We start from the raw sequence: 53,940 nt of genomic DNA, 5'->3' as shown, positions 1-53,940 counted from the left end.
TCTCCTTCATATAAAAATGTGATATCTTATTATCATGTATCTGGGTGAGCATTGCTGCTGGGCTTGACTTATTTCCTGTAGATAAACAAAAGTTACTTCTTCTTCTTCTTCAAAAAAGAACAAAACTTGAAGAACTTTTAGTGTGAAACTGTTTTGGGCTTTTTTTGTGAGCCTGAATTTCTTAACCCAGCTGTATTTTTATTTGCATATAGTAGCACTAAGAGACATAGTTTTGATGCCCCATAAAACTAGTTGTTAGAAGATACAATCCCTACCCAGAAACATTTATAACCAAATGGCACAAGGGCATGCAGTGAATTATGCTCTTGGTTCAAATTGTCCTTTTTTGATGTAATCTGAGTATACATTATAAATATAGTATTGATTTGTTGTTCTTCTGGCCTCACTATCCCTATTGGCCTTTCAGCCAAAATGTGCAATATGGTGCTTTTACATGAAATTGTGACTTTACATCTTAGTAATGAGATTTTAGGTAAACAGAATTTTTTAGACAAAGCTTCAGGAAAATAGCAGTCCTCTTGAAATGGTGCATTCTGTGGAATTCAGAGGAATTGAAAAATATATAAAATATAACTGCAAAAACATGTGTGCATCTCATGGCATCTAATTTTCTTGGGTCTAGCAGGTCTTTGTTTAGTATTTATACAGAGACTCAGTAAACTTAGATGGCTTATCCAAGGTCAGTCAGTTCATCAGCCGCAAAATCTGAAGAGAAAACCAAAGAGTTATGACTACAGTACCCTGACAGGGAAATGGCACGTAATGCTTTCCTATAGCTAATAGTGCCTTTACTAAATAATATATTGAAAAATATTATGCATAATTTATATGAGAATGGGGTCAATGTTTTACATTAAAAGAAAACCCCACTGCATTTGAACAGGGAGAATAAATAAGGCAGAAGGGAAGGTTGAGATTCTCAGGCTGTTCTGTCTTACCTGATCATGCATTGACAGAAAAGCTCAGCTTGGTTTGCTGTCCCTGGAAAATGCTTTCCCACTGTGATCGGCAGTAGTGATGACAAAATATCTATGATATGCAGATTTCCTCTCTTTTTATGCTTTAGTCTCCTTTGACAGTGGAAAGCACATTAAATCCCACCTGAATTAAGAACAGATTTCAGGGTGTAGCTCCATGTGTCCTCTCGTGTATATTAGTTTTCTTCTTGAGGAGGCAATGCAGTAGCTTTCACCTCAATATGGCAACACAGTTAAATCCACTTGGTTAAGGTTCTGATTTTAAGCATTTTGACTGGAGCAGACAAACAGGAGGGCACTGTTGTCCTTCAGGTGAAGTGCCAAGATTTCTTCATCACAGGATGAGGCACGTACACTGTGCTTCCTGGGGCATTTTGAGATAAACAAGTCAACATTGTCAGAAGCCCAGAAGTTTGTAGTTATTACACTTAAAAATACCACAGGACTTCTGTATTTTTAGCTCTTGATTAAGTAATTTGTTTCCTAATGTAAAAGTTCACATGATGATCTTTTGTCTTCTCTGAAAGAAACTATTATGAGAATGATTTCCCTTTTGTTTTTACGGCGCCTTTTTCAGGAATTAGATTTTAGTAAACATGTGTAATAAAACAATATTGAAAGTATACACATACTGCATACTTATTTTTCTTGCTGTGAATGTTTTAGTTACATCCATAGCATTTTTGTAGGCAAAGCAAAATTGTATCTATTTCTCAGCATCACTGTAATATTTTCATAAGATAAAACATCCACAAAACATTCAAACCTTCTAAATTGCACTTATCAAGAAAATTTGAATTTAGTTTCTGCTCATACATGTTCTACTTACAAGAACATAAAAGCTGATTTGAAAGAAATAGATCAGATCCCAAGAATGAAATAATATTCTGTTGGTCTCATAATAGATCTCTACAGAGGAATTGAATCAACTTATTTTAGAGAAATGCTTCCTTCAAAAGGATTTGGAACAGATCTTTGATTGAATAAGATGTTCATGTTGATGAACAAGGCAAAGCAGCAGAAGAAACTGCATTAAAAATTCAAACTGACAAAGTCAGTTTTGATCAACTCCTGTTCTCCTTAGGTAATGGATACAGTCTGAGTGTTCAGGACTAGACTCGGTGTAGGATGGATGACAGTGGGGTGCTCCCCTGTCCTGCTGGGTTAGATCAAAAGTCTGTCTAGCTCAGAATCCTGATGGATCCTCAATGGATGCCTGGGAAAAATGATGTTGGAAACAAGGGAGTTTTTTCCATGGCACATTCTTCTAGTTTTTAGAAATAAATGTACCAGCATGCTTATCTAGAAGGATGTAATTCAGCCAATGCATCTAATAGCTCTTGATGGACCCATGAATTTGGCCAATCCCTTTTGTGAACCCAGTAATGCAGCAAGAGCTGTTAGGGATTTATTGAGGCAGAGTCTTGTGACAAAACAGAAAATGTTTTGTTTTGCTTGGGTTTAGGTCACTGGATTATAATCTTGTCACACAATTTGTAATTCTTTTTCCAGTTCTTTGCACTATTTGATTTTTTAACTGTCTTATATTTGTCCTCAGCTGTCCTTGAGGTGTTCTGACATCCTAAGTCCAGCTTTGCAAGAAGCCTCTTGTGACTGAGGGAATGATTTTATTGCTCAATTATCCTCATTGCCTTCCTCTCCTGGTCCAATTCTTGTGAGGCTGAAATGAAAACATTCATATGAACACATAAAATATAGTTAGACTGTTAAAGTTACAATTTCCACTCTGTTTTCAGTCCCTTTTTTGTGTATTTACAAATATTTTGTGGGTTTGACCCTTGCCGAGCTGTTACATGGCTGTTTTCTTAAGTGTTTTACCTGCTGACAAGGCTCTAAGAAATCTTGGTGCTTAAAAATGTATTATTTTGAATAAAAGCTATGTTGGTCACTATAAGATCTACTGATTCTAACAGGAAAAATGTTACTCTGCAGATGTAATAGAAGAAAAAAATTACAAATATTTTTGTGATGTACTTTTTATCAACCATTACTTTTAATAGCTGTCAAAAATTAATTGGAACTGAGAGCTTTTTCTGCTTCCTACTGAACATTACTTGCAAATATTAGCTAGTAATAAAATTACACATGAGTAAAACAACTCATTTGGGGAACTTGCCATCACTTGCTTCAGTTTCTTTACTCTGCTGATTTATAATAGGAAAGAAAACAGGAAGCTTAATTGGCAATGGGATTTCCCAGACTGAAAATTACTAAATTGCTATCACTCAATTATTTTCAGTAGGTGAGTTGTGATCATTAATTGTTTTAAAAAAGACAATTTTAAAAACCATTTGAAAGCCTAGTCAAGCAAACCAAAAAGTAAATGGAAAGTAAACCTTTTGGAAGTGTTCTGAATTACAGAATTACCATGCCATTGAGAGAAATCATATGCAGGACTGGACTGCACGTGTAGCCTTCATGCATGTTGACAACCAGAGAAGCATTTGAGCAACAGGGCTGGCAGAAATGCATGTGTGAGCATGAATACCTGTCCTGCTGGAGATGTGATCCAAAAACACAGAAGAGGCCTTAACAGAGAGCCAAAAGTGAATTTGGTTTACACTGAATATCCCCATTAAAGCAACTCTGCTAAAGGTCAAGTCAAGCAGCTCTCTCAGCACAAGTTTGATCAGATGGAACTGCTGAGAATCTGACCCCGCATGTTCAGAACACAGAACAGATTTTTACATTTGTGCTTTTGCACATTCCTGGGTGAATAATCACAATGATTCACAGAGGCACATTGCGACATAAAGTGGTATTCAAAGGGAATTGGGAGCATTGCCCAATATGGCAATAGGGAACTGATCCCTTGCTGGGAATGCAGAATGCTCCAGAGAAGGCAGGCATTCTCCTGGGAAGGGCCTAAAGCAAAGGAATGAATGTCCCACGTTGATTCTTACCCCATTAGCAAAGGAGACCTCCTGTGTATATGTGGGTTCTATAAAGAGAGCACACAAATGCATTAAACTGGAAGCTGCTCTGCAGGGAAATACAGGAGGTAAAGTTTTGTTTTTCACATCTTCTAATTTTAACACCACTGGTCTTCTCAATGCACATGCTCTTAAATTGAACCAAAAATGAAAATTCCTCAGGTGAGGAATTGCATGGACAGAGCTACTTGTTTGGGGCTTTGCTGGTGTATTATTTTTAGATCAAAAGGTTTCAAAGTATTGTTCATAAAGGTCAAGTCTGTTGGCTTGTTAGGATGGCACACCAAACTGAACAGGCATGCAGTACTCCACACAGAGATTTTAATGCCCCTATTCTCACAGTAAGGACTATGATAATTAATATAATCTGTTTGTCTAGAAGATTTTGTCCAATTTACACATTCATTAGCATAATTCACCAGAGTGCTTGCTTTCAATACTGTTTTTTAAAGGAGCAGAGTGAGAGAAACACTTGAATACAATGTATTAGTTTTGATATACTTTTGATACTGGACATATGAAGACCACATAATTAAAAACTGGCTGTGGCCTTCTTCAAAGACATCCACACGATCCTTACAGGGCCAGACACAGCACTGCAGAGCTGCAAATCACCTTTTATACTTTTTGGTGATTCATTAAGGTATTATTTCAGGAAAATTTCCTACAGTCTTGGAGCAGGACAAGCAAGGAGCCCCAACTTTACAGAAATGAGTTAACAGTTTCTTTATATATTACCAAACAGATAGAATAAACCTCGTATGGAGGCACCCAGCATTCAGAAATAGTGCTTTGAAATTGTTTCCATTTTGTATGCAAGCAGCACTGTCACTAGAAATAGATTGAGTTATACACTTATCGAAGAACACAGTATTTTTAAAGTGTTCCACTGCTGACTAACTTAACTAGTATTGTATATTGTTTCTAAATAAATCATACATCTTAATAAGAAACTTGGACTGCAGATAGCTGTGATAATTGAAAAAGATGCTGCACGAGCTGTTCATTGCCTTCCCCCGTCTCTGGTGGAGGGAATGTTCCCTATTCTGTGAGAGAACATTCCCTATCCTGCTAGAAAGAAGGCAGCCAAATAATTTAACCCATCAGAAGGAGCATTTTTAGTTATGTCCCATTTTGTCTAGAGACAATTGGAGAGTGCTCATCCATACTTCTCTGACAGAACTGTGGATGCTGTAATATCCAGCTGAGTGATACTGTATATTCAAGCAGCACCCTGCTGCATCCAGAGCAGGACACCTGTCCACGTGAATTCCAAATTCTTCTCCTAGCCCTCCTCTCCTCCTTGCTTTATCTTAAAGTAAATACAGTAAGAGTAATGTGGCACAATGACCATAGATGTGATATAATAACCTAATAACATCTATTGTCTTCTGCAAGCTAATCTGAGGAGTCAACAGTTTGGGTCAACTGAAGAGAACATATTTTTATCAAAAGTCACTCACCAAGGAGAAATCCAAACACATACAATATGAGTGTTTCTAAACAATCCTCTTATGAAAAGCCATTTAAAATGAGTGCTCAAATATTAGCAGCCAAAGCCTCTCAAAAGTTGATAAGCAACAGTGAAAGCCAGAAAAATGTCTCAGAACAGAAACTCATTTGTTTACCTGTCACACGTTCAATTACTTGCAGTTTCAAATGATTGGGTAGCAAAAAAACCCCATGGTGCCACTGCACTCTCTATGACTCCTCATGCTACTTCTTCTGTGAAATGACTCACAAGGTTCACCTTGATCCTCTTTTCCAATCCAGCTTTCCTTGTTCTGGTACTTGCCAACGTTTTAAGGCTTGGTTTTACCCTTGTGGGCTTCTGTGCTCTGCCCACAGGAAAGCTCACAAAACAGTTAAACAGCTGCTAAATTGCAAACTGGTGTCACACTGGTTTTATTTAGCACACGGCTGATATCTTTGAAAAAAAAAATAAAGGACCACTAAATTAAAAACTGTGATTTTACATAAATTTGTGAGTTATCATGGCTTTTACTCAAATTAATGTTCATGACATGAGTGGAAGCTGATGCAGGTCAGGCACTTATAGCTGTGATTGATTTAGGTTCTCAGTTCAATTGAAGTGCCCAAGTCACATGAAAAAGGGAGCAATACATGTTTCTTCCAGCCAAGGAAGTAAATAGGTGCAACTGAGAACACACAATAATGTTTCTATTGCACAAGAAAGCCCAGATTTTCTAATCATGGGCAAAATATGCAGTGCTATTCCTTGGCTCCCAGGTGTGACTGTGTTGAGCCTGTGCAGATACAACTCAAGGGCAGAGGTTTGTGCCCTGCTTTGCAGTTATAGAAATTCTGCTGCCATCCTTTTGCTAGTTCATTTGGCATTATAAAGGATTAAGATGTTATTAGAAGGAACAGAATAACAGCATACAGATAACCAATTCTGAATGGAAAAGCAAGCTGAAAATAGGAATGTGGTGTCCCTTGACTTTTGCAGATTCTGCCTCAAGAACATCAAGTTCTTGAGGAATCATATTTTCAGTCAAATTCTTTTTCTAGGTTTGTCTTTTGATACATAATTTGCTGTTATTCCTACCAAATAAATTGGGCAATGGTGGTATTATCACCATAATAGTGCAAGGATATAAACAAGCCCTAGTTTTTAAGTTTCTCTCTTCCTTACACACCTTGTTTCAGTGCACCAAGAATTATAGCTGGGTTTTTTCCCATTCTTCATTTAGAAAAAAAATATGGTTGGACTAATTATATTTTGAAAGTTAATGGTTTTAGCTGATCTACGTTGAACTCTTGGAGAGCAGCCACATCAAATGAGTTGCTGGTACTTTGCCATGACTTCACCATGTGCAGCTCCATGAAATTACATGCCTCCCATATGGCTGTTGCTATAGCTATGCCAAAATCAACCAATTACACTGTAATCTTGCTTGTGGCCCTTCTTGAAGGAAATCTATACACATCCTTTATCTGGATAGATAAAATGTTTTGGGGTTTTTTTTAGCTCTCTGTAGTATTCTCTTAACTATTGGAAAACTTACTTGTATTAAAATACTCAGAACATGATGGTTAAGTGATTAAGCAGTGTACTTTTTAATAAATACTTACAATAAAGGAATATTATCTAATAGATAACCTAGACAGGATTTTTCTTGGCTGTTTCTCTAGCTTTTATTGTTATGTTTAGCTAGGCTTAAGGGCTCTTCAGTGTGATGCACTGGATATTAAGGTGCCTTTTAAATTCAGTTTATGCCAATCTGAATGGCAACTTGCTGATCCAGGCATCAGATTCTCAGCCCTCCTGGGCATTTCCAAAATCCTCTCACCCCTGGAACTTCCTTTTGGGTTTTTTGGGGGGTTTTGGGGGTTTTTTTCTCTTGCACTTTATTGTGCTTTCCAGGCCTGGATCTAGACAGTTGTTCTTTCTGCATGTTCAAGGGCAGGCCATTAACTGCATGAAAACGATCCAGAGTGAGCAGGATGCTGAAAAGCTTCCCACACAGCTTATCAAGGGATTTGTAATGCTTTTGTCTAGGTGCACACTTCTTCAGCCTGAGGTACTTGTGTGCAATTTTAATACTTAGCATTGCTGGAGCTGGTAAACCATACTTGCATCTTGGGAAACTGGACTTATTTGTACAGCACTTGCAGAAAGCTGTCTGCAAATTCCTTCCATCTGAATCGAACTGCATCTCTGTTTACCTGTTGATTAATAGAAATACTTTCTTTCTGACTTTAATCCTCTCATTCCTTATTCATTTGTATTCATCTGCATTCCCTTGCTCTGTGCTTACATTGTAAACTGCCTGGAGGCAGATGGCAACAGAAGGAGGATGCTCTGCAATGGTAATTACTTCTGTTATCATGGATATTTAGGAAAAGATCACCTGCAATCCAGCTGTGCTTACAAAAGCTGGACTTGGGGCATCATAGAAGGATGCTGTTGCTGGATTATGTGTGCTGTATAAGATTTCACAGAATCATAAAGGTTGGAAGAGATCTCTAAGACCAGCCCAGCCCCACCATGTTCACAGCTAAACCACGTCCCCAAGTCTCACATCCACATGCTTTTAGAACACTTCCAGAGACCACACCAGGTAAAGGCAATCCAGGCTTTTGTTCACTCCCATTCCATTGGTAAGATTGAGAATATACTAAGACATGGCCTCTACACATTAAAAATTTCGTTTCTGGTACACCCTGAAACAATGAAAAGCTTTTCATAACTCAGGAACTGACTTCTGGCCAAATAAGGATGAAAAGATTCAGAAAATTACACCATGAAAACAGACTGTAGGCTTTTCTACTGCTCCTGTATCGAAGAAATAAGTAAAGGTTGGAAAACCTTTCTATGAAAGAAATGTACCAATCAGCACAGCAATCCTGCTGGATCTAGCTGAATTTCAGCTTTATAAGCTCAATTTTGTAATTTAAGCACAAGAGTTCTACGCTAAAAATATCCACCAAGATTAGCTAGATGCCAATGCATAAAACTACAAAAGGTCTGTACAGAAACCAGTATTGAAATTTAAATTGATCTATTTGAATTTGGATGAGTTAATATATCAAACTTGTGTTTATGGTCCAACAATGTGAGATAATAGTGCATAAAGAGAAATCTTGCCCCTTTATTTTATTGGATTGGTGCCCGAGTCTACAGCCACCTGAAAACTGAATCTGGCAAGGCTAATAAAATGAAACATGAGAGATCTCATGGCCAGGGAGTCTTTCAACCCTTTCCCTTGCAAAACTGTGACTGACTTGGCACTTTTATACTGAGAGAAATCCTATGCTTTTTGGTCCTCAAATGTAAATTCCACTGTAATTCAGTAAACTAAAATGCACCAGCACTGCTCTTTTTCAATGTCATTCTTCATGCAGACTCAGGAAGAACACACACTGATAGCAAGAGATTGCAATGGAGTTGCTTAACAGAGTTGTTTCACTTTCCATATGACCTGCAGTACTTTTTTTGTTCTGCTCAGTGCTCCACCATTTCCCAGAAAACACTTGTACTCACAGGGAGGAAAAGATAAATTCAGCAATGGGATATTTTCTGTAGAGTGCATTATAGTAAGTGCTTTTGGGTGTGATTTAAAGTTTTATAGTGAAATGATGCTTCTACTAACAGAAAATCTCCAGCACACTATTACAACCACTCTACTCTCTGTCCTTTGGCTTTGCTATTAAGGTTTAGCAAGATTAATCAGGAGCATTATTTGGAAATATTAGGTAATAAAGGCTGGCCAGCTATGGAACACTAATGATTGTTCTGTTTAAATCTCACTGCAGCTGGGTAAATTAACTCTGGTCCTGATCCCTTCCGTGCTGGCTCTGTGATCTGTATGGCCTGGACAGAACCTGCCAGTTCCATCCTTTCCACATGCCTCAGGTTTTTGGACCTTGTTTTGTGCTCCTCTGGGAGGATACTTTAACTCCAGCAGCTGGAGCCCAAAGCTGCTCTCTCATTCCATGATTCCATCTGCCAGATGCAGCAGTTGAATCTGCTGCATGTATAACCCTGACTACCAGGTAATAAAACTGAGAGTGAAAAGTCCACATGGAAGTTTATATCCTAACTGTATTTATTTTAGATAAATATTTACCTGTGCATACACAGCAGCACATACAAAAAAAAGGGCTATTTGCACTTTCTCTGAAAAGCTTTCAGAGATATTCATCTTTAATATTCTAGCTAAGCACAGCTCACAAGCTACACAATATCCTGCAGAAATCCCTTTCATTATCTGAAAAATGTCTCATAATGTTCTAGTCGTAATTTGCTTTGACATTAAAATAAAAATGTTAATATTCTCAATATCTCCTTTCCTTGCTTATGTTCCTCAGGAAGATCTGGCAGCCCACGGAAGCCAGATGGTGACTTGAACTTCCCAAATGAACTGCCTGGCTGCTGCTGCTGGAAGGGATGGTTTTGTTCTCTCCCAAGTCATCCTGAAGGGCATGTACCGAGTCCTTCCTTTGCTTTGGCACTGACTCTAGTCTATCCTTCCAGTGAAAAACGGCAAAGAGGCAATTTTAATTGGAGATAGCTGAAACCAGGTGAGGAGAACATGCTTGAAGAAGGAAGCAAGACCACGGTGAGAATGCTTGGAGGGTTCCCTGAGGGACACAGGGCCACTCTACAACCTGAAAGGATGTCAGATCAGGACTAGGAACAGTGTGGAGACTACCAGAGGGAAAAGCAAGTCTAATATGAAGCCAGCAAACAAGGGTAGGACAGCACAGATCTACAACATAGCTCAGACAAAATCTGAAGGGCCAGAGCTGAGCTTAACTGGGTCTCCAGTTCTCTGGGACAAGGACTGTGGGGTGGAGACCCCTGGTGATGCTTATTAGAGCCATTAAGATCCACTAGGGCCCACTGAGTCCTGACAATTATTCATTTTGATGGATTAGCAAATTTGTTCACAGCTCGACATCTGGTTATGCCACGAAGCTCAGACTTTCTCATTGCCAAGGTAGGAGCAGGTTTCATTGGAAAGGACTGAAAGCAAAGGCAAAGGACTGAAAACACCTGAAATATCCAATATGAGAGCTGTTAAAACACTAAGATATTTTGAAAACAAACAAAAAGCAGTGTGTGGCTGCAGTGCACCACAGGGCAAGGACTGGGCCAGACCTGGTGTGCTGAGGACTCTGTCTTTCAAGGCCTGAAGGGTTGTGGAAGGTGGAAAGAGAAAAAAAGAGAAGAATACAGACTGCATTTTGTCCACCTGAATACCAAACAGTGCATTGTCTCTTGCCCTCTTTGGCACAAAGATGATGGGGGGTCTGTTGCATCTGTCTTACAAGGAGCTGGGCCTGTTCAGTGTAGAGAAGACTGAGAGGGCCTCTCATTAATGCACATAAATATCTCAAAGATGAGTGCCAACAGGATGGTGCCCGACTCTTTTCAGTGGTGCCCAGCGACAGGATGAGGAGCACTGGGCATAGACCAAAGGACGAGAAGTCCAGCGTGAGGAAGAATTTCTTTACATCAAAGAGCAGTGCAGAGCTGCCCGGGTAGGGCGGGGAGTCTCCTACACTGGAGACATTCGAAGCCGATCTGGAGACATTCCTGTGTCACTGCTCCAGGTGAGCCTGCCTGGGTGTGAGGGATGGCCCGAATGACCTGCACAAGTCCCTTCCAACTTTGTGATCCTGCGACTGGCATGGGCTGCCCACGGAGGTGGCGGAGCCACAGTCCCTGGAGGTGTTTAAGGAAAGCCTAAACGTGGCACACGGCCTGTTTGACATGGTGCTGCTCGGTCACTGGTGGGACCCGGCAACCTGGTGGATGTTTCCCAGCCCGATTAACCCTGCGCTACACCCGCAACACTCGGCGATGGAGCAGCTCCCGCGGCCCTGAGGGCGCTGCCGGCGCTCCGCCCGGCGGGCGAGGCCGCGCCACGGCCGCACGTCACGGGGCGGGGCGGGTCAGCCATCTTGGGCTGGCCGGGCAGCGAGCGAGCGGGCGGGGGCGGAGGCAGCGCCCGCCCTGCGGAAGTCCCTCGGTGCCGCCGAGCGCAGCCCGTCCAGCCCCGCCGGAGCCCAGGGCTGCCCGCCGTTCCCCAGCACCGCCGCTACCGACCAGCATGGCAGGGCGGCTCCCGGCCTGCGTGGTGGACTGCGGCACGGGGTGAGACGCGGCCGCTGACAGCTCGGGGCCGCCCGGGGCGGGGCCGGGCGGGTTCCGCCGCCGATGCTGCTGCAGATGGCGGCGGGGGTCGCGCTGCCGGGCCGGGCGGCCGCGCCCGAGCTACCGCGGGGCCGGTGCCGGGAGGGATGGGCCGGGCCGGGCTGGGCTGGGCTGCGCTGGGCCGGGCCGGGGGGAGCATCCAGGCGCCTTCCCTTCCCCGCCCTTCGCTCTCCGGGCGGCGGGAGCCGTGTCCCGGCGCGGCCCCGCTCGCTGCTCTCGGGCCGGTCGGGGCCGCCCCCATCGGTCCCGGGCCGGAGTGCGGGACCTTGTGCGGCTGCCGGGGCCGGCGGGGACACGGCTCCCGTGGCCGCCCACAGCCCCGGGGACGCCCCGGCTCGGGGGAGTCGCTGCCCTGCCCGGCGCCGTCTGGGGGGATCGTGTGTATTTATTTATTATTTTTTTTTAACGTGCGGATAATGTCATTTATTCTGTGTTACTTCTCTCTGTGGAAGAAAAAAAAAAAACCCCTCCCCTTCCATCGAGCAGGCGCAGAGGAACTTCCTTAGTTTTGTCAAAGCCTCTTCCTGCTTTCGGGCTTTTATACCTTATAAGGCAGTTTTCAGTGTCAAACCTGAACCAAATCCGCTTTGGAAAGGCTCATTTTCGTTCGGCAGCTGCCGGGCGGTGGAGGGGACGCGGTGCCGGTGATCCGGAGCCGCAGGAGCGGTGGCCGGGGGAGGCCCCGGCGGTGCGGGCCGGCTGTAGGGGCTCCGGGGCCGGGCAGGGCTCGGGGCCGGGGGGAGCCGGGCCGGGCTCGGGAAGCGCCAACCGCGCCGTGACCCGCGGGCCGCCCGAAGAGGAAACGTCTCCGCCAGGCAGCGGGTTTTTCATTGCAAGGGAAAGCGCTGCTGGGTTTTTAAGGCTCTTGAGCTGCCGCTGGTGGCATGCTGCTTCTTTGACTCGTTTTTTTACTTTCTTTTCCTATCCCTCTAAAATAAAGAAACTTTTCAGTGAGTGCTCTGTAGATGCAGGTGTTTATCGTGCTTTCTTGAAAGGGCGTATTCTTGTCCACCCTAAGCATTTGTTTCTGAAAGCACATTCTCATCATCCCCTCAAGAGAACCTCTTTAGTGTAGGGCATTAATAAATCGGTATTTAGGAAGAGCAGATATATGTGTGTGTGTGTGTCTGATGTCTGCATGTCTAACAGTTGTGTGAAGGAGTCATTCCTGTAGTGAAAGCAGAATTAAAACCTTGAATTCTGTGGGATGGAGGAAAGTGAGCACACTGGGAATGAGGTGTGTAGCTGAGTATAACAGAAGTATATGTGAGTTTACCATGTGCTGTTTGTCTTTCAAAGGAAAAGATCTGTAACTGCTCTGCCACATGCCACCAGAGGCTTTTTCCCATCCCACACGTTTGTGTATCACTGGTAGTCCCATTACAGGCAATAATTATGTCTTTGTAGGTTTGTAGAGTACAGGTTGTGACCACAGGATTAGAAATTCACTTAAAGCTTTCAGCAGTGCCCCGCAGGAGCAGCATGCAAGCACAGAGCTGTGTGAGAAATAACTTTGTCTTGTTGATGTGAGAGGTGTACCAAGGGAACACGAGTGTTAGATGTTCCTGGGGAAGATGTGTGTGCAAGTACACCATTAATCAACTTGGCTTCAGAGGGTGTACTCAGTAATGTTCTTGAAAATAATGTTAGCCAAGTCTTGCTCCTGTTTAATTTATTTATTTCCCTACAAATCTTTCAAAAATGCTTGAAGATGCTGTTTTGTTGTGTGCTGTATTTTTTTTTTTTATGTAGCCCAGCCTATTTTACTCTCCAGGCTTTTCATTTCAGGTTCATTTCCTCGTCCAACATTGTTCTTTCATAAATTTCTGCCTCAAGAAAGTGAGGGCAAAGATTTGTAGCACTGTAAAAATTACAGAGTGTTGAGGTGGTTTGAATTCAATAATTTCAGTAGACAAAAATATAAAGTGGTGAATTTACTAAGGAAAAACAGTGTAGTTGAGATGAATAAGAAACAGGTGGGTAGTAGTGCAGTGAGTTATGATAACATGATCATGCTCTTGGTTTTTATTTTTTATTTGGTGCAGCCCTCCCAGTCTACCTCACTTTTTGTGTGAGAACACAAACTGTGTCAGCTCAGTGCAGATCAGCTGAGGTCTCAGTGTTCCATCCTGTCTGCCAAAATGACAGAAAGCAGACAAATTAAATATAGCCCCAAAAAAGAGGAAAAGAGGTTTTGGAGATACAGCCAAAACAGAAAGGGTGAAAGGAGCTGCCTTGCTTAGAACAGGCTTTAAATGTGCACTGGTTTTCCAATAAGTAGGCTTTTTTTAGAGGGAAGGGTTGATAGTTTGTAATCTCAGGAGAATTGACCTCAATCAGCAAAAGGGCAGGTGTAGAAGTGGTATTGAAGAGTGTCTTCCTATGTCTTGTGCTTGTAGCCACAGTTCAGTTTTATCTGAGTGTTAAATTTTGGTTTTTGTTTTTTTGTTTTTTTTTTAAATGTGTGTGTGTGCATTTTTGCTGGCTAAGACAGAGTGATGCGAAAGGCTCTGCTGCCTTTCTCAGCATCAGCCTGCACAGATTATACAAATGATAAGGATTTCTTTCAAAGCATAAAGAGACCAAAACAGAAGAGATTGGGGAGATGATATGATGACTATAGCTTGAGGTTATAACAGCTCGGTCACTTTTTAGGGGTCATCTAAGTACGTGTCATACAGCTGGAGCTGGGGAGTTGGTTTAATCAGTGACATGGCAGTCAGATGCAGCTGCAATTCTTCCAGTGTTACATTTGTTACCCTGAAATTTGCATTCTTTGCTTAAGCAAACTTGATACCTAGAAAATAAGGTAATTGATACCTAGTAAGAGCAAGTAAATAGTTACTTTTGGTTTTAGAAGCTACTTGTCTGAAGCACTGTCTTTTTAATTGTACAGTAGCATTACAGGTATGGTATGAAAAATCTGAAGAGCCCAGTTGGTTTAACATAACTGTTAAACCCAGTATATTTCTATAACTGATAGCCTTGTCTAGTTTAGTTTTAAATATACTGTTGTTTTGTTGGATAATGTGTAGAACAACACTGTAGACCTTATTATCAGGAAGTCCATGTTAGTAGTGAATTTGACTTCACTTGGCTGCTGAGAGCCCCCCTCTTTCTCTACTTTCCACAAAAGATGGGCACCAGGTCCATGAGCAAGGAGCTTTGAAGCAACACTTGTGTGCTGTTCTGTTTATATCCTTCAAACACTGGCAAATTTTTGGTTTTCCTGAAGTCAGTAGATGTGCTGTGAGTGAGACGTACTTCATCCTTTGGCGTAGCTAAGGTTTACATGCATTTTAAAACAAAAATTCAAAATAGAAAAACGAGATGGACTTCTTCCAATAAAGTGTGTGAGCAACGTACCAAAGAAAGGAAAAGGCTCTTAGTCATTTTTTAATCACAGTGGGCTGCAGTCTTTTGCTCTGTGCCTTTAGGGTGTTTGAATTGTTCTTGCCGCCTCTTCCACAGGCGAGCACAGCGCTGCCTGCAAGCCATGATTAAAAGCTCTTCCTACGCCACTTTGGAATTTAGCTTGATTAGGTTGACAAGTGTATTTTAACTGTGTCTTTTTGTGTGAGTGCACTTTTTTCCTTCAGTGTAACTTGTATAACACTGAATTAGCTCATTTGGGATGGCAGATAATTGCAAGTGTTCAAATTAATGGCTCTTCAGCTGAGCTCTGCAGTAAGTGGCTGTGCAACTACTGTGCTTCCAAAATGAGAACTTAATTATAGCAGTGAAATAGATTTACAGAATATTATTTGTATTTTCTATACCTGAACATTGTTTTCTGCAGGTTTGTGTGCCATTTTTCAGTGGCTGCCGGGTGGATGCATTCAATACTTTAGTGTCAAGTGGTGACCAGCTCCTCTAATGTACCCAAGAGTTGTTTGTTGGGAGGGTCATGTCTGTTGGTAACCTTTTTCTTGTAAATTGGTTATATGATTGTGTGGAAAAAACCCAACCTGTTGTCATGGGTCTTGTTTTCTTGCCTTCTCTCCTATGCCAAGCTAGGCCTCTTTTTTATTTCCCATGCACAAGTTGCAAAAAGTGATGTGGTTTTTTAAACTTCTTTCTTGCATACTAGAGGTGAATTAAAGGGTTTGGGATTGACTGGAGAAAGATTTCCTATTCTTCATGAGAACTCAGGATTTCTTCGACACCTCCTGGCAGTCTGGGTTCCCACTGAGCTGACAGCCAGGAGGATTGAGGCTGCTCAGGATTTCCAGGGTTTCTTGATGTGGAGTTTCAAGCTGTTCTCTTGAATGAGTCACATACATCTCTGGGAGTTTCTTGGCTATTCTGTCTCTCTAACCAGTGCTGTGAATGAAGAGTGAATTTGGGCACACAGAACCTCAGAGAAGCAGAGTCTAGCTGGAGTGAGCTTTGCTTTGGGGAAATTCTCTACAAAACCTACTGCTCTAGTTAATCTCCATGCAACAACTCTGTAACTCTTAAGGAGAGCAAAGTATTTATGGGTTGAGTGCCTTCTGATGTGATAAGGTATGACAGGATTATGTCGTTCTGTTTGTCTTCTGGGTTTTGACCTGAGGGTGTAAATGAGTACAAGATCCATGAAAAGCAGTAATCTTCAGTAGACAGCAAAGTCTGTGAGGTGAGAAATCCAGTGCTATAAAATCAAGGTGGGGGAAGTAACAGTCTGTTTTGTGAGCTCTTGAACTTTTTAGTGTCTTATACTGTGCCTTGAAATTATTTTTCTCTCCTAATGTTCCAGACATGAGTTATTTCTGCAGGTTTTTCAAAGCCTGACTTATGTTTAGTATAAAGATTTCAGCACCATGATATTTTTGCAGTTTGTACTTTAACTGGATATCTTGTCACATCCTTCTGTGGGCTCGAGTCTTCATGAAGATTTTTCTTTTGGACTGAATTTTCTCTGTATTATGTCATCCCAGAAGTAATTTTTCAATGTGGAATGCATGGACAAAATATTTCCTTGATGGCATTTGGAAAAAATACTCTTCCAGGGTTTTAAGAGTATCTTTTGCTTGCCAGTGGCTGAAGTGTGGTTAGGGAGGGAGGAGGAAGTGTGTCATCCTTCATGTAGAAAAAGGAATTGTACTAGGTCAAGAATTGATTTAATACATTAAAAAAAATTTGCAAGGAGACTTTGAAGGCTGATGGTGACTTCTGGTGTCTCTTGGATGGTTCTAATACATCACAGTCCACGTTGCAACACTAAATGCTCAGAGTATGCAATGTAATGAGGAATAATAGGAGTTCAGTTAGGAGTACATGTATTTCTATTGACACAAATTTTTTTTTTTGTTGTTTGTTTGGTTTTTTTTTTTGTTTTGTTTTTGTAATTCTGTCATAGGCATCAGTTTATATCTTGTTTTAGTGCATCCCAGAAGCCATTCAAGATGCATGGCACCTTCCAGTCCTTCTGTTTCTGCTCCTCTTTTCCCCTGTCTCACTTGTGCTTCATACAGAGGAAAGAGGCTGTGGCATTTCAGGGTAGAGAACAAACCCAGTTGCATCCTGGGCTGGATCTGTGAAGTTAATGATTAATGAACCTCCTTCTGTGCACTGCAGGGCTCCTGCTTGGGGCAGGGTTTGAGGTGTGCCCGGGATGGGCACCTTCCATTCTTGTTCCTTGCTGTGTTTGGTACCTGGCCTGGACTTTCTTCCCAGCAGGTGTGTCGATTGCATGACTCCTATGGACATTTACTTGTCTAAATTTGTTGAGAATACGTTTTTTAGAAGTTGAGAAATATTGCACCAGTTCTGAGTAGTAATCTGTGCTCTGTATTGTTTTATAGGCACATATAAGAAACTTTGCAGTAGGTTTGTTAGTTCATGCAATTGGAAGGTTTCAACATAATGTTTCAACATTTAGTTTCATCATTGCAGGCCTTCTTGGGGAGGTGCTGAAATGTTCTGACAATTTCAAACAAATTAAAAAAACCCAAAACTTAAATAAATGCTTGTCCAAAATTAGAAGACTTTAGGGAGACAAGGTCAATTTCAAAGGTAAAATAACTAAAAACATACTTGGGTTTGTCCCCAAAGAAATTCCAAGTTCTTTTCTGATGTATGTAAGAAAAGGAATCTCTATTGCTTTAATCTTTAATTTTTGGTTACTGAACTAAAATATATTTAGGTGTACCAGTCTAACAGAAATCATCCTTGGGTAGATGCTTAAAAATACCAGTTGGATTGCAAACTTGTTAGTGCCCATAGCAGGATTACTTTAAGCATCAATCTTTTCTAAGTGCTACTAGTGATGTATTGCTGAGGTTTTGTTTATTCAATTATAGCCAAAATTGAAAAAATAATAATTTTATCCACTGACTTAATGTAGGGTATAATATGATTCATATTTTTTTTTCTTTTTGTCCTGATCATGGGTTTGCATTTTTAAGACTAGATGGAAAAAACTCTAGATAAATGTAGGGTTTTCATTTTGTCTGGGATTTCCTTTTTCTCTTTATTATTCTCTTGTGGTCAGTGCAAATGTTTGCAGCTGTGCACAGGATGTGTGTTGGCTTGCTCAGGCTGTAGAGAACAAGATGCAGACAGAGGTTATCTGTTGATACTTTATTTTAATAAATAAATGCTATCAGTGGATGAATACAATTTGTAATTCTTAACACCAGATCTCTTATCTAGGTTTTCAGTATTAGTATTTTTTTGTCTTAGATACAGAAAGAACATTGTTTATCATCTGCAAGATCTTTCACAATACAACTGCTTGGATATTTACTGTCAGACTTCAGCATGTCTGTGATCCTTTTAAAGGAGACCTGCTTTTTATATTAAACAAGATTTACTGGTATGTTTTTATCCACAGCTGAGTGGGGCATTTTTTTCTACGAGGCAACTGTTTCTAATCGGAACAATCTTTTATTAGAGCGTGGTGTAACATGGTAAATATGTGATCTGGTGCTCCAGTGCAAGTCTGCTCTTGATGGAGGACATTTGGTTACCTGCTGAAAGGCTGGAGTGGTAATGGGTGCACGGGGCAGATTGGGGTGCTGGGACAGTCCCTTGGTGCTTGCTGGGGGCTCCTGCCCTCCCTCCCTGCTCTCCCAGTCCATTCCTGCTCAGATTGATGGGGATGGGGCCACAGCTCTTGGGGCAAAGCTGGAGCTCTCAAGTGCTGAAACTGTACATATAGCAAGCACAAAACTCAACCTTTTTTTTTTTTTTTTTTTTTTTTTTTTTTTTTTTTTTATGTAGCATAACTTTACACTTTTAGCCCCTTTTTACATTTATTGCATGAAGAAATTTCCAAGTCACGTCAGGCTTTTTCTACATCATAAAACTTAGATTTCATCTAATTTCTTCAAGTGTAGTATTTTGTTTGCTTGCAGGTTATATATATGTGTCCATTCAATTGATCCTTCTGTGCTTTATCTGCTGAAAAATATGTATAATTAATTTATTTTCTTGGTTTTTTTCTTGCTGATAAATGTCTGTGCGGTCGTAGAATATTCCGAGTTGGAAAGGACCCACAGGGATAATTGAGTCCAGCTCCTGATGTTCAGCTTATTTTGGGTAAATGATGTAGAAAGTTGCCAAATAAATCTCCCCCTCATACTAAATAACTTATACTGTCAAGTAATTATTCATGTAAGACTGCCAAACTTTTGGGCACTATTTCCTCATTATTTGGAAATACTGCATGGAGTAGGCAGGCTGTGAAAAATGCTCAGAAAGCCTGGAAAAATGAAATATAAATTTATTAAAAAGCCTATCAGTATAGGTGAGCACTGTGTGGGTGTGGTGTAACACAGAGGCTCTGTTAAGACACTTGTTAAAATGAATTAGTCTAGAAGTCTCAAAGGAAGCAGTGAGTAGAAAGGGAGCGTTTTGCCTTTGCCAACACAAACTACTCTACTCTCATTATACAAAGATAATATCCAAAGCCCTTTGCTCTTCTTACTTTGAGGAAAATGCAGTCAAAGGAAAACTTTAACTTCTGGGTTAAAGTATGTGCCAGCATAAATATCAATAATGGGTTTACAAATACAAATAAAACTGACAAAGACTACAAATTTAGGTGATAGTATCCTCAAAGGTTTGGGTTTTATTAGTTGAAAACACTTAAATATGGGCTGGTTTCAAATCCACTTTTTGTGGCTCAATTATAAGCCAGTCTTTTGGATATAAGTGGATATAATCTTATCTTCCTCTTTACTTTTAGGAGAACTTTTCCAGGGTTAGCTTAACAATATTGTTTAGTTGGTTGATTTTCAAAGATTTGGTTGTTAGTAAACATAAAACAAAATTGAAAGTTGTTGCTCTTCTACTCCATCCAGTTGTTGGTAAAGTTAGAAGTAGCACAAAGCAGTAGTTTTTTTATTCTCCAGACTGGTGTTAAAAATGTCACCTGGAGACCTGTATTGTGTATTGAATAGAAATTCACAGTACATGTGAATTTATTCTGAGTGCTGTGTAGCGCAGGCAGCTTTTGCCCCCGTGTTCCTCTTGGTCATTCTGGCCTGGCTCTGTACAGCTGTGTCTTTGTGGTTTTCACTCCCCATTTTAGCTAGATTTTACTAGCACACAGTACAGTTGTCTGTGCTCCGAGTTGTGGAGGTAGCTGCTGGTAAAAAGCTGGATAAACCTACACAAAAATATAGATGCCTTTAAAGATAAATCAGCCTTTTTTAAAGGTGGTTTTTACCTATTTAGGAAATAAACATTCGCTAGAAGCACTTTCATGCTGCTTTTGAGCTCATTTATTAAATTGCACACCAATTTGCTTACGGTTTGTTTTACTGTGACAGTTTCAGTATGTGGCACAGAACTATTTGTTGCCAAGGTGAAGTTTCTTGCTTGAGTGGGCTGATATTTTTGGGGGAAAATACTGTAAAATAGTAGTTTCAAACACACAGTAATACAGTTAATTCCAAAGTCAAGCGTGTAGACTGTGAGATTTTTACCACTTCCATTACCTAGAGGTCCCATATGTCGTTGAAATACTATACATCCCTTCATGTGTCTTATCTGCAGTTTAAGAAGGTTCTTTTTACCTGAGAGTGCTTCTGATCATGTGGGTTTTTTCCATTTATGGAGCAAATTCTTTGGTTTCCACTGTTGATTACTTGAAACACTTGTTGATCAAAAATGTTTTAAAATCTGACAGAAGCAGCAGCTATTTAAAAATGCAAACTAGTAATCTTGTAAAAGGTAAACTATATTAGCCAAAGATGTAAAATATGAAAAACATGGCTAATTTCAAAATACTGCTGTCATATGTTTTATCGAGGACACTTAAAAAGAGATAATAAACTAATTTGTTAATACAGGTCCCATTTTTCTAATATAATCAGTCCTTCAGGGACTTCTGCTGCTGCTTAACTAATTTGCATGTGATGCTAGAGCTGAGACCTTTTTTAAATGGGCAAGACAGCTTGCCACTTTCACTGTAATTTTCTCATCATTTCTCTTTACAGGGATTTGAAAAGTAAATACTTCCTAGGCTTTTCAGTCCCATCTGGATGGGAGAACAATCCTGATACATGAAGGATGATAGAAGAAAAGCAACAAAAGCAACACAAGGGCTTGTTCAGGCTTTTCAGTCATATGAAGACTAGGAATTCCTCCATGTTTGAGAAATGTTCCACTTTTTTTTTAAGGCAGCTGTTGTCAGAAGACATCAGACAGTAAAAACATGGAATTTGTCTGATAATTTCTGTCTAGAATTTATCCAGTTGAAACAGCAAAGGATATTAAACCCTTTTTGATAAAGTCTTTGATGGACAGACCATGTGTAAGGAGGTGGTATTGAAGAGTGGAATCCCTTTCCATTCTGTTTAAAAACTTGGAGTTTTTGCCATGAGATTTATTTCATGCCCTTTTGAATGTATTACCAGGTGCATGTTCTCCCTAGAATCTCCCCACTCTGAGCTTTCTGTAGTGCCTCCTATACCTTGCTTACTTAATTACAATTTTTTGAGTTAAGGTAATTTAGCCAGCAGTGAATGTGTGTTGAACGATGAGTGTTGTAATCATCTTGTTTTCTGTCTTTGGCCCTCATTTCCTGGAGTCTTTTCCACGTGGTTTCAGTAAAAAAATGCAAAGCACTCCTGGCTCAGAAGAGTTCATAAACACATGGGAAGAGGCTCTCAAGGGAAATGGGAGATTGGCTCCAGACCCATTTGCATGGAAGGGGATATGGAGCAGGGATCTGCTGCCTGAGCAAGTCTGACACCTTGCAAAAAGGCAGTATCAGCTTACATTTAAGAATAAATGCATTTAACTGTGTAAAGCCTAATCTAATCACTGGATGTTAGGCTTGCTTGGAGCATGACCACTTGGGCATGTTCTGCATAGGACTTGAGGTGTGTTTAGGTAGGGAAACCTTGCTGGGCTTGATGTACAGGCTGTGGTGCACACCAAAGCAGAATTTTAGAAGTTACACACGTGTTCCGTCCAGGCTACGGTGCCTGGGAAACCCATTGCATCTGCAGGGTGAGATACAGCCAAAGGATGTTTGTTGTTGTATTTGGAGTGAGAACTTGCACAGAAGGGTTGTGGCTCAGATGGTGAAGAGTAATTCAGAACCATCATGAAGAGAGCAGTTTGATGAACAAGAAAAAAAAAATAACCCTCTGAACAAAATTCCCTTGTTTTTTCTAATGATGTACCTCAAAGGTAAACCAGAAAGGGACTGTTTTGATTGCCTTCAATTTTGGGTTTTTTACGCCCACTTGCTTAATTTTTCCCACAGAAAAATGTTTCATTTTTTCTTTTGCTTGTTTTTCAAGTTGCTTTGTATCTCTCCTGTGGGACCAGCATTACAGGCACATCTTACTTCTGTTTGTGTGTGCATTTTCAGTGTGTGACATCTGTTAGCCCAGGTCATTAGGAGTATCTGAGGAATAGGCTGCAACCCAGATTTGCTCTAGGAGTTGGAGATCAGGTGATGCTTGTCCTCAAGTGCTCTTGTCTGCTTGTGCTGGGTTAACTCCTGTCTTTGTGTAGAGCTGTCAGAGGAGTGACACTCACAATTTGTGTTGGACACCCCCCCAGCTCTGTGGTACTTCAGGAGCACTGGACAGCTGCATTGCCCACAGAGGAGTTGTCCCCCTGTTCCTCACTTGTGTTAGAGTTGCAGTTGTGCTGCACTAGGGTGTATAACTTGGGAGAATGGCATTTGTTGTGGGTAGGAAAGCAGTGGAGCAAAGGCACATGGTCATAGTTTGTGGTTTGCAGATGGTGGTTCTGGTAATGACATCCTTGTTACAAGTTCTAACCCTCAGCACCGTTTCCTTTTGGCTTTAAAATTGCGTGACTAATGCACAAGTAACCTCCCAGTGACATTGCCTTTGTGTCATAGCCTCAGAAACATCTATTCTAGGTGAGAGGGCACATGTAAGAAATCCCATTAGTGCTGTTGAGAACTGTGTGGAAAGCCCTTTGGCTGTCCTTGCAGAGAGCTCTTGGGCAGAGGGTGCAGAGCTGCTGTACAGTTTCAGGATGTGAGTTTTTGAGGGTGATGATCACATGTTTGAAGGTATTTCTCCACTGATAGGTGAGATAGGGGTTAGTAGATTTAACTCAGGAGGAACCTTCGTTAGTTGCTGTCTCAAACCTGTTTGTGCTATGAATGTCCATTACAAAAATATTGTGGTTTGTTTATCACATATCTGTGATCTGTAGTGTAGACTGGAGAGTGGTGTTGCCTTTTAGAGAAGGTGTTAGGAGAATATCAGCTCTCTCTATATATGTATATGCTGAGAGAGAGTAGGAGGGCATATATATATGTATGTGGTTCTCCATATACAGACATGCACACTTGTACACAGACTTTGGGTACTGCTCTTGGATACTCTGTAGCTGGTTTTCTGAACTAAAGCTAAAGGCCTTGATTGTCCAATAAATTTTTTGCCTGATTGTTTCTTAGGGTTTTTTCCCCTTTTTTTAAATGAGCTAATAGGCCTGCAGCAACACTTCAGGGAGCTGAACATAGAGAAATAAAGGAAAACGCCTGAACAGCCAAGGCTTTCACCTTTGGGATTTTATAAATCAGTTATGTGTTACAGATTTTAATAGAAATTAGCTTATACCATTACACTCCTGTGTGCAGTGCCTTGTGCTTATTGCTCAATGCCCCAAATTCCATGTGGGAAGGCTGAGTCCATGTCTCATTAATGAGGAGTGCCTGCCTGTGTCCATGCAAGTCCCTTCTGCCACTCTTCCATTCTGGGTAGCAAGACAAGGGGTGATTTATGGAAAATCCAGTATTGGTACTGCCTTATCTCTACTATCTGGATTCTTTTTCCTGTGGCAGCAGTAATTCCTGCCTTAAAGAAGCTGGGGTGTGCCTTGTTCCCCTGTGAATCATTCATTAGTCAGACACACTTTGCCATGTATGAACTCCTTGTGGAAACTGTATACTTGTGGAATCTGGATTGCCTATAGTATCCTCCTTCTCACGTGGTTTAAATATTTACTTCAAGTGACAGTGATAGATCAGATCAGTCTGAATAAAGCCTCATCTCTGCAAAGTTAATTTTCAAAGAATCCCACGGTGACTAGATTGTGCATTTGGAGAACTGAAGATTTTTATCGACTTCCATTCAGTTTTACCTTAGCTTTTTGCCTCACCTATCACGTTTTTAGGCTCCATTTTTAACTTGAGTATCTCTCTATGTGTTTAGTTACGAAATCAGGTCTAGTGTTTGTAATGTGTTGTGCCATGGTCCCTGGCTGTGCTGTGGGCCTGAGGCTCCCAGGGGAGCAGGGCGTCCTTGCCTGGCCCATGTGCCAGCAATGCTGGAGTTCCAGGTGTACAGTGAAGTCTTGTACCTGAGAGATGTGTTGTGTAGGACACTGCACTGGAGACTTGCTGATACAACGCTCTAATATTCAGAGACCAAAACCCATGCAGGAGGTTTTTTTTCCCTTTCTTTTCTTGGAAGCCTAAAAATGCACTACTCTTTTTTTCCCTGAGTCAGTACGCTTCTTGCTGAGTAAGCCATAGTATTTTTATATATGCTGATTTTATGTCTGAATACGCTCTTTTTATGTAAAATGCATCTTTCATGAGATTATTTTTCTTTCAGTCTTGCTGGCTGTGTGTGTGCTGGGCAAAACCACCCACAAGGAATGAAGCTGCTAGTTACCTGCAACAGTTCAGCTTTTGCATTCTTTGAAATACTGAGTTTAATAATCAAATGGTTTTAACCTCTTTAACTGTTACAAACACTTTAATCTAGTTGTAGGTTTAAGCAGCATTCAGGCTCCAAAGTTCTTGTGTAGATTTAGCTTTAAAATCTACATGCCATAGTTCTGGTTTGCAGGGGAAGGTGGAGAGAGTGAGTCAGTATTTGCTGGTTTATTTAGTAATTGTGGCACTAAAAACCTCTTAACACACTATAAATACAGTGAACAGTTTTGGTCTGCATGATAGGTTAAAGAAGCACCAGTTTGTGGAATTCTTGATACTTCTTTTGGGAAGCAGATCTTTAAGAAGAAAAAACTTCAATGAGCAAAATCCAAGTTGTGTGTCCTGAGGTGAGGCAGATAAAGTGCCTAACGCTGATGTCTTCATGAGATGTGAAGTTCTTTCTGATATTTAGTTTCTTTTTTCATTATTTGTTACCTTCTGCCTGCGAAGTTTTCTTTGTCAAGAAACATTCCTGTTGATTGGTATGAAGTCAAGTTTCTGTGCATGGTTCCTTACAACTGTTAGAGTGTGTTACACACAAGATGGGGATTATTACAGCTTTGAAAATACATCTCCTGCAAAGCATTTGTGGTGTTAGATGAGGTCCTGTGCTAACCACTTTCTTATTCAGAGAGAAACCCACCTTCCCTCTGAAGATCTGGTCTCTTGGCCTGACCACTCATCTCTGTCTCCCATCTCAGCGCAATTAGCATCAGCGATAGAAACTGTGTGGGTGTGCTGGGCACATGCACAGGCTGCTGCCTGCTGTGGGAGAGGCACGGCAGCCAGGCCTGCTGCAGCAGCCTCCTCTCCCAGCCTCTGGCTGTGTGTTACTGCCAGGAATTCATGCTTTGTTGGAGTTACTGCTGCCTTACACCTCCTAAGATCTTCAGGTTTACGTCAGAGTGCTGAAAGCTGTAGAGGTGCTACTACAGCCTTCATGCCTTTGCTGATGGTGCTAATTTAGTGCAGCTGTACAGAGAAAATGAGAACTTTGTCACGTCTGTGTTTGTTAAAAACATGTGGGTAAGCTCTAACTCTTGAGCTGGAGCTGTGCATTTTTGTCTTCATGGTTTAGAATTTGCCTATGCTGCTTTGGTGACAACATTTCTAGCAGCTGGTTTTGGTATCCTGAGTTTTGTAGTTATTTTTCATAAATACTTTGTTAATTTCATCAGTTTTCTTGCATTGTGATAATGAAGATAATGTGTATATATATATCCATAGCACATTCTGGAGACTGGGTGAAGTTATGTAGCTATTTTCCTCTTGCTTTCATTACTCTCATTGGACATGTTTTGACACTGTTTTTCATTTGTGAAATGGAGTGGCTTTTGGTAGGACTTGTCATTATCAGCTGCTTGTGACATGAGGGTGACCAGCCCGGCCTCATGCCCAGCTGACAGTCCGTGGGCAGGGCAGCTTTTCCCCCCTGTAGTTAGGAATTACAAAAACATTTTTACCACTAGCAAATAGCTATATGAAAATATTTCTGTGGAGATGCTAGCTGCTGAGCAGGGAAGAGCTGCTCTGACAAAATTATACTCCTAAACATTGATAGATTGAATTACATACTTTGTGCTCCTTAGTAAAATATTATTAGAATAGAAGTTAGCGGTGATGCTTCATTTGTGACTGGGAGCATTGTTTTAAATGTGAAAATAGAGAAATTTTTAATTTCCCGTAGTTTTTCTGGTTTGTTTGTTTTTATAGAAAAGTAAGTGTAGTGTCTTTCTGATATGGGAAGAGGAGTCTGTTCATTAAAAAAAGGAGATAGCTTTGTTATTTGTGGTATTAAATATTACAACTGAATCTTTTTTTTCCCTCAACAGGTATACAAAGCTCGGATATGCGGGTAATACTGAACCCCAGTTCATTATCCCTTCATGTAAGTATTTGTTACTTGTGTATCAATGCTGAAGTTAATCTTGGCCTTTTTGTAATATTCCTTAAAAAAGCCCCAACATTAAAAGAGATTGACTTGACCTCTGAGTGATGACACAGAGTAATAACGTGGCTTTTTTGTTTTGCTACGGATACTCAGTTTAGAAATATACATTCATTAAAAAAGGATAGTAATAGTTGAAGCTAATTTTTTGGACACTGAAATAATGTAAAAATCCAGTAGCATGGGTACATTTACCTTGCAAGAGGTTTTTTCCTGTTCAGTAGTTTATCTGGTAAAACATTGAGTTGATTATAACTGGAAAAAAAATAAAATTGTATGATTTAATATCTCCAGGGTTTAAAATGTTCTACTTGCCTGGAAGTTGTCAGTGTTACAGCTATGTTAATTTACTGTGTTTTATAAATACAACAAAAATCCATGTCAGTTTTTTCCTCCCACACAGAATAGCTTATTTGCTCCCTGGCTCCTGCACTGTTTCTCCCACTTGGAGAGATACAGCTCTACTGCAGAGAGTGGAGTTCACTCAGCTTCCTTTAGAAGTGTTTCACCTTTTGACCTCCTACACCACTTGGCAGTTCCTCATTGTTCCTCTGTGCCAAAGTAATCACGGATTACATCCTGGTGAAAAGGAATAATTAGCACACCCAGTTTTCCTTGCAAATACAACAGGAAGAGAGCTGGAACTAATACTGCTTCAGCACAGTCACTGTAGAATAGAACTTGGAAGTTCAGGCTCTGTGTTAATTTTTCTAGGAAATGTACTTCAAAAAGTAATTTTCATGGCAAGATAAGGCTAATTCACTTAGATGAGAACAGGAGAATGCATTCAGAGAATCCATTCTGTATCTTCTATTTTGGCTTCTGATAGGTATTTCTGAGATTATTTGGTTTTCCAGATTAACTCCATTAAGTTAATTTCAGTGTCATATGAAACACTCCACAGTTTTGCTTTTTGCACAAAAGCTGGTTTAACATTAGATAGAAGTTTCTAAACATTGAAAAAACCCTTACAGTGCTCTTTAAACTTTGTAGCACTTGTTAAAATATAAATGGGCAAGTGGTTATTTAATTTCAGATACATAGAGTTTACATACTTTTTCTGCATCTTTAGATTTGGTTATTTAGTTTGAAGATCACTTTCTTCTTCCAAAAAAGAAGAAATACCATGATATTTTAAATGCTGGGAATGAAATGACCTGTCAGATCATTAAGCAGAGAAATTTATCCAACAGGGATGCTGTTAAAGTAGAAGGAGAGGAAATGAGATTTTTTTGACAGCCTTTTGATATAGTGTGGTGTATGGAAAAAAGGATGCTCACTCTAGATGCTCCTGCAGCTGAAATGACCCTTGACTGCAATTCTCTCAGTACAAAAGGCATTTTTCTCATTTGTGCTGCAATCCATGCTAGATAATTACAGAAATGACATGAGTTTGTGTTAATCCTCTGCCTCAAATGAAATAAAACAACACTTGGTTAATCCACATTAGAGAAACAAAAATAGAGTACAGCAGTACCTAGTTTCAAAGTAAAATGATACAAAAAAGCGCTTTGGTGTCTAGAATTTCCTCAGTATTATTCCCTGTGGAAAAATTATTTAGTTTCTCCTTGCACTTCCAGCAGTGGTATTTTATCAGTTTGATTCTCTAAAATTAATGTTTGCTGTAAAACAGGTCTGAGCAGCATTCCTTGAGCCTTGTTCACCTGTAGCTTATCTTATTCACTCCTGCTCTTAACAAATTTTTATCTCCTTATGATGTGTTTTTGATTTTATTCTGAATATGCTTCTGTAGAGATGATAAATACTTACATGAAAAGTGAAGTAAATGAGAATATATTGAGCCATTTTTTATGTGGCTTGGGTTCACCACTTTCTTCTCTGGCTGCTTTTTGGATCTTAGGTCATTAGTTTTGCTTGATTTTTATTCACTTAAGCAGAATTTTCCTGCTGTTTGATAAAATGGGAGTCACCTTCTGTTTCCCAGTAGTTCCCTTGATATTTCATTATTTCATCTTATCTGTGATAGCCATGGCCTTTTCTTTACTTCTAAAAGAAAAAAAAAACTGGCTTGAGTAGTGGTTCAGCACAAAAATTGATTCAATGCAAGGATGTTCTGCTTTTTTTTCTTCTCTAAAAGCTCTTAATTCTTGTGCCAAGGAAACCAAAGGCAACTGCTCTGAGTGTTGTTGGGGTGCTGCCCATCCTCAGGCACCACAACTGAGGTTTCAGCAAGATTTATTTTCTTGTTTATATTTTCAGGATGTGATTCTTGGTTGCTTGCCTCAGGTTTTTTGCCCCTTATTTCTGTCTTTCAAACGCAGGGCTGCCCTTGAGGGCAGCAAAAAATGTGAGACCTCTCATCTTGTTTTAGGCTTGTAACAGGGTGAAACCAGTTGGGCTTGAAAGTTGGTGCAGTCCTGTGGCAAGTGGTGGATTTTGCTTGAAAGTTGTTGAGGATAACACTCATCTGGACAGCAGAATTCACCCAGATGTGTCAGCTCTGTAACAATGACCTGAAAATATTTATCAAGGTTCCCCTCTTGACCTGAAGCAAGCACCTCCCTTGCAACATTTCCTTCCCTGTGATTTTTAGCTTCTGCTCCCCATCTACCCCCCTTCTGTTTGGCTTCCTCCAGCCTTCTGCTTCCTCTCTGCTCTCCTGTAAGCAGCTACAGAAGTTGCAGTATGATTCAGTTTTCTTCCTGGAGAGCTCAAAATAATGACTTCTGCTCCATCCTGTTCAGTCTTTCACAACATTCAGCTTCTTGGTTCCTCTGGCTCTGCTTGTGTTGCTCTGTGTGGGAAGGGAGGGGAGGAGAGAGGGGAGGATCCATGAACTCGGGGTGCTTTACCCCTTAACAAGCTGCTGATTTCCAAATCCTCTAGCTGTGCTGCCCTGGCTGCTGGGGAATGATTATTTTTAAAATAATAACAACACTAATAATCACACTTAAAATTGTTATTGTTATTATTGGAGTGTGCAGAAAATTAGCATGTTTGTTGAATAAAACGAGATCTGTAGGGATATCCTATTTTAATGTTCCTGTGTGTATTTTATCTTCCTGATTGCATGTTGAGTATCTAACAATTAAATTTGTATTTGTCTGTTACTGTGTTACTCTTTTGAGTCCTTACCATGCTTACCCATGACTGAAAGTCAAATTATCTGCGTTCTGTGTAGCTTTCCTGAGTTACACTTGAAACAAAGGATGGTTGTGATTAGAATGTGTCTGTTTTTCAGTCTAGGTTTTCTTTTTTTGGTGCAGGATATATGACCTACAATAATGTTTGTGTTCTCTGTTGAAGGTATTGCTATCAAAGAATCAGCAAAAGTGGTCGATCAAGCACAAAGGAGGGTTTTGAAAGGTGTGGATGATTTAGACTTCTTCATTGGGGACGAAGCAATAGAAAAACCAACTTATGCAACCAAGGTAGTAAGAAAAAAGTTTTAAAATAATTTTTCAATATTGTTTAGCAAACATCACATGTACAGTAAATATAATGTTAAGAATGCTTAACATTTACTTAAGTCTTATTTATTTATTAACTCTGTTTAAATAGAAAATAAGCTTTGGTGTTAGTTTTGTTGATCTTGGGGAGCCTGTGGGAATTTGTGGGGAGCCTGTGGGAATTTGCAAAACACTGTGAAAATGTATATTACATATATATATATATATTTATTCATAAGTGAAAGGAGGCTGAGGAGGGTGTTAAGTGGAAATGCCACATTCTCTTGTTCCTTGGTAACTTCTGTCAGCAGTATCAGAGCGGGACACTGGGCCGGGGGAGTTTTTGGTTTATCCCAGTGCCACCATTCTGCTGTACTGAGAAAAATGCAATGTGTTGCCTCTGCTACTCAAGATTGGACTCAGAATTTTGAATAGGTGTCACATGGGAATAGAGGAAGCCTAAATCGAAGTTTCTTGCCTGTGTAAATCATATACTTTTACTGCAGTTAAAAACAGGTTTTTTTGTTTGGTTTTGGGATTTTTTGGGTTTTTTTTCTTTTAGTTTCCAGTTACAATTTGATATTTTTCTCACACAGTGGCCTATCCGCCATGGTATAGTTGAAGACTGGGACTTGATGGAGAGGTTTATGGAGCAAGTAATCTTTAAGTATTTAAGGGCAGAACCCGAGGACCATTATTTTCTTTTGGTAGGTAAATTTATGTCCTGTTTAAGAAATTCCACATGATGAATAACAATGTGCTGATTTATGTAAATTCTCAAATATAAATATGCATATTTTGAAAGCAAAAGTAAATAAATTACTTGGAGCTTTCTTGACCTGCCTTAAGCCATCCAGGTTCTTTAATTTTCTAAAAATGTCAATGTGTCTGAACAGCAAACATTTTTCTGTTCTCTTCTAATTTTCCCTCCAAGCTGTCTGATTCATCACTTTCTCATTTTCCTTCTCCGCTGAATTCAATAATCTCAAGTTTATGTGTTTGAGACAAAAAAAATACTTGTGTTTTGACTTTACATAACTGCAATTATTTTGTTTTTACAGTACTGCCATCTGGACGAAGTATCTAGAGAGTAAATTTTTGCCTTTTATTTTCTGTGAAACTGGAAGGGTTGATTGTCATATTTGGGCTGATTAGATCTCAATTAAGGTCAATGTTATTCTGAAGCATCTGCTATTCCTTAGTATTTTATTTAGGGTCATTGAAAAAGGCAGTTTGGTTTAGTGTGTCATTTATAGATCAAGTTTGGAATTAGAGGTGTTGGCCATACGTGTTTAAATGCCTTCATCTTCTTAAAGCAATAATTAGGTCCAGTTGCTCAAGGCTGTGTCCAGCCAAGCTGTGAATATCTCCAAGGATCAAAATGCCATAACAACCCTGGGCCCCTTGTCAATATTTAACCACCTTTAGATTACTTTTTTTCCTCCTAATACCTATTTAGGATTACCCAAGTTGAGTTTTGTGTCCCTGGCCCCTTGTCCCAACCCTTTTGTGAAGAATCTGACTCCTCCTGTTACACAGTTGCTGTAATGGAACAGTGACACTTTCTTTTTTCGAGTGTTCTGTAGCACAATCCAAAGTGCTCCTTCAGAGTAGAGCCTTGAGTATGTTTGATATTTCAATGAAAGCTATAGCACAATATTATGGTATGTTTTATGTTGTTCAGCTTCTCTCACTTGAGTACATTCCTACAGCTGAGCATAGCAACTTGTGGCTGCCTTCTGAAGGAAAACGGCTCTTTTCACCAAGAAATCTAAAAAATGCCATTCTTTAAATGTGCTGAACTGCAGCCTTTGACATATTTTGATAGTCCTTGGTTTTTTCAAGTGAAATCAAAAGTTCTAATGAGCTAGCCAACCCACAAAGGGAGTCTTGGATATAAATTCTTAAGCAGTAACTGATGTAGTATTTATTGCACTTTTGTTTTTCTTTCTTTTACTGCAATTTGCATAAATTCTTAAAAGCACCCTCTGTCCATTACTATTTTTACATGCTATTGTTGAATGACTCATCTTGACAAAACTTAGGAGTTGGTGGTTCTTTTTTTAAAGTCAAATATTTGGTTTGAATGTAAGTTTCAAACTCATGTTTGTTTGGCTTTTTTTTTGTCTCACAGACTGAGCCTCCATTAAATACTCCAGAAAATAGAGAATATACTGCTGAAATCATGTTTGAATCTTTCAACGTTCCAGGGCTATATATTGCTGTTCAGGTAAGGGCTGAGCTGTTGAGAGTCACAGCTGCAATATTTCTCCTTGGGCTAAAACTAATTTCACTGTGAAAAAACTGTGTAAGTGGTGTTTGGAAAATGTTTATGTCCTTCTGGCTGGCAGTTCCAGCACTGCATGTTTGTCGTGCTTTGATTCTGTGGGTGGTTGCTGGATACTGTTCCTCTGTTGCCTCTACAGGCTTCTGAGCAGTAGAGTATGAGATCTGTTGCATCATAAGTAAATAAAAAACCACACCACATCATAATAGTTCTATTAATCCAAGAACTGAATCCCTTTCAGTATGAAGTAACGAAAAGTTATGTTTGAGCATGGCTGAAAAAACATCAGGCAAGTGTCAAAAATCACATTTGTGCAGCCTCTTTTTTCTGAACTGTTGTGTAGACATATATAATATTATTAAATCAGTTTCCATGCTGTAAATTACCATGGGGGTGTCATTCTGTCCTTGGGAGGAGGGGTGGTGGAAAGTGAGGTCTGCAGGCAGATGTTTTACTAACATTTGATTTTGGTGTGGTGTTTTTTTTTCCAAGGCTGTCCTTGCCTTAGCTGCATCTTGGACGTCGAGACAAGTAGGAGAGCGAACACTGACTGGCACAGTTATAGACAGTGGGGATGGTGTCACTCATGTCATTCCTGTGGTAAGTGTGCCTCAAAGCTACACAGCGGCTTCCAGGGAGAACAATTTGTCCTCTGAGTTCTCTGATGTGTACACCTACACACACTGGAGTATAGATAGGAGTCTTCAAAAACATCAGATAATTCCCACGGCTGTGGGTGTGAGTTTTGGTTCATTTTGTAGTGCAGAAACTCTAGAAGAACTTCTCTATAACCTCAAATTTGGCAGAGCTAATTGTCTTTCAGTGACTTACCTTAAAAGGTGAATTTCCAAGGCCATGCTAAGTGATGGGTGGAATTGCTTTAGCACATTTCCGGTTTGGTTTGCTGGTAGGAGTGAATGGGCTCTTTACAGTAGTCACTACAAAAAGTTTGACTTTCTATTTTCATTTAGCTCAGTCCATTTATATATAAAGTAGAAATAACATGAAGAATTAGAGGGCAATGTAGTATTGTTTATAATTTTTCTCCATTCTAGTTCTCTGTTCCCAATGTTTAGTAGTGCCTCAGCCATACAAACAAAAGTTCCTGCTTGACTGGAAGAAAATAACCCCTAGGGTTGGTTAGTGTTGAATATCTGCCCCAATACATCAAGTGGCTGAAGCAGAAACTTGGATGATTGTGTGATGTTTTATTAAGTAATGAGCACCTAGAGCTGCAGTAATTTACCTTACTGTCAAATTATTGCCCATTTTTCCTGGGGGAGTTAAATTCATGTCTACATACCAGATATATTTGTATTTTTAAAATGAAGCTAGATTACAATTTTTAAGACAAAGATCTGTACAAGACTTTATCATGCTACAGTAACATCAGTTTTTTAAAAACAGTAGCATTGATAGTGGTCAAACATACACTGTCATGTAGCGATTTCTTATTAATTTTGGTGGAATGTAGTGCTAAATCTTTGTCCAGACTGTTCATCCAAGTTAATGTATTTTTAATAACACTTAGGAAACAATTGACGCCTCCGACCTTCTATAGGTAAACTTTGAAAATTGGACTTAGTCGTTCAAATTACTGTTTAAAACAGTTGAACTTTTCCTGATTTATGGGTTTGGGTATTTATAATTGAAATAAGAGTAGGTGTTCTATGTAATTTGAAGCATTAACTTCCTTTGCAGAATGTCGTTTACTTCTGAAATTTTTAAACGTGTTGAACAAATTGTCAGCAATGTTCTACCACTTCTATTACAAAATAGATAAAAAGGAGTTAACAAATGCTTATCTCTGTAGTGAAGCTAACAGTAGTAGTAGTTTTTTTTATGACACTATTTTCTGTGTTAGTAAGACATTTTTGTATGAACATAAGGGGTGTGTATATAGGAAAACTTAAGCATTTTGTGAGTGTGATATCTGGATTCCTCTGTTTGGATTTAGCAGATCTGGTAGGGTTGAAACCTTGCACACTTGGTTTCTTTGTTCAGACCAGATGTTTTAATGCATTGATACTGGTCCCCAGGATGAGTGTGAATTGTAGGGGTAGGTTGATGGATGAGGATGAGCCAGTCTGATGTTCTGAGCAGTCTCAATTAATGTGCTGAAATGATGCATTTTCTCCCTGCTTTCAGAAAATTAATTTTGGTTCATGTGGATTGTAACGTCTTACATCAGTGGCTGTGACTGCAGGGCCACATCAGTTATTCTAAAATAATATTTCACGAAAAAAAGGTTCCTTGACCTTTTTGGTAAGAGTAACCTCATTTTGAAGAGAAAATAAAGGCCAAGGAATAGTGAGTATAGTGATTTGTCTGCCTTATGTACTAGTGACCTTTCTGTTCCTTCTAACCTTGTAAGAATTATGAACCAATGCCATGCAAAGTAAAGTAAGGCTATATATACTGTGAAGAATTGGATTTGTGGTAATTAAATGAGCCAGTCTGAAAGGGCTTTAGCTCAGAATCACAGGTAGTGGGTAGGAGTTTAGACTCCATGCCTTTCTCTCTCCCTCTGAGCTTTGGTGAAAGTAGTTCTTACCAGTATCTGTGTCCCCATTAATTTTGTTTACAGGCTGAAGGATATGTGATTGGCAGCTGTATCAAACACATTCCAATTGCTGGGAGAGATATCACATACTTCATTCAGCAGTTGCTGAGGGAGAGAGAAGTAGGAATTCCTCCTGAACAATCCTTGGAAACAGCTAAAGCAGTGAAGGTAATGTGAATGTTGCACATCTTAAGGTTATTTTACATCACAACTTGGTATCTGATTTTAAAGTACAAGCATATCTGAAAGTAATTGTTCTTCTGAGTAATGGGGCTCTGATTCTAAATAATATAAAAACATCTTAATAGTGTAATAACATGTAATAGCTTAAGCTCGAGGTTTCCAGTTGGGTTATGCTTGCTCAGTCTGGCCTGGAATTTCACTCTTCACCTGTTGTTTCCCCTTTCCCTTCCCCTCCATTATCATTATTGTTGTTGTTATTATTCTGCTGCTATTATAATTTTACTGTTCTGTAGGAAATACTGTTGGCTGGATGTGTCATACAGTGCTGTAATTGCTCCTACATTCTTTCTGAATATTAATGTGTTCTTTTTTGTAATACATATTACACAGAGAACAAAGCTTTTCTGGAAGACATTCAGTTCAAAGTACACTTAAATTTTTTTTCTCTGGCAGTTCTTCAATGTATTTCAGAGTTAATTTCTCACAATCATCAAAGTTTAGAGGAAAAGCAGAAGAGAAGTAATTTAGCTCAGCAAGAGCCTTCAGTGCTGCACAGAAATGATCTGTAGTAGCAGAGCCATTATCTACCTGTGTACAGTAAATGTCAGCTCAGCTGTTTTGAGGCTTATTCTTTATCTGCCAATTTAATGCTTATTCTTAAAAGTTAAAATTACTACCTTTTTAAAAAATTTCATGCCAGTTTTCTATACTTTAGATAGTTCTAACTGTATCTATTCAATTTTCAGGAGCGCTTTAGTTATGTTTGCCCTGACTTAGTAAAAGAATTTAACAAGTATGACACAGATGGTACAAAGTGGATTAAACAATATACTGGAATTAATGCTATCTCAAAGAAAGAATTTACCATTGATGTTGGTTACGAGAGATTCCTGGGGCCAGAGATTTTCTTCCATCCTGAGGTAAGTTGATTTGACTTGTCTATGTTTTCTGTTTTAGATGATAGCATAGAAATCCTATTTGCAAAATTGTAAAGAAGTGGTTATCCTGACTTACATTTCTTCTTATTTATAAATAGATACCAGCTATTGTTGCAAGTTAGCATGGTTCGATTGCTACTAGTCTTTATACAAATCGGGGTTGATACACAAAGCACTTATAAATGCCAGCAAAAATATTAAACAACTGTTTCTATTATTAGTTTTCATGACATCTCAGAGAATGGTTATCTCCTTTTTTTCCACTTTACCTCTTTTAATTTGTAATACATGGTCCTCCACAGTGACTTGACTTGATTTTATTTTATTTCTGGTTGCAGTTTGCTAATCCTGACTTTACACAACCAATCTCAGAAGTAGTAGATGAAGTTATTCAGAATTGTCCCATTGATGTTAGACGTCCTCTATATAAGGTCAGTAGCTATAATGTCTTTTTTTAATATATATAGGTTTTAGAAGAATTGTGATTTTTATCGAGGTACATATTTGAAACTCTTAAAAACCAAAACCAAATGAGCATAATTAACCATTTTTCTAGAAATTAATTCAATATTCAGAAGGCTTTGTTGTTCACTTAGAAAATTTCAGAATGCGCTTTTTCATTAGGGAAACAAAAAACTAAGCAAAAGTGATTAGATGTATTTAGATATAAATAGATTTTAAAGCACAGACAATTTTAATGTGACAAACTCTTGGTGAGTTCATTTGTCATGCTTATATGTTAGATAATTTACAGTAAAAGCAAACCTGCTAACTGTAGCTTTAAAAACTATATTTAGATATTTAGAATTTAGGAATTGGATGAAGTTGGAGACCTGCATTTTCAGACATGGCTAACAATTTTTTTAATTCAAAACAGAATATTGTCCTCTCTGGAGGCTCAACCATGTTCAGGGACTTCGGTCGCCGTTTACAGCGAGACTTGAAAAGGACTGTTGATGCCAGGCTGAAACTTAGTGAAGAACTTAGTGGTGGCAGACTGAAGGTTGGTTCCTGCAGCTCACACACTTAACAAGCATCTGTTACCTGGAAAATGTGCAAATAACATCTTGCAATGATTGTGGTCTTTGTTGAAATGTCTTTTATCTTATTTGAAGTTCTTACAGAGGCTTTTCAGAGATTGATCCATTACACTGATCACATACCAGCAGTTGGCCACTCCAGCTGTCTTTGTGCTTGGTGTTTATTGATCAGTTACAGTTCATTGTGCTCAATCTTTTTGAGCTTGAAGATAAGAGAGATGAATCAAGCTCATTGTTGAGCCACCAGGAGGGTGAGGAGCACGTGTCCTGTGAGGAATGAGGGAGCTTTGATTAAAGAAGGGAAGGCTTTGGGAGTCCTGATAATGCCTCAGTACATGTGGGGAGATGACTGATTTTGAAGTTCAGCTGGATAAAACCCTAAACACCTTCTTCTGGCTTCAGGAAAACCCTAAATATCTTACCCTGCCTTGAGCTGGAGGCCAAACCAGAGACATGATGTGGTCCCTTCCCACCGCAAATTATCTTATAAGTGACTTCATGTTTTCACTAAACTGCGTGATCCTTAATTTGTGCTCTTTCCACTTCAAAGCTCTCACCTAAGAGCATCTTTCTGTTGTCTCTGCATCAATGAAAGACCAGCAGAGAAAAAAAAAAAAAGGTGGTTTTTTTCCTTTTAAAGCAAAATTGAACTGATTTTCCTCGTTTATTTTTTAGTAGCAATGTAGCTGGGTGAGCTCAAACAATCCTTTAAACCCCAGCAGAGCTTTGTAAGATGTCACGTAATTTCAGTCATATGCAGTTCTCTGGTCCAAGAAACATCTGTTTTCTTTACTAGACTTGTACCACTTAGTAAGGAAGCAGAATCTGAGTAAGGAAATTGGATGTGATTCTCCTTTTTTCCTAAGTGCCAGGCATGGCAAAGACTCACTGGCTGGAGTTTTGCAAATGTGTTACAGAACATTTTCAGATACTGTTTCAAATTCCAGCATGTTGGGCTGGAACAAATAATTTCTGAATCTGTTACATACACTGGCAGTTTTGGTTGGCACTGGTGAGGAATGGGTTGTGTGCCTCTGGAGGGAAAGGGAATGACTGACTGGAATGAGTGCTGTAGCTCAGAAAAGCATGACTGACTGTATTGATCCTGGATAAACTTTCAATCTGCAGCTGATGCTTTGTTAGAATAATCATATGAAACTTGAAAATTAGCTTCCTAAAGTGTGGATTTTTGAAAAGTTTAGGTAGTATGGATCTATGCTTATAAATGCATAAATAAATAGTCCATCAAGAAATTAATCAAAACGTAATGTGAAAAAATGGATGTGAATGGAAGTATCTGTCTGATAAAGCAGGTAGCTTGATCTATAAGTAGGAGCTGTTTCTTACCCTTTATGTACAAGGGAAAGTCTGATGCCATAAATGCAAATTTACATGCACAGCATGTATGAAAATACTAATTTGTGAAAAGTTAGCTTGGTATATACAATCCTTTAAAGCTAGATCTGGTTTTTACCAGCAGAAGTGACTTGTAATGTGTTGCTTTTCTCTCCTCTTTTCTGCAGCCGAAGCCCATTGATGTCCAAGTCATTACACACCATATGCAGAGATATGCGGTCTGGTTTGGAGGATCAATGCTGGCTTCCACAGTGAGTTTAGCTATAAAGCTGAGCATGTCTGAGCCATTCTGACTGTGCTTTCAGAGCTCTCATCTCGCCTTCATTGTATATTAAATGTGGTAGGGAATTTCTGATAGACTCAGGTGGTAAATATACCTTCCCTGTTTCTGCATTAGACTTCAAAGACTTGGAAGAGCAAATGAAAGCTGAATTAAAGATTTGTGTGAGTTGTTAAATAGTGCATTTTAGTTCTGTGGCATAATACACTCTTTGCATTAGTGTTCAGCCACATGTGATTTAAGTTAATTTTAGGCTTGCTGTGCTAGCTTTGTTTTTTTTCCACTGGCTACATAAAACTTAATATTGTTAAAGTAAGGTGTCTGTACCATACACTAATGGTTTTTTTTTCCTTCCCTTTACAGCCTGAATTCTACCAAGTATGCCATACCAAAAAAGATTATGAAGAGATTGGCCCTAGCATCTGTCGTCACAACCCTGTGTTTGGAGTCATGTCTTAAAGCTGACCCTGCAGGGGTCAGGGATGGGGAAGTGGGGAGGAGGAAGAGTCTTTCTGATTACTTGTTTGTCTGATGGCTGGTATTAAGATAACAAACATGACTTGACAATAAGAAAAAGACCAAACACAATTAAGCAGGATAATTTTAATAAGTGTCTCAACATGCGGATGTAGTGGAAAGCCAAAATGATCACATTTTTTCTTTAGATTGATTATTTGAACCTGTGCGTAACAAAACAAAAAAAAAAGAAGTGGATTTTAGTTCTTTCTGTGCCCTGATATTTTGTATATTAATGAATATCCGAGATTTGATGGGATTTGATGGTGTGTAGATAGTCAGCTCTCTAATGCTTCCATTGTACCCCTTCATGGGTGCAATACAGGAGCTTGTTTATATTTCATACTTTTTTATACTTTGAGGAAAAAAATATGAATAAAAGAAACTGTAATATTTGAGGAAAAAAAAATACCAGTGACCAACTTGAAAGTAAATTAAAAAAAAAAGAAAAAAGTCATGACTCATGCAACTAGCTCTTGCAAATCATGACCAGTCTAAATCCTGGGTTCCATACAATGCGAGTGCTTTTGGAACTAAGAAGCTACTATCTTGGATTAACCAATGCCTGCTAGTGCTTTCTGATTACTTGGTGCATTTTCATACTATCTCTTGCTTTAAAAAAAAAAAAAAAAAAAGTAAAAGACAAGACTGTTGGACCAGTATTGCAGTTCTGTAGTGTCATTTCTAATTAAACCAAATAATCAGGTTATCAAAATTTGGTGTATTTAAAGCCTAACACCATTCAAATAAAGGCACAAAATTTCTTTTTATGTTGGTGTCAGACTTGTTAATCTCATGACATGGGAAGTTCTGAGCATGGGTCCCTACATATCCGCTGTGGCTTTTGAGGAGTGAGGTTGGTCTGTGAGGTAGAGATGTAATGTGCTTTGTGTAACTCAAGTGTGAGCATTTTAGAACTGCAGTTTGTGTGTTCAGCTAGCTAGCACTTACCTAGAGAAGCCTGACAGCTCCTCCACTGTTGGGTTTGTTCATCTACTTTGTTCTGTAACTTTTTTCCCCCCACTTTCTTGCAGGTGGTGCTATTCAGGAGTCAGCACTGCGTTTTCAATCTCTGTGGTTTTTCTGCAAGAAAATACCATGTAGATAAAAATAAAGTGAAAACAATCTCTTTCTCATTCTTTCTAGGAAGAACACTTTCTCTAGTGACTGGAATTGCTTACAATTTCTGTTGATATTTGATGAGAGAAAACTCTTCTTTAGGCACTTCTGAGCCCACAGATGGAGTTGAGGCTGTTTGCATAGAAGACCACAAGAGGGAGATATCCTGGTTTCTTCTGAGTTGCAAAGATGCCTCACATTTTTATCAGAAGAGTTTATCAATTGGCAGAGCTTCTAAACTTGATAAATGTGATTCCAAAACAAGGATAAATGTGGGAAAGTGTTTCTACAGTAAGCACTGTAAAAAAATTTACATGCTGGAATCAAACAGAACATGATGCAAATAACAATTTTTTGAACAATTTTATTACAAAACTATATTAGTAACATCTCCCTAACAGTGATACAGTATTTTAGTTTTTTATAACTTGCTTTTTAACTCAGTTTGAGTCATAACTGTAGACTGATTCATGTGCTAAGGTAGACCAACAGGCAGATATATATAAAATAAAGTTAATTTGAGTTGTGCCTTTTCCAGCAGTTCTGCCACTGTATCATACTCTAGTGACAGGGTATTTTGATACACTGCAGTGGTGTGAAGATAAGGTAAATATCTTTTCCCTCTCTAGAAAAAGTCTTAAAAATTCACTTGAAAAACTTAAAATCCTGACACAGACACATAACAGTGAAGAGTGCAAAGAGAAGGAGTGAATTCCTGTTCCTGTCGCACAGAACTGTAGGGAGATCTTGACTGTTACACAGATTGTGTTCATCTTCCTGAGGCCCCAGGGAAGCTGCTCTGAGCTTCTGTTTGTCATTTGTGTAGAAGAGAACAGAAATCAGCCGTACCCTTACACACCTATTGATTTTTTTGGAGCTGTGCTCTAAAACTATGTTAATTTTTCTTGTAGAATGAAGTAAATGAGAGGTTTTTTTTCTATTTTTTTTTTTAAATACTGTAGATGTACTTTTGGCGAAGTTACACAGCCACAGCTGATGTTGGGTGTGTTAAAAGAACTAAAAACCAGTATGAGTAGCTCCTATTATGGTAAATTCAGTCTTGTACAATGAGAATAACTGTCTAGCTCATCCCAGGGATTGTGTGAAGCACACACTGTACAATGTGAAACACAGGCAGTTCCAGGAAAACCCTCTGCAGTCTTCAAAAGTGGATCCCCTGTTGCAATTCTGTGTGAGATTGGGGTTAAAGCACCCAAAAGGTTCATTGCACAGGCAAGTGTTTAAAAAAAACCCACATAGGATGAAGTTACATTTTTTTTTTTTTCTCCCAAGGCTTGTTACTGGGGAGGTTACATGAAGACAATTTTAAACCCATGTAGGAGGATTTAATGGGACTGATGTCATGGTGTAGCTTTGTGTCCCATGTGTGAGACTGGCTGACAGAATCCCTTAGGAGACCATCCTGAAGGGCGGAGGGCTCTGGGAAGGCTGCACCTTCTTCAAGAAAGAAATCTCAAAGACACAGGAGCAGGCTCTCCCCACCTGCTTAAAGCTGAGTTGATAATTTCCAGCTTACTGATTTTATAATTCTGTAAAGGAGATACACACTTGTACTATCCTGCTGCCTGCAGGATGAGCTGGAGCAGTGCTGGTTGTGTACAGAAAATAGCAAAGAATTCTAAACAGCTGCAGTCTGGCCTGCCCAAACTTGGCTTACTTTACCCTTCTCCAGGAGTTTGATTTTATTCCAGTAGATTGGGTAGGACACCAGGCTTAATTGGCTTAAAAGCTGGTAGTTTCATGCAGCTGAACCTGGAATAAATCAAAGGTCACTGCCAAGTCAGTTTAGGCTCATCTCTTCATTTTGTGATAGTGTTTATACCAAATGTTAGGTATTGTTGGGATGGATGAGTTAGTACTTGAAAAGCTGCCTGGAGGCAACTGCTGGGCTGGCTGAGCTCCTGCCAGCTGTGGGCTGGTGCTGTGCAGCCTCCCCGCCTGAGAACTGCTGCTCTCTGTGTAGGCCAAAACTCCTGTAGCAGTAAAATTAAGAGAAATACATTGTTAGTGTCACTTAGGTTTTGTTGCTTTGGCTTTTTTTCCTTTATTTCCCTCACAAAAGCAAAAAGTGCTGGAATAACCACCTCCAAGTGCCAGTCCCCTGTTGCAGTACAAACCTGTGAGTTTCCTGTTTTAGACAGGCCAGAGATCCCAGCTCCCATGTGGATGCTGCAGATGTCTTTTTCAACGTTTTAATCAGAAACTGGGTTGTCAAAGAGAAGGCAGAGCTTGGCCCCTGTTGGCTGCAGCTGTCCCTCACCTCCATGAGGAGCAAAGCCCCTGTGCTTTTGGGCAGTTGCGCACACAGTGGCTGTGGGTTTTTTTCCCCAAAGTTGCAGTATAACTATAAATACATATTTTTAGTATAAATGCATTTACTGCTGGAGGGAGGCCCAGAGAGCACAACAGCAATTAGTTTATAGGAGCTGAAGATGTAGTGTAGAGCATGTGACACTGATATGGCTGAGAAAAGAGCTTGGGTTTTTTTCTTCTTTTTGTAAAATAAAAGGTCAAGAAAGGTGTTTTGCCTGAAAGACAGACTGGCACAGAAGAAGCCATTTCCATTTAATGAAAGCCCAAAAGCTGACCTACATGAACACCCAGGACTAATCTCTTTTAGCATCTTGGAGTTGTTCCAATTTATTTTTTAATAAATGAACATTAACTGGAGCAGGGGTTTAAATACATCTCTCCTTCCCAGCTCAATGCCCTGGCTGTATGGAAAAATTTCCCCCGGTCTTGTTTGGGTCTCCCCATCCCTGACTTGTTGCAGAGCCCAAGGTTGCTGCCCACGGCATGGCAAGGGGTGTGTCAGCAGTGACTGCTCTGAGATGAAACCCACAAAACCTCCGTTCACAAGGTGGTGTTTTGTTGTGGGTTGGTTTTATTGCTTTCTCCAATTTTCAAACTCTGATTTAGCCTGACTGCGCTGGTGTTGAAGAATACTAAAAGTTGTGCCCGAAACAAATAACAAATATGAAGCAACTGGTGAATCTCCCAAGCAACCCAGATAATCAGGAACATGCACGAATCTGTTGTAACGCAGAGTTGCAGCTGAAGCACTGGAGGAGAGGAGGAATTGGCCTTATAATGCAGCAGGTTTTGTGTTTCAGTTGTGTGAGGCTTTGCCCGGCAGGCTCGGTGCAGTCAGCCTTTCACACTTCACCACAGGATGGCACCTTCCTACAAGAAATCCTGCGTGGCTGCAGCCTGGAAAACCCTTTAGCACAACCTGCCTGGAAAAAAAGCAGCTGAGTGAAAGCATCTGATTGCAAACCTTCCTGGAAAGGCTGGTGCCTTGTAGTCACGTCAAGAGGAGGAAGATTAGAACCTTGTCTTCCTATCTGGAGCCGAGGAATCCGTATCTCCCTGCAGGTGCTCCAGGCAGAAGTGCTGTGGGCTCACCTGTGGATGCCAGACAGGACTGAGTCCCTCGGCACAGGGAATACGGGAGGTGCACTGAGAGGGAATCGATGCCATGTGCAGGATGTGGCACGGCTCCCCGAGATAACTGCCAGGAGGGTTTTGCGCACTCATTGCAATTCAGTTGAGAATTATCTCAACCTTTCTCTGCACCTGGTTGTAGGGAGGGCACAGGAGATGGCACCCATCCCATAAGCAGAGATAAATCCAGGGAGAGCTCTGCTTATCGTGGTCCTGAGAGAGATTGGTTGTAGTGAGGTGCCTTTAGTGTGCTGTGCTTGTCCCCTGCAGAGTGCAGGTAATGATAATCTTACCCTGCTGCGGTGATACCGCACGGATGTCTCAGCACTGTTCTCAGGCATTTCTGAGCAAATTGTCCTGTTACCTGAGGGTTGACTTGGGGAAGAGGGAAGTTTTTACATTGTTTTGGGGAGCTGAGCCATAACCCGGCTGCTCAGGTGTAATCAATGTTCAGCTCAAGCAGACACCCTGGAAGTGGTCCTGGGCTGAGCTGGGCAGCAGCTGTGTGTGCCTCCTGTATTTTGCAAAGCTATGAGTATTTAGAGAAAAAGAACTCTAATTATTGCTAATGCACTTTGATTTCATGAAGTCATGACCTGGAAACCTTCTGCTCCTCTTTCACCTCCATTAACTCACCTGACCTAAGAAATGTCTAATGTGGTTTATCTGCCAAATGTGCAAGCTGACAGTGAGCTCAAAAAGGGCAGATACACCTTTCCTCAGCTGGGAAACACCCTGAGGGGCGGATGGTTTCGTTCTGTTAGGGCAGTCACCTCTAACTCATAGTCCTTCCAGTCTCTTACCCCTGCATGCCCTGCAGCACCTGCCAGCTGCTAAAACCTGTCCAAGTCAGACAAACACAGACCTGTCTGCAAGTGAGACATTGCCTGATGCATCAGGGGCTGAGCCAGAGGGGCTGAGTCAGGTTCTGGAGCAGGGGAATGGGAGTTGCATCCCATAGCACAGCCCAGGTGTTTTCCCAGGTGGTTTTAGGGTTCCTGGGGATGTTCTGCTGGTGGACTCAGTCACTTAATACTTCAGCTCCTCACTGCATGGATGTGGCAAAAGCCTCTGGAAAACTGTGTGGTGCTGGCAGCTCTTTGCTGGCACAAATATTGCCCATTGAGCACCTATGGTCCCTTGCTTCCTCTCCACCTCCTGTTGTACTTAGAGAAAGGGTTTTTCATGTATTGTCTGTGCCCTACAGAGCTAAATAGATCAAAACTAAGGATCAAAGGAATGACAGGAGACAATGCCCTACAACCTGTGGGGTCAAGGTCACTCTGGAACTGCTGTCCTCTGTGCTGTTTTTTTTCTTATTCCATTATGGCCTTAATTCCCCTAATGAACGGAGGGGATGTTTGCTGTGGCAATGGCACCAGGGCTGAAAAACAAGAGATGTCATGGGGGACTGGGGACTTAGTGCCATCAGTGGTGGTGTCCAGACCGTGGTCATGGTCCAGGTGTGCTGCCTGACCCCAGCCTTCCCCTTCCTGCCTGTCCCACCTCCCCTCCCAGCTGGAGAACCTACTGGACAGCAGCAGTTAGATGCTTCCTCCAGTAATGGTTGTCAGGGCCCAGGTGCTGTGACCGACTCCAACCCGAATGAGAATTGCAGCACCTGCTTTTCCAGCCTCCAAAAGACAGGGAAACCAAATGGGACACTGTTTTCCAACCCTCTAAGGGTTTAACCATGTTATAAAAGGGTGTGTTGGAGGGACAGATAAAATATACCTGGAGCTTGTGTAGAGAGACAGGCTGGTATGCAGGGAGGTGGGATTTGAGCTGACAGATCTGCAGCTGGGGTCTCAGTGGTTTTTCCTTTTGCAGCCTGGAACCCTGACTTTCACTTGGAAGGTTAATTACCCTTCACATGAGAAATGTGTTTGGCTCCAGCAGTCAGAGCAAGGCTGAGAACCTGGACAGAGGAATTGTATCCTGCAGATCTTTGCAGGTGGGCATCCAGAGCTGGACTGAGAGGAAGGAGCAGCTTTCTTTGCTTGCTCCTTTAGCCCAACCCAAGGGTCTTCCCTGCCAGCTTTTGTGACCACACCATGCCTTCTGCTGGATACATGGGCTGTTGGTCCTTAGAAATGGAATTTTTGTTAAATACATAGCTGTGTGGCTATTTATTAATTTTCTCAGGGTTCTTGCTCTTCAGAAACTCAAGCAGATCAGAGTAGCTTAAATAAAAAAAAATCTGAGGGGAAATTCACTGGCATAAAAAAAATGCTTTTAAAAGTTTCCTTCTAAACACATTGGAATTGTGAAATTTTGTTGGCAGAAAACATTTGTGCCTGTCTGATACTATCTGCAGGGTTTTCCTCTCCCTGGTGGGCAGTACTGGCAGCTGATCCTGGCAGAGGAGGAGGAGGTGCTGATGCTGCAGGACTGTAGGATGTAGGGCTGCTGTGAATCCCCTGGGTCTCCTCAGATGTGTGACCCCTGCCACCTGCTGCTGCAGCCAAAGACAGAAAGTGATGAAAGTCCCTTTGCTGCTTTGTTTTCTATCTTTCCCAAAGGAAAAAATATTTTCCTCTTCATGACTATTAATGACAATGCAGGATTTATATTATTTCTCTGCCCTGATTCACATCAAACACCTTTTGGGTTTTTTTTTTCTTCCTTTGTTTAGCATATGATTAAATTCACATACATTGTTTTGGGTGTGTTTGAGGAGCAGAGGAGAAGAGAGGAAGACTAGAAATTCCATAAAGCAGGACAAATGTCCAGACATAAAGAGGAAGATAATGATGATACAGGGGCTCCTCTCACTGTCTGGGGTGGTAGATCAGGAAAGGCACTTTTCCAATACATGAGAAACAGTCAATACCTGGTGAAGAAGCAGAAGGAAGGAGCTGCAGGGCTGGGGTTCAAACCACGTGCCTGGAGCTTTTGGACAGCACTGTGGCAACACCAGCCACCCTTCCATCACCACCCACCCCTCATCCAGGCTTTGGCAGCAGGATCCAGACTCCCTGGGGCTTTTCTGCTCTAATGAAGTTATAACTGGATATATACTCCTTCGGCAGGGGGATGGTGCTCAGCTTCACAGGGGGAATAAAAAGGAGCAGGAGAATATAAAGTAAGAGGCAACTGCAAAGATACAGAAAAACTTAATTCAGTTTTTATAGTATTTATATTTGCCTTAACAGCCTTGGCTTGCCACTGACACAGTGCACTGGCCTAAGTGAGCACGTAAAATGTGCACATTACCTTGGTAAACACAACTGACTTTTCAATATTGTCCTTATATTGATGTGCGCAGGCAATATTGAAAAGGCATTTTACTCCTTCACAGCTGGATCACACACTGTGAAGCTACCATGTGTATTAGACTTCAGATATAAGTGGCTCAGAAACCTCCAAATCTGCCCTTTAAAATTAAAAAATTAAGATGTGATGGGAAAAATCATTTAACAGCCAAGTCTTTACATCTTGAGTGACTTGGGTTTTTATAGAGTTTTCCTCTGCCATGATTTTTAGGCATTACATGGAAATAATGTGATAACTAACATCTGGTGTGTTTTTTGGGTAAGTTACATGACAGAGGTCTTTATACACAAGTGGGGATGGTACCCCTGCAGTGTGGGGCCCTTTGCCCTGGGAGTTACTGCCTACATGCTCCACATGGAGTTTTGGATAAGAAGCTCCACAGTAAAAGGGTGAAGGCAATCAGGAAAAAAGGAAAGGAAGGACTGACAGGCTCTTGTTCCTTGTGGCTGTAATGTAATAATAGTAAATTGAAATTTAAATTAGGTTGTTCTCCAAGATTATTACCCAACAATTGGTCAAGGAGTCACATAACTAATCTAATATTTACACTTTATGCTTATTTTCTCTCTCCTCTCTTCTTGCAGGAGCATTGATCATTTCATTGCTAAGTCTGATGTTGGATACAAGTGGTAATGCTGCTGCTAGAGCCCTTGGTCTGTGTGCAGCTGTGTTTTGGGGAAGACCACAAAGCCTTCAGTGTGTGATTTACTGGAGCAGCAAAACTTGCTCATCCCTTCCCTGGCTCACCTGAGCTGAAAATACAATCTCCTCTTAAAACAACCCTGCACACAGCTGGGTGTAATTCAGCCCACAGCTTCTTCTGCCTTAATTCACAAAGATCAATTTACAGAGGGAAGCCTCCAGCTAACTGATGCCAGGTGGTGGCTCTGGCTTCCTGAGGGGGTGGGTGACAAATACAAGTGGCCTGAAACAAATCAAGGGATAATGCTGTGCCACAGAACGGTGCCGGATGCCTCCTGTCTGCGGGTATCTAATACAGCTAATAAGCAGCTCACATTACTGCCTGATTTGGCAGGAATTATTACCTGCTGAATGGCTTAATAGATTTCCAGTCCCTCTGTGTGTAATTTTCACTTGTCCCCAAAGGAAAGCTATATAATGTTTGCCATAGTTGTTTGTGGGATTGGGTTGCACCACAGGTGTACTTTGAACTTCATAAACTGCTCTGTATTACATCCCATTATGCTTCTTGTGGGGCTGTAATTACTGGGAGCTCTTCTGGGGGAGCAACTGCTGCTTGGGATGTGATTTCCCAAAGCAGGACCTTACCTTTGTCTGGCCTCCCTTGGTCACTGCAGTGTTTGCCTTCATTATCTGTAATGCACAGGCATTGGTAAATCTGCCCAAGTAACTCTTGGACAGCATAGAATATATTTAAGTGGTTGCATTCAGAGGTAGTTTTTTTATGAGGGCTGTGCTTTTAAATAAAGCAAGATCTTGAAAACTGATTTTGAGTAGTGGACCTTTTTCAATAGCTTTTAAAATTAGTGTATTTAAATTAGCAACATGGTCACAGGTTTAATAATTTAGGTGGCTTACCTTATAGGAAAATAATTCACTATTTCAGATTCCAGTTCAAGAGGAAGAAATAGATTCCAGTAATGCTTAGAAATAATAAATCAGCTTCTGACAAGATGCTCTATACCCATGTCCCTGTGTTAGGGGAGGAATGGTGTGATGTATGTGTGAAATGAAGAGAAGGACCCAGGCATTGAACACAGAGGGGTCCTGCTCACATTCATTAGCCAAGATGATTGAAGCAGCCAAATATTTGATTAAAGGATATATAAAAATACCCATTAAATAAAATAAGCCTGCATGGGTCTTTGGCTGGTGTGGCTGAAAATGCCATAACTCTGGAATTGCAGCGTGCAAAGCCAAGGAAGACTCTCTGAAGTGCCCACCTAAGGGACCTGTGAAAATTAATAGCACAGCAGAAATGCTCTGTAAAGGTCAGCCAGGACTGTGTGTGGAACCAGGAAGCTCAAAGCACTTGTTTAGCTCAGGGCTGCCTGGTGCAGTTGTTTCTCAGCTGTTTAATTACAGTAACACTTTGTGCATCCCATGGTTCTTCTGTCATGGGAAGTGGGGGAACTCCTCACCCACCAAACCAAACCAAACCAAACCAAATCAAACCAAACCAAACCTGCTGCCTGCACCATTTAGCGAAGACACTTTAAGGGAGGAAAAAGGATTGGGTTCATGATGGGCTGCAGCCCATAAAGGCTGATAATGGCATGAGAGTTTTGCATGTCACACCCAAATGTTCTGGCCATGTGGCAATGCCTGTGATCCCAGGCTGCTCCAGGGTACCACCAGGTACAGCCAAAAATACACCTGTAAAAAAGGGGTACGGCTTGTAGTCTGGGGATGTTGCTTGTGAAATGTCATCTTAAAAATATACCATATTTTATCCTTAGTAATACTGCCTTGAACAAGAAAGCAAATATTTTGATATTCTCCAGGCAGAAGTGAGGAAAATAAGAGCTGTAAAGAGTCTTTTAAAGCTCCATTTTTGTTACGACTGCAAGTATCATTGCTAGAGCAAGCTTAAAATAATGCCCATGTCCAAGGGTTTTTGCAAGTAGGAAATGTAACAAAAATCCAATCAGCCATTTAATGGTGAGAACAGTCACTATTTCAGGGGAAGAAAAGTGTTTTTTCTTGAAATGCCTAAACAGATGTCATTCCTGTAACAGTTTGTCATGCTGAAGCCTTATCTAAACTGCAGAAAAGGGCAATCAGGAATGTTTCTATTTTATCTTTAGATAAGTGGGAAACTGCAGGAGCAGCATTGGCTTGGTGGGATGGGAGGTTTTCTCTGGGGCTGCCCAGAGGAGGTGGCTGGGCCAGGACTGTGGCTTTACATTCCCTCCACACACACAGCTGTATTGAAACCTGCTTGCATTTCTTTGGACGTTGCCATTTTGCAAAATCCTCAAGTGTGTAGCTGTCGTGTCTCTTTCTTCCAGATCCTCAACAGTCCTTGCTGTCCTCCTCACCAATCCTGCACTGCCTGCCTCTGTTCCCTGTGGAGCAGCAGAACCTGTGGCTATTCCAAGGAACAGCCCTGAGCCATGGTCACATTTTGATGATATTTACCAGTTTCTGCTCACCTAACACTCTATTTATTGTCTGTTCTTGGGCTACTTCTACAAGGCTTCATTCTCCTTCTTAATAAAAATTCCACATTTTGGATTGTATTTCCTATATATATAAGGTGGCCTTTTTCCCCCTCTCATTTAGACAATACCTGTCTTCTTCATTATCCTCTTCATTATCCTCTCTGGACTTCTCAGCCTCTGAATTAGTCTGTTCTACAAATGTCAGGGATCTGCCACTAATGGCTCCATGACACATGATGAGGGAATTTATTAAAAAATGCTGGTTCTAAGTGGTCCCCTTGATGCCCCAGTGCCACTTCAGCCACAGAGCTGGTGTGACTGTGCTGTCTCAGGGCTCTGTCCCCACAGCTGCTCTGAGTCACAAAGTGATGCCGGGTTTTATTTGCATCTTGTTGTGGTTTAACCCCAGGTGACAACTCAGGTCCCCTCAGCCGCTCACTTGCTCCCACACAATGGGATGAGGGAGGGAACTGGAAGAGTGGAAGTGAGAAAAGTGGTGGGCTGAGATAAAGACAGCTCAATAGATGAAACAAAAGCTGTTCTCTAAAGCAAATCAAACCAGGGAATTCATTCCCCAATTCCCGTGGGCAGGAGGGGGCTCAGCCAGGAGAGCCAGGCTCTTTCACACACAGAGGTGGCTTGGGAAGACAAACAGCACTGCTTTAAATATCGTCCCCTTCCTCCTCCTTCCCCCAGCTCGGTGTGCTGAGCATGATGCCCTGTGATCTGGGATATCGTCCTTTCCCTCCCAGCTCCCTGTGTACCTCCAGCCTCCCCCCTGGTGGGGGAAGATGAGGAGCAGAAAAGGCCTTGGCCTTCTAAAGATGCTTTTGTTTATCCCAGGTGAAAACAAGAGGAAATCATGAAGCCACATTAATTACCTCAGAGGAAAATGCCAAATCTGTCCTGCCTGAGGGAAAGGATGTGGAGATGATAGTGTTAGGATGAGGCTGAGAGATGGGATATCTGAGACTCCTGGGGGATGGACTCCCCATCTCCCTGACTACTAATTGCACATTTCTTGTGCAGTTGAGCTAGAGGAAAAATCTTGAGTCTGAATAAAAATAAAAATAAAAAATAATATTTCACCAAGGAATACAAATCATGTGAATGTAAATAAAATGTAAAGCCTTTTTGCTAGATAGACTGCAGAGCCCCAGTCTATCCTGGAGAATTTCATAAATCTAATGAACCTTTCCCACCTTCAGGGACAGGGCTTAAGCTGCTGAGTTTCCTATCCATCTTGGGATCAATAGTGCAGTTAAGTCAAAACACCTGCAAATAAAGAAACACGAGGTTGGGAGTGCAGTTCATCTCTCACAGAGGAAGCAGAATAATAATCAAAAAGTCCAAGCCAGCAAATTTCAAACTTTCAGTGTCATCTGTTATGCTGCTTTTTCTGGGATGACCTAACAATAATTCAGGAAAATGATAATGGGGCACAGGTAATTTCACATGTGGTAGGATCCACCAGGCACCTTCACCTCGAGGATGTGGCTTTAAGGCACTGGATAAAGAGCAAGGGCTCCATCAAGTCACCAAACGTGGCAGAGCTGGTGGATGAAGTGAGAGACATCAGCTTGTGTTTGTTGCCACCTGTGTAGATGCCAGGTGTGGCACTCAGTGGGGAAATATCTGCAGGCATGGACAAAACATCTGCAGCACAGAAACACTCAGCTCTTGCTGAGGTGGAACTTACACTTCCACCTTCTCCAGCCCAAACACAAAAATAATTCAGATTAATTACCAAATGCTTGAGGTGCCTTGCAGCACAAATTATTTTATTCCCAGTGACTTTCTTTCACATCATGCAGTGTGTAAGGTTTTGGCAGAGGGTAAGTGCCAATATAATGGAGTAGGAAAAGCCCTGCTTGAGGAAAGCAAATTAAAATTTTGCTTTTGCCTTGCGGGGATGGAAGAGCTATAAAGTTACTCATCTTTAAGAGGTCATTGCATGGCAATGTGTTGCCTTCTGCTGGAAAGAAAAAGAAAAGGTTATGTTCTAGGGGGTGAAAATAAGGGAGCTGACTGCAGTGGTTAAATACACCATATATCCCTGGGTTATATAGTTGACATGAGCCCATGTGATGCCCAGAAGTGAAATCAGAAGGTTCTAGCAAGGGAGAGATGAACAGAAAAAGGGACAGCAAAATAAAGGACAGGTCCTGGGAGTGGAGAGCTTCAGGAGACAGGTAACATGGGGAGGACATTGGTGAGGATGCAGGAACCTCTCTGAGGCCCACCTGTTTTTTCTTCCAGGCTGGTAGCCCCGATGAAAGTTAAGCTTCAGCTTTGCTGGGGCCATGCAAGAGTGAGGTCTGATGGTCTGCCCATTCACACAGGGTTTTAGGGAAGAAGGGATGTGCTGTGGGAATGACAGTCCTGTGTTTTCCTCACTAGAGGGGTGAGTTAAGTGGGCTGGGGAGGGAACACAGCTTGAAAAGGGAGTGGAGGTGTGAAAGAGGGCCCTGCTCAGAGATCTTGCAGGTCTCACTCTTCCCTCTGCATGCTTTGCACCTCAGAGGAAAAAAAATATCTTCATGCTTTCATTCCAAGCAATAACCTTGTCTTGCTTTAATCACCTCTCAGATCCTGAATGTGCAGAAAAAGAGTGGAGTGGTAAAAAAATGACCTTTGTGTTAACACTGGCTTTGTTTCTGTTTGCTAACTGCAAAACCTGTCCTTTGTGAATTATTTCTATCTGGAACTGGAGTGAAGGATGGGAAGTTAAAGGTATCATTGATACAGACCCAAATTTCATGGCCCATCAGTGTCTCTTGATGTGCAGGTCTGCATGGCTGAAGTTGCCAGCAAAGTGGTTGTTCACAGAAGGAAATTGGGCTTAGTCATCCCTCCTTCTGCCAGGCTGGGGCTAGGGCTGTCTGCAGGCAGGATTTTATCTTAAGACACCCAGATTCAAAGACAACTTTTCCCCCCTCCTTTGTTTTTTCCCTTTGCTTTGCCTGGCAGTAAAGATCGAGCATCTCCAGCTCGTCACAACATACAGGAGAGCTTGAGGGAGAGTAATGACCAAAAAGCACAAGATCTGCTGGCAACTGCTTAATAACAGAGTGTTTTAAAATGGGCCTCTGACACTTCCATTTTTTATTTATTGAATGTGGAGTACATGCAAATAGAGTGTCTTTGGGATTGCATGCTGAGCCCTGGGACATTCACAGATCCCAGCTATAAATCTGGAATAAGGCAACACAGCCCCACTGTGATATCATTACTGCTGTAATAAACATCAGAAGTTTCCTCTTTTCATTCTTTTCCTCATGTATGATACTGGAGATTTCTACTGTCTGCTCCAGTACAACCATCCTTTGAAGACACCTAGTGTCCCAAACTGGCAGGTCAGCCCTGAGCTGCTTGTCTCCCCTTAAAACTGCTGGAAATTAGGGCTCAAGTTCTCAAAAGTCCATAGTCACCTAATCCATATTAACAGCATGTGGTGACAGCAAGAATTAATTGGTGAATTGACACCAAAACCTTGGCAGCAAAATAAATGAAAACCCATCAGAACTGGGGAAAGCAGAAGGTGAAATGTGATCATATGAAAAATAGGATGATCATATAGTCAAGTCAAGAGAATAATGTAAAACAACAGGACTAAGAGAAATGGCA

At 40.8% G+C, this 53,940-nt stretch overlaps 1 protein-coding gene across 1 annotated transcript; it reads left to right on the top strand.

The window, feature by feature from the left end:
• The first annotated feature begins 11,458 nt into the window (after window positions 1-11,458).
• ACTR3 (actin related protein 3) lies at window positions 11,459-39,953 on the top strand. Its single transcript, XM_083864843.1, has 12 exons — window positions 11,459-11,579; window positions 26,619-26,674; window positions 30,002-30,126; window positions 30,741-30,851; window positions 32,279-32,374; window positions 32,924-33,031; window positions 35,019-35,162; window positions 35,924-36,097; window positions 36,454-36,546; window positions 36,993-37,118; window positions 38,679-38,762; window positions 39,155-39,953. The coding sequence occupies exons 1-12, from the start codon at window positions 11,536-11,538 to the stop codon at window positions 39,248-39,250; spliced, it is 1,257 nt and encodes a 418-aa protein (XP_083720969.1). The 5' UTR covers window positions 11,459-11,535; the 3' UTR covers window positions 39,251-39,953.
• The last annotated feature ends 13,987 nt before the right edge of the window (window positions 39,954-53,940 follow it).

This window comes from Zosterops lateralis (genome assembly GCF_965231275.1).
Source record: "Zosterops lateralis genome assembly, chromosome: 7".
Classification (NCBI taxonomy): Eukaryota; Metazoa; Chordata; class Aves; order Passeriformes; family Zosteropidae; genus Zosterops; species Zosterops lateralis.
Note: the sequence above shows the minus strand (reverse complement) of the source record. Positions and strands in the feature narration are given on the sequence as shown.

Coding starts and splice junctions, on each gene's coding strand:
- ACTR3 (XM_083864843.1), top strand. CDS start 11,536: ATGGCAGGGCGGCTCCCGGCCTGCGTGGTGGACTGCGGCACGGG. Junction 32,375..32,923: donor GGCTATATATTGCTGTTCAG/GTAAGGGCTGAG, acceptor TTTTTTTCCAAG/GCTGTCCTTGCCTTAGCTGC. Junction 36,547..36,992: donor TTAGACGTCCTCTATATAAG/GTCAGTAGCTAT, acceptor AATTCAAAACAG/AATATTGTCCTCTCTGGAGG.